General features: G+C 46.9%; 1 protein-coding gene and 4 non-coding genes across 6 annotated transcripts; 2 read left to right on the forward strand and 3 right to left on the reverse strand.

The window, feature by feature from the left end:
* Nucleotides 1-5,173: 5,173 nt before the first annotated feature.
* Nucleotides 5,174-5,245, reverse strand: trnaa-cgc. Its single transcript has one exon. It is a non-coding gene; the product is annotated as a tRNA-Ala (tRNA).
* Nucleotides 5,246-6,689: 1,444 nt separating this feature from the next.
* On the forward strand, nucleotides 6,690-6,761 carry trnaa-cgc. The gene has a single exon. It is a non-coding gene; the product is annotated as a tRNA-Ala (tRNA).
* A 1,740-nt stretch (nucleotides 6,762-8,501) lies between these two features.
* On the reverse strand, nucleotides 8,502-8,573 carry trnaa-cgc. Its single transcript has one exon. It is a non-coding gene; the product is annotated as a tRNA-Ala (tRNA).
* A 210-nt stretch (nucleotides 8,574-8,783) lies between these two features.
* Nucleotides 8,784-8,855, reverse strand: trnaa-cgc. The gene has a single exon. It is a non-coding gene; the product is annotated as a tRNA-Ala (tRNA).
* Nucleotides 8,856-17,125: 8,270 nt separating this feature from the next.
* nr4a1 (nuclear receptor subfamily 4, group A, member 1) lies at nucleotides 17,126-54,700 on the forward strand. 2 transcript variants are annotated; one of them, XM_039746618.1, is made up of 7 exons: nucleotides 17,126-17,420; nucleotides 48,266-49,104; nucleotides 51,921-52,050; nucleotides 52,586-52,749; nucleotides 52,881-53,083; nucleotides 53,406-53,584; nucleotides 53,702-54,700. In XM_039746618.1, exons 2-7 carry the CDS (start codon nucleotides 48,268-48,270, stop codon nucleotides 53,956-53,958), a joined length of 1,770 nt encoding a protein of 589 aa, XP_039602552.1. In that variant the 5' UTR covers nucleotides 17,126-17,420; nucleotides 48,266-48,267; the 3' UTR covers nucleotides 53,959-54,700. The 2 variants fall into 2 exon arrangements, with proteins under 2 accessions (XP_039602552.1, XP_039602550.1); XM_039746616.1 differs by lacking the exon at nucleotides 17,126-17,420 and adding an exon at nucleotides 45,582-45,734.
* Nucleotides 54,701-71,797: the final 17,097 nt, after the last annotated feature.

Below are 71,797 nucleotides of genomic sequence, written 5' to 3' on the forward strand. Positions count from 1 at the left end.
TGTATTGTTGTAAGTGCGTGTTCTCTTTTTGTAGAATTGAAAGACTGCCACATGAGGGTGATAGGACATCTATGTTCTCCCCACACCAAGAGACCCTAATTGTCGACATGGTCCGTGAGAACAACACCATGAAACTGCGTGAAATTCAGCTGAGGATCATTGAGGACCATGTGCATTTTGAGGGTATTGACAGTGCTGACCGTGTCCTCAAGCGCAACAGACTGCGCATGAAACATCTGTACAGAGTTGGATGGAGTCAAAGAGTCAAAGATTCCAGTATGTACAGGTTGGTAAATATCCAGACACATAAATGTTGGTTACTGTAAGTAGTGATTTACTGTAGTTGGCCTACATCACTTACAACAATATCTATCTATTCCTACAGAGAGTCTTTGAACTGGATGCAATGGAAAAACTCCATGAATACGTCTACATGGATGAAGCTGGGTTTAATCTCACTAAAAGGAGAAGGACAGGCCGTAGTGTGATTGGCCAACGGGCCATTGTTGGTGTCCCTGGGCAGCGTGGTGGCAATGTCACACTGTGTGCTGCCATCAGCAATCATGGTGCTGTCCACCATCAGGCCAACCCAGGGCCCTCCAACACTCACCAGCTCCTCATCTTCCTCAATCACATGCGAGATGCTCTGTTAGGGCAGCAGGATGAGCCGCCCATCTATGTCGTCGTTTGGGACAATGTGAGTTTCCACAGGTTAGAGAGTGGCTCAATATGAACCAAGGTTTTATCTTTGTCTTCCACCGTACTCCCCTTTCCTGAACCCCATTGAAGAATTCTTCTCCTCATGGCGGTGGAAGGTATATGAATGCCAACCTTATACCAGGGGAAATCTCCTGCAAGCCATGGAACTGGCCTGTGGTGACCTGGGTGTGGAGGGCATGTCAAGCCTGGATACGGCATGCCAGGGGTTTTTCCCCGCTGCCTGGCCAGAGAAAATGTGGCCTGTGATGGAGATGAAGTCCTGTGGCCTGACGCAGTATGGAGAAATGATGCTGTGGCTGCGGAGTGATGCACTTCTTCTCTTTGTACTTCATTTGTAGATTTGTGTGCTTTATTTTTACGTACAAGTGCTACATGGAAATGCACAGAATTTCTGTTTTTTTGCAAATTCTTTTTTCTATGTACAAGTGTTAAAAATGCCCAGGTATTTGGTTTTGCAACATGCATTTAGCCTAAAGAAACCTTTATTTCTAGCGCTTCATGTCCTGAGCATTGTGTTTTCCTCTTTTCTATGTCGTGTTTCGTGACTACTCAGTAGAGTATTTCATTTAGATTGACTTGAGGCCTGAGTTGACAGCATAGTTCAGTTTTGAGCACAGATTGAACTGTTTTGGGGTGAAAGTTTGGTTTTGCGAGAAGAGTCGGAGGTTTTGTGAATGTCGCTTGGAAATTGGGTTTTGTGTTCACAGTTTAGGGAAGAGGAGAGCAGCTTTCCAGGAATGTGTCGTCTTAGCAATCGAGAAAAACTGTAATATGCCGAAAGATATTGGGTACATTTCGGGTTCAGGGACGTCCTTATATATCGCAGCAGGACAACAGCAAACCACATTGCGCTCGCATTACAAGGGCCTGACCGGGTAAAGAGGGCAGCGCGGATATGAGATTGGCAGTGTAGACCTGTGTGGCACATTATGAAGCAGAAGGAAATTGCAGACCTCCATAGCAGATGAATTTGGGATTTGGGTTCTGCTTGCTGAGCCTAACCAACTTGTGCCTAAGTGCTCAATAATGTCATTAAAAGAAATGGTGATGCGACACAGCAGGACCTTTCTTGGAGTGCAATGTGGTGATCAGATTTGACGTGAGTGGACTCCATCAAAAAAAGAAAAAAAAAAAAAAAATCTCATGTGTTTTCAAATATCGCACAGGGGGAGCAGAATGAACAAATGCCCCCTTTTTATTGTCATGAGCATCTTCCGCATTGTCCCAACTGTTTTGGAACTGGCGCTTTAGTGACATCGGGACCTGCGCCAATCAATAACAAGAACAGCACGGGCCGCCACCTGTCGGCTACGGGAGTGGGCGGGGCACAGCGGAAACGAAGCGGGTTCGGGTCTGCCCAATCACCGCCTTCAGCAACTGCGCCAGCGCGCCACTGTCGGGATTCACGCAAGTCCTAAACGCACTATCGATAATGCCCACTAGAGGGGGGTAACACCTTGTAAAAATCCCCAGCTAGACTCCCAAAGAGCCGGGAAGAATTTTAAGAAAATAAAACAAAAAGTTTATTTTAACAAAATCATCTTCAAGACAACGAAGCAAAGGAATCGCCCTGAAACACAACGCACACAAAGTCCCAAAATAAGAGCGCATGGCAAAAGCAGAGCAAAGGTTCATAAAGGAAGGCACAAGGCACGGCAAAACCCCCAGACTCAGTGGGCATCCAGCAATGAAAAATCGCCAGGAACTGTGGGGCGCCCTTCAATCTAGAGGGTGATTGACAGGTGGCTCCGCCCAGAAAACACATGGAACAAAGTCAAGGCATTGAAACGTAAAGACAAAAGAGCCAAAGAAGCACCGGCATAGCGGAGGAGATGTTTGGTTTATGCCAAGGAGAGGAACAACTGATGCCATCTTTGCATTAAGATAAGCTGAGGGAGAAAAACAGAAAGGTCTGTACAGGGTGGTCATCAGCATGGAGAAGACTTTTGACGGAGGGTAACATCAAGAGGTCTGCTGATGCACGAGAAGGGAAAGGAGTGTGGGAGGATTGTCCGGGATGTGTATGAGCGAGTGAGGACTCGGGTTGGGCTAACAGACAAAACCCCAGTTCGAGGAGATCCGCTCCATTTTATTACTACAACTCACCCTTAGGACAAATTAAGTTCTATCTATTGTAAATACCATAGAGGAGGGACAAGCAGTCTGACCAGGATAAACGAAGGATTCATGCCTGGCCAGGAGGCCATAATGGAAGGAGCAGGTGAACAGGCTCAACAGGAGCAGTTCACTCCCTACATGACAGGTGGCCATGTCTATCTGACGTAAACCTGATCAGGGTGGCAAGGGAGTTGGAGTCCTGTTGGGGTCTTTGGGGACCACCAGAGGGAGCTGCTGGGGCAGAACAACCCTGGTTTCCATACAACCGGGAAATGCTCTGGACGACCACGACAGGAGACTGGAAGAAATTCCCAGCTCTGGTTTAAAAGGAAGCCAACTGCCCACTTAAACTGAGTGAGAAACAGGAAGCAGTGGGCAACACTCAGTGGGAGGAAGAAAGGAAGAAGAATAATTGAGGAATATCTTTGTATTGTGTGTCTGGCTGATTACTGGAGAATCGTGACGAGGTGCTTGGTGTGAATAAATACCTTTTATTTAATTCATATAATGTCAGGTGTTATACTGAGTCTTGGATTTGGGGCGCTCTGGAACCCCCTGGTGGCCACACTATCTGTCTATCAAATAGTGCCTTTCACATCTATCTATCTAATCCTGCCAACTACGCTACCTATATACAGTATCTATCTATCACTACACTATCTATCTAATCCTGCCAACTACGCTATCTATCTATCACATAGTGCCTTTCACACTATCCATCCATCCATCCATCCATTTTCTAACCCGCTGAATCCGAATACAGGGTCACGGGGGTCTGCTGGAGCCAATCCCAGCCAACACAGGGCACAAGGCAGGAACCAATCCTGGGCAGGGTGCCAACCCACCGCAGGACACACACAAACACCCACACACCAGGGCCAATTTAGAGTCACCAATCCACCTAACCTGCATGTCTTTGGATTGTGGGAGGAAACCCACGCAGACACGGGGAGAACATGCAAACTCCACACAGGGAGGACGGGAAGCGAACCCGGGTCCCCGAACTGCGAGGCAGCAGCGCTACTACTGCGCCACTGCACCGCCCACCTTTCACACTATCTATCTATCTATCTATCTATCTATCTATCTATCTATCTATCTATCATATAGTGCCTTTCCTATCTATCTATCTATCTATCTATCTATCATATAGTGCCTTTCACATCTATCTATCTATCTATCTATCTATCTATCTATCTATCTATCTATCTATCTATCTATCTGTTTGTGACACACCTTCAGTTGGAATGACAAGTGCACTGCATATGTTATATGCCATTTAGTATGTGATTCATAAAGCAGTGATAATGTAAATGATCTACCATCTCTTGGAATGAAAAGTGCAGTGTGTATATCCCTATTACATGCCTTTGGGTATAGGATTTGTAAAAAACACAGTCATAATGTTTGTGATGCACCACCTGTTGGAATGATAGAGACAAATTAACCAGGCAGACGCACAGACATGTATCCTTTTATGAAGGTGGATGATGAAGCCTTTGATAGACGCTGATCTCTTGTTTCAGGTCCAGTACCTTACAGTTGGGTCTTTTGTCTTCTGCTGTCCTGTTGATATTCTAACGGACGTGTCCAGGACCCCTTTTCCAGTGGCTGTGATCACCCCCACCCTGGACTCACACACACACACTTGCTCCTTATTTTTTTCATGCTGGTGTTTCTATTAAAGTGCTCATTCATTTCTTTGTCATCCCACGTTTACTCCTCGTTCTTCTTTTCCCGTGTGATGCGCTTCCTTATCGGTTCCCGTTCTGCCTCTCCATTTCTCTTGTATTTTTTTTTTTCACTTTTGAATTGACAAATTGACATTTCTTCAAGTCCTACTTGTACTTTTCTTACTTGTACTTCTATTTCCCTTTTGGAAAGTTTGTTCTTCATCATATTTCAATCTTTATTTTGAAATCTGGATACATGAGAGGATAAAAAGAGAGATAGGAAAGGCACTATATAGTAAAAAAAGAGAAAGATAGATAGATAGATAATATGAAAGGTGCTATATAATAGATAGATAGATAGATAGATAGATAGATAGATAGATAGATAGATAGATAGATAGATAGATAGATAGATATGTGAAAGGCACTATATAATAAATAGATAGATAGATAGATAGATAGATAGATAGATAGATAGATATGAAAGGCACTATATAATAGATGGATAGATAGATAGATAGATAGATAGATAGATAAATAGATAGATAGATAGATAGATAGATATGAAAGGCACTATATAATAAATAGATATGAAAGGCGCTATATAATAGATAGAAAGACGGATTTAATAGGCATGATATACCAGTTAAAGAGATCGCTCCTGGAGATGCCGGGGATTGAACCCGGGGCCTCACACATGCGAAGCGTGCGCTCTACCACTGAGCTACATCCCCTTACCTGTCACTCAGCGGCGGGGGCGCGCATTTAACTGTCGAAAGGGTGCGGAGCCGTCAGAAGTGCGCGTTTTGCTGGTTGATCACACGAGCGCCTGAAGCAATTGAGCGGCTTGTGGTCACTTCGAGCAGAAATCGGCCAAGTCAGTCAAACGGGCTGCTGCTCGAAGGGGTCACTGCTTGTACCCTTCTGAAAATTAAATAAACAAACAAACAAACAGGTAAATAAAAAGTCGTGCCTGTTAGTCGTCCATTGTGGGCGATGGCCGGTTGATTACAATTGTGCAGCATTATGGAGAAAAACTGGGAAAAACCAGAGAAGCAGCTATGATTAATCCGGAATTTGGAAAAGGCATTTCAGAAAGTAACTCGCACTTTCATGTTGGACATGGTAAGGATGACGGAATATTTCTACAACAGTCTGAAATAACGAGCAGCGGCTAATGAGATCGAGACATCATTAGGAATTACAGAGGAGCTCAACAGGAGCGCCCCCTGTCTGCATTGCTATACACAGCACACAGCGCCTTCGGAAAGTATGCCGACCCGTCACTTCGGTCACATTTTCTTTTGTTGCTGCCTTGTCCTAAAATCATTTCAACTCATTTTCTTCCCCATATCACGTAACACTCAGTACTCCAGAATGCAAAGCAAAAACAAGAGTTTAGGAGTTTTTACAAATGTGTTAAAAAAATAAATGTAAATGCGTCATATTGACTGAAATATCCAGAACCTTCGTGATTCCATCCTGCTGTCTCCTTCAAACTGATGGCACAAACTTGACACACCTGGCACTGGGGATTTTTTGCCCTTCTTCACTGCTGATCTTCTCAAGCTCTGGCAGGCTGGACGGCGACTTTTGAGGTCTCTGCCAGAAATGCTCGATTGGGTTCAAGTCGGGGCTCTGGCTGGGACATTAGGGGACGTTCCCCGAGCTGTCTGTAAAGGCGCTCCTGTCCTGTGTTGTTTTTGGTTTGTGACCCTTTGGCCCAGTCTGACGTCCAGAGCGCTCTCAGCAGGCTCCGTATCTCTGGACTTGGCTCCGTTCGGCTTTCCCTCAAACCTGACCAGTGATGAGCGGCGCTTAGTTTCCTCCAGACATGTTTAGAACTGAGGACAAACGGGTCCAACTTGGCTTTAGCGGCCTTTTTTTCCTAATGCACACTTATCATGGCTGCTACCCTTGTCTTTCCCAGTTTTCTTCCATAACGCTGCTCAAAGTCGTTCACCCGGCCATCGAACACAACGGACGACTTACTGGCACTTACTTTCATACTGGCTGATTTTCAGAAGGGTACAAGCAGCGACCCCCATGGAGTCACAGCAGAATCGGCCGCTCAATTGCCTCAGACGCTCGTTTGATCAAAAAGCAAAGCGCGGACCCCTGCCTGCTCCGCCCCTTCCGACAATGAAGTGCGCGCCCCCGGCACTGACTGACAGCTGAGGGGATGTAGCTCAGTGGTAGAGCGCACGCTTCGCATGTGTGAGGCCCCGGGTTCAATCCCCGGCATCTCCATGGACGCCATCTTTAAATTTGCTGTTTGATGGTCACAGCGGTCCAATTCGGTCATCTCAAGATGTGAACAGAATTTGTCTGTTATAAAAAAAAATGCTTCAGTAAGATAAAGATTTGACATTTTCAGAAGATAACTGCGTAGAGACTTACATGAAAAAGTGGCGTCTGTCTGAAAAGCGATGACATGAACAGCGATTGTTCCCTGCATACCAAGCAAAGCCAAGTGATGCATCTTCTACAAAGATCTAAAATGACCTGAACACGTTTGTGAAGACCCCTTGAGAAGTCCCTCAATAATTGGATTTGAGTCAAACTCGCCGTTTTCTTGAATTCGTGTCACACACGTGTCTCCAATTGTGCAATCAGTCACTCAGTTGATATAAATGGAGAAAAGTTGTCACTCTGCTGTTTGGTGTCATCATGTGTCCCCCACACTGAACTTGGACCAGAGAAAGCAAAGCACAGAGTTGTGTGAGGAGATCAGAAAGAAAAATGACAGTCCAGCATGTTAAGGGCCAAGACTGGAAGACCACCATCTCCAAGCAGCTTGATGTTCCTGTGACAACTGTGTCAAATATTATGAACAAGTTGAAGGTCCAAGGGACTGTCACCAACCAAGCTGGACGTGGCCACAAAAGGAAAATAGACCTCCAAATCAGCAAAAGGACAGACAAGAAGCCGAAGGGACACAAGCTGAACTCCAAGGTTGAGGTCCATCAGCGTCTGATCGCACCATCCAGTGGGCTCAATGGATGAAGACCACCCAGGAGGACTTCAGGTTTAAATTTGGAATTTGCTCAAATATCTATTGACGTGCCATGATGCTCCTGAGAGAAGGTCCTTTGGACAGACGAGACACGACTGGAGCGTTATGGCAGGTCACATCCACAGACGAACAAACAAAGCTTTCAAAGAAAAGACCACCACAGCTACTGTGAAACATGCAGGAGGCTCGCTGATGTTTGGGGGCTAATTTGCTGTGTCTGGCACACCCACAGGTCTGTGCAAGGTACAATGAAATCTCACGACCATCAAGAAGACATTCTGGAGTGAAACGTCCTGCCCAGTGTCACCAAGCTCTGTCACAGTCACAGCTCAAGGACCCTCCAACAGGATGAGGAGCCAAAACAAGAGAACAGCACGATGGACTCTTCTGAGGTGGGCGTCTATACGAGCCCTGATTTGAATTCTGTGGCGCCATCTATGGACGGAACTGGAAGATGCCGTCTGGTGAAGACCTCAGGGCGACCTCTGGTGGGCTGCAGGAATCGCTCGTGTGCAAGGATGGCAAACTCTAAAGGTGGTGCAACCAAACAGGAGGTGAAGGGCCCCGTCATTTTCATTTGCGTTTTGCCACCCCGTCTATTCAGTCCTGGGCAGCACTGGGCATAGGACGCAGGCCATCTTGTCCTGGAATATTAAATGACTTTGGATTGATCTGACTAATCATACAATTTCTGAAACGGAAAAAAAAAAACACCCCCAACCCCAACGGCAATACATAGATAGATATGAAAGGCGCTATATAATAGATAGATAGATAGATAGCTAGATAGATAGATGTGAAAGGCACTATATAATAAATAGATAAATATAAATTTTTGAATGGTGCGATAGATAGATAGATAGATATGTGAAAGGCACTATATGATAGATATATAGATATGAAAGGCGCTATATAATAGAAAGATGGATTTAATAGGTATGATACACCAGTTAAAGAGATACGACAGGCGTTCCTGGAAATGCCGGGGATTGAACCCGGGGCCTCACACATGCGAAGCGTGCGCTCTACCACTGAGCTACATCCCCTCACCTGTAACTCCGCGGCGGGGGCGCGCATTTAATTGTCGAATGGGTGAGGAGCCGTGTGAAAGGCACAATTTAATAGTCAGTTGGGATGGAAGACACCATTTATCATATAACGTATGATAGATAATTTAGAAAGAATACATACTACTAGTATGATGGGTATATTTTAAAGGCACTTTATAGGAGATAAAGAGATGTGACAGGTGTCAATGGAGATGCCGGGGATTGAACCCGGGGCCTCACACATGCGAAGCGTGCGCTCTACCACTGAGCTACATCCCCTCCCCTGCGGGCTCGCGGCAAACTCTAAAGGTGGTGCCCCCAAACAGGAGGTGAAGGGTCCCGTCATTTTCATTTGCGTTAGCTTCTGAAGTATTCCCTTCAATGAAAACTCTAAAGCAAAGTCTGATTCGTAATAAATACAAAATAAACAATGATGGAGGGGGCGATGACTTTGGTCAGTTTCTCAAGTGATTTCAGAGATAATTGCGGGGTCTTCTTTTTTTCATGGTGGGGGTACGCACAAATTTGCCCACGTGCCCATTCTTGAAATAAAAAAAAAAAAAAATCAGAAAGGCCGATTGAACAGGACAGTTCTGTCACTTTAAAATGGCAGGCAGCAGATAGCAGGTGACGTGATGCAGACCTGAAAGCCACCGACGATCAAAATGGACTTTAAGCAGCACGTCTGACGGCTTCATTTAATTTGCCACCCCGTCTATTCAGTCCTGGGCAGCACTGGGCATAGGACGCAGGCCATCTTGTCCTGGAATATTAAATGACTTTGGATTGATCTGACTAATCATGTAATTTCTCAAACGGAAAGAAAAAAACACCGCTCCCCCCATGCGGGCGGCGCTTTATTTCACCTAAAAATAAAGGTGACAATGTGGATAATTAGAGCAATGCATAGGTGGAACCAAACGGACCATCCACATGAGGGGTCCAGAAAGACCCCTTTCTTTATGTACAGATCTGTCCCAGGCTCCATACATAATCACAGATATGTAAAGTCCCAATGGGACGACCACGCAGGTTTCGGCTTCTCTTGTATCCTGTTAGGTCACCTGGAAGACATTCACAATTTCTATTTTGCCCCCGGAACCTTTTTGGAGCCCAAAGACCCAACTCATGGAGTGAAATGAGTATTTGGTCCAGCAAGGGTTCCACACAACCCAGTGAAATAAAAAAAAAGCCCCCAAGAGTGAATGCAGCAGCCTTCTTTCCACCTGCATTTACTCTGATCGACGTTTCTAGAATCGCAGCACCTGACCACCTCCCAAATCGAACTGCACTTTCACGTTTTCAGAACGTGCAGTATCTTCACGCTGGAGCCGCCGCGTCACTTCCTTGTGCCACCACTAGGTGGGGCGATTGAGCTGCTCTGTATGCGACTCGCAGGCCGTGTTTGAATGTCCGCCTTTCCTTCTCCTTTCTACTCTTTTAACATTTTAATCAGGCAAAGTTGGAACTGCAGATGTACTTAATATATCACCACTCATCGGAAACTGAATTCAAGATCAGTGCAAGTTTCCTGGTGCTCAAGCCAAGTGCTACCCATATAACCGCCACTGGGCACAAAGCTGCAAAATGTTAAAAAAAGTGAAGGGACCTGAATACTTTCTGAAAGCGCGATATATTTACAGTTTCTCAACCTGTTTCTCAAACAAGTTATTGAGAAAAGCTATGTTGGGCTTTAGTACACTCTTTACGATAAGGGTGACCAATCATAGGGTAACCCATACTTGTGAAGGGTCCACACAGAACCCGTTTTTATTACGATCCATTACAGACTCCATAAACACTAATGGGTTCGCTGCCTACGGTCACACAGGACGAGGGCCCACACAGGACATTCAAGAGTTCCCTTTTGTCCACAAGTACCCTTTTCCAAACTTACAAAAACCCAACTTCATATGCAAAGAGCCCCCACGGAATGAAATAGTTCTTTCTCAAGCTTGGGTTCTACAGGGAATCACACAACCCAGGCAAGTGCATTTACAGGACCCTTGTAATAAACCGAGTGAAGAAAAAAAAAATAGACTACCCAAAAAAGAGTGAATGGCGTTTATGCTGATCGACATTTCGGGGATTTTCGGGTGGTCCGGAGAACCTCAAGTCCAGACCACCGCACTGTACTTTCCGCTTGTACCGTAACGTCAAATGGACACGGCAGTACTCCGTTCCATCGCTAGGTGGTGCTGTTTAGCTGCGCTGTCTTCGGCTTGCGAGCTGCGCAAACGGCGGGCTTTCTTTCTCCTTTTGATATTTACAAAGCTCGGATCGAATTACATTCTCATTGATCAGAATTGAATTTCAAATATACCTTATACGCTTCCACTTATCACAAAACTGAATTCAAGATCGCTGGGATTTGTTGTTTGGACTCCTGAAATCTGAAGGACTTTTTTTTCCCCCGATGTCGTGTTTTGGACTCGTGTGGAAGTTTACTGTGATTGGTCAACAGAAGAATTACGCGAGTCGTAACTGTGTTTGAATTAACGGTATCTGAAAACGTAATTGTAATCAGTGCCGGTTACTTGGCGTCCTTGGCCAAGCTTATCAGTGCGCCAACGGCTAAGGTCCAACCATAAACACCGTAATTCGCCTTAATGGTGGCGCCGACCTTGATTGTAGTTACGCATTCAGTTTTAAACGTCGCCGTTATAACCGATTGGGATTTTTCCCTGCAGGTTGTGCGCTGCGGGATTTCACAACCGATTTTTTTTTTTAACACAGTATTCTCCCATTTATTATGACTTTATATTTTGCTATTAAACCGTTAGGAGTGACTTCGGCTCTGAGGCTAAATATTTAAAATCAGGGGTGGTCTCCCCGGGACTTTCTCGTATACGAAGTGTGGGGAAAGAATTGTAATCGTCCAAATATCCGGCTGCGGTTTACTCCTCAAATATCTATCCCCATATCTGAGTACACGAGAAAGGGATACTTAGTGTAGGACGTGCCCAGAAGACACGAGAGAGCCGTGAAACTGCTTAATGGTGCCAGTCTCGCCCTGGGCACTTGAAAGTGAGACAAGTGTGAATGGCGGCAGGCTTGGCACGCGCTGTGTTTTCTAAATGGCGGAATTCAAATATTTTCTGTGAAGTTCTAATTGAGATATCCCCTTTCTTATGATTTCAGCCCCGTTTGGTTTTGTTCCTTGATATTTCTACTGTCTTGTGAGGTCTTGGAGGCTTTGCGTGTCAAGAAATATTCATAAATGGGCTTTTTCTCTGAATAATTGAATTACGAATGACTTTAAGTGTGTGTCACGTCTCCATTTCAAACATTCAGCACTCTTTCGACTATGAGCGCCATTTGTCTTAGAGGCCCGGCTTAATGGCATTCAGTGTGGCGTCCGAGATTCGGGATCCACACAACAGTCAAACGACTTCTCTCATTTGAGGGTCTCATTTCTGCTTTGGTAACAGTTTCAATTCTTGCGTCACCTCACATGCCGGATTTGATGGTCGGCGTACCTTCCGGTTGCCGACTATTGCCAGTTCTCGCTTTGGCGTCATCCGCCGTTTCATCCTTCACTTCTGACGACAGCTCTTCAGGTTTACGGATTCAAACCTCAAAACAATTCCAGTCTTTGCGCCCTCGGTATTTGATGTTTTTTTGGGGTTCTCTCGACTTTGTTTTAGCATTTTAAGTGACAACGGCGTCTTCTGTTGAACAAGGTTTCGATGTCCCCCTTGGGGTTCTGGCTGTGGCTGTGTGTTGTGTAAAGTAGTCAGGGCCAAAACGACATGTAAGGTGTGAGGCTTCACTGGCCACCTTTACCTGCCCTTAGGCCTCACCCCGGCTGGCTTAATCCCAGCTGCACCGCACAGCCTCTCATCCCTAAAAAGGTGTTAGGTTTTGTAAGAGCCAAACCTGTAAAGTTAAAGTTAAGAGGAGTTTCACATGGCTACTTATTGTGGCCTGTAGGGGGCATTGCAGCACCCCAAACCCAAAAAGCGCAACTTCACCAGACAAGTCCCAGGTTCAAATCAATCATTTAATGCAAAGTGTTACTTTCACAATAGTATACGAGCACAAGGCGATTCTTTTCTTCTTTCTCCTTCTCTACACTTCCCAAGAAGTCTCGTCCACGTCCTCCAGACTACAACCCTGGGTGAAATGGAGCCGCTTCTTTTATACCAATGCTATCACATTGCACTCCTGAAGCCCTTCTACGTCGGGCAGTGCCTCCCTGAGAGAGGAGAGTCCGTCTCCGGTAGCTCCCCCTAGTGGCAGCCAAGGAGCCCATTCAGCCCTGCAGGTGTCCAAAGGGGACTCACACCGGAGGGAGGTCAGCACCCAGTGAACTAGGGAAGTGCATGGCCCTGGGAAGCAGCTGCCCGCCAGGAAAGGCACAACTAACCAGTCTGGATGGGATTTCTGTCCTCCTGCATCCTTCTATTAAAAGGGTCTCCTGGTCAGGTAAGGGACCATCCATCCTGGCCGGGATGCCAGCTAACCCATATTGCCCATCACAACTCTTTTACCCCCTATAAGGTAACATGAGAATGGAATACCCTTAATGTTCTACTCTAGTCCTCTACTCAGACAGCAGAATGAGCTCACATTGTAGACAGAAACACACACACACACACACCCCATTAGACAGAAAGGTATAAAGGCCAGATGTCAAAACATCTCGAAAGCTGAAGACGGGCAAACCAAGACACTTAAGCCGTATACCAAACATCACAGATGAGAAGTTTGTCTTTTTTGTGTGTATTATCAACTTTCTTCTTTGAATTTCACAAAAAATGTTTAAGGACACCTGGACTGTGGAATTCTTTGTACATGAGTCCTGCTAATTGCTCGCACTTTTCTAGGAGTTGCACTTTGAACCATTTGGGAATCCCTTAACAAATGCTGCTGTAATTTTAATTTTAATGTCCCAAAGCTCAAAGTGAAAAAGAAAACAACATAAATTTAAAACCATTGGCCTGTAGACACCAGTCCACCATATTCAACTTAATAAAAGGAAAAGTGTCTGCGTATCTGAGAGCCTGTCTAGTTGCTATGTCTCTGTTATATGCCAATTGGTATGGGATTCTTAAAGCAGTGTTAATGTTTGTGATGCTCCATCTGTAGGGATGAAAAACGCAGTGCATACTGTATGTCTCTGTTATATGCCAATTGATATAGGGTTTGTGAATGCAGTGTTAATGTTTGTGAAGCTCCATCTGTTGGAATGACAAATGCAGTGCATACTGTATGTCTCTTATATGCCAGTAGGTATAGGGTTTGTGAATGCAATGTTAATGTTTGTGATGCACCATCTGTTGGAATGACAAATGCTGTGCATACTGTATGTCTCTTATATGCCAGTTGGTATAGGATTTATGAAAGTGGTGTTAATGTTTGTGATGTGCCATCTGTTAGAATGACAACTGCATTGCATATGTCTGCCTCTATTATATGCCAATTGGTATGGTAATTCGTAAAAGAAGTGTTAATATTTGTGATGCACTATTTGTTGGAATGACACATTAAATGCATTTTATTACTATAAATGTTTAGATGTGCCATGTGTTGGAATGACAAATACAATGGACATGACCCTGCTATATGCCATTTGCTATAGGATTCATAACAAACAGTGCTAATGTTGGTGATGCACCACTTGCTGGAATGACAATTGCCATGAATTGTATTACTACTTGCATTACAAAACACATTCCAATAGATGGTGCACTGCAAAGTTTAACAATAAATACACAGATGTCCACATTGATTACAAAAATGTTTCAGATGGGTAGCACAGTTAGTTATGAACATAATCTAAGTCTGTGTGTCCATCCAGTTGCTATGCCTCTATCATTCCAACAGATGGAACATCATAAACATTAACACTGCTTTTACAAATCCCATAACAAATGACACATGACAGAGACATACACTATGTATTGCATTTTCATTCCAACAGATGGTGCATCAGAAACATTTGCAGTAATGCATTTTATTGTTACAGACATCTGTGACGTACCATCTATTGCAATACATTTTATCATTACAAATGTTTGTGATGCACCAACTGTTTTAAAGTTAAATGAAATGCACATGACTCGCTTATATGCCATTTCCTGTGACATTCATAAAAGCGGTGCTAAGTTTGCTGATGCACACCTGCGGTAATGAAAAACGCAATGACTTTTATAACTACTTGCATTACAAAATACACTCCAATAAATGGTGCACTGCAATCATTAATATTAAATACACTGAGGATTTCAACACATCTTAGATGGGTAGCACAGATATGAATATAATCCATCTTAATAAGAGGATAAGTGTCTGTACGTCTGTTTGTGTGTCCGCCCACCTGCTACGTTGTTATGTCTCTCTCATTCCAAGAAATGCTGCACCACAAACATTAACACCGCTTTTGTAAATCCCATATCAAATGGCATATAACAGAGATGTGGGCATTGTATTTTAATTCCAACAGGTGGTTCATCAATAACATTAACTCTGCTTTTATAATTCCCATACCAAATGGCATATGACAGAGACACATGCGTGGCATTTGCCATTCTGCCAGATGGTGCATCACAAACATCTGTAGTTGGGCATTTTATTTCTACAAATGTTTGTGATGCGTCATCTGTTGGACTGACAAATGCAATGCACTTTATTACTACATACGTTACCAAATGCATTCGAGCAGATGGTGCACTGTAGATGTTAACGCTGAGGCCTACATTGATTACTTAGATTTCAAACCAAAGGGTTGAGGAGCACAGCAAGTTAATAACAGAAAATGACAGAAAACATTTGAAAAACTAAACAAGACTATTTGATCTGCGGCTCAACTCCTGGTAGCACAAAGTTCTTGAAGTTACTCACATTAACTTTTGCCAGCTGGCAAATCATGGAAGGTCGGCTGGAAGTAGAAGGGCAGCTGGTCTCTGTTTGTGCCATGGTCTAGCTCGGGTACCCGTGTATAGAAGGTGCCACAATGCACACTGCATGGCGGGTTAAGAAGCAAGCCATGAGGTCCAAGGAACTCTCTACAGATCTGCACAATCAAACCAGGGTGATGCACAGATTACGGCAAAGGGAGAAAACTATTTGTAAAGCTTTGAGTGCACCGAGACTTCAAGAAGTGTGAAATGGAAGAGGTTTGGATGCACCAGTTTTGGCTCTTCCTTGAGTTGGCTCTCTGGCCAAACCGAGTAACTGGGTAGGAAGGGCCTTGGCTGACAAGGTGACCAAGAACCCAATGGTCACTCAAACAGAGCTGCAGAAATCCTCTGCTGAGATGGGAGAACCTGTTGGAAGGACGACCCTCTCAGCAGCACTCTCTCAAGCGGGCATTTCTTAGGCACTGCTCATCACCTGCCTAATGCCATCCCTGGTGGTGGCAGCATCAAGTGAGGAGAACAGGACGACGAGTCAGAATTGGAGGATGGATGGATGAATGCAGCCAGCTTCAGACTGCATGCCACCTCAGGCTGGGGTGACATGACAATGACCCATATCCCTGAATCATACAGCTAGGGTGGCTTTATGACAAGTCTTTGAACGCCCTTGGGTGGCCCAGCTTAATGTAAATCCCAGAGAACATGTGTGGAGAGACCTGAAGATGGCAGTTTACAGAAACTTTCCATTTAGTTGAAGGGAGCTGCCAAGCAGAATGGGATAAACTGCCCAAATCCAGGTGTGCAAAGCTTGTAGAGACTTACCCAAAAAAAAAAAACCTCAAAGCTGGAATCACTGGAGGAGCACAGGCCTCCTTAGATGGCTTCTCCTTCTCATTTTGAGCCCCGTACCTGCTCATTGCCTGTATGTGTTTCACATGTGTCCATTTGGGTGCCCCTGCAACGTCTCAAAGGACGTGCAGATTATGTTGTGTGGCCCAGCGATGGATGGGCATTCATTCCTGGACTGTTTAGTGCTCTGTGCTGCTGGCATTGGCTTCTGCCCACATACCCAGATGGAAGATGCTGTTACTAGTTATGTGCTTTCAAAAAGTGTTGTATTCGATTGAAATGGCACCTGCTCTTTTTTGTTTTCTTACTGTTTTCTGTACACGCAGTACAGGATTACTTTTACAGTGTACCCGCCAGTTCAAATGAACTGTATTGTCCCACTCTGAGGGGCACCACCCAGGGCTTGTGAAAACTTTGCACCTGGACGCACCCCGCCCTTGGTGGCAGTCACCTGCGGGCGACAGAGACGCTCGATCCTGCGCACATTTTCTCGCGGTCACCTGCGCCAATCTGCGGGGCCCCACGCAGGACCAGAAGAATGCCTGCGTGCCCCATTGTTTCGTTGTGAATAGCGGGCAGGCCTATCGCCCTCGATCTACTTTCCTTTTCCATTAAAAGCATGTGATCGAGCTATTCTTAACACTTCCCCTGTTGCGCTCGAGATCCACACAAAGGCGTGCTATTGTCGGCGCTATTTTTGGCAACTTTCACGTTCCTTTTGAGCAGCCGGTTCCCAGCCCACTGACGTCAGCCCTTGGGATTCCACCTACGTCAATGGAGCCCGGCATTGACGTCATCGGAGAGCGGTGCCTTGCCCCGAGTCGAGCGCGGCTGCCTTTCCTGGCCAGGAACTGCATTGCAGAGCGCGCGCGGGGCCGCTGGAAAAAAGAAGAGCGTCAGATTACAGGCGGAGTAGAAAGCCCTGCTATTGTCACCAGACTGGTTTTCCTTGATGCAAATCGCAATGGCTCGCGCTTTCAAAGGCCGGATTGAGAGACAGAGGCAGCATTGTGACCGAGCCGCTAAGCGGAGGAGCAGGGCGCAGCACGCGGGGCCCACGGAGGCTCGCCTTCCATCCGGCTCGACACGGCACGGCGGGGCCACACTGGGCGACTGGGGAGACGGCGGGCGCGTAAGTATACAGCTCGGGAAATCGTCCGCCTCGCGTTAGTCGGTCGCCGGTGATCGGCTGCGGCGTGAAATGCTGCAGAGGGGGAGGGACGATAAAAAAAAAAATAACACGTTAAAAAGATGAAACGAGACTTGAAAATGATTTGGCCGTTTTGATAAAACGGCGGCAGGCCAAGTGAAGGGAATCGGAAACGGAGCGATCGTCAAGGCTGAAACACAACGGAATGTCGGTTTAGTGTGTGTGTGTGTTTATATAGCGCCTTTACCAAGTGGACAGACTCGGAGAGATGAGCGGGCACGAAAGTACCAGGGAAACTCGGCCAGTCACGTAACACACCACACACATTTATGTATACACGTATAGAGGCTGGCACAGATGTGAACAATTGTACACCAACTGTATATACACACTCACAGCCCTAGACATATTCCGTGTGTTTGCTTATATTTCTGCAAATGTTAGAACTGTGTGTGTGTATATATATATATATATATATATATATATATAGAGAGAGAGAGAGAGAGAGAGAGAGAGAGAGAGAGAGAGAGAGATATGAAAGGCGCTGCATAATAGATAGATATGTTTGTCGGTCTGTCACCTCTCTGTCTCTATGTATATACTATATATATATATATATATATATTTATATATATATATATATATATATAAATATATATATATGTATGTGTGTGTGTGTGTACATATACTGTATAAATATAAACAGAGCTATTTATCCATCCCTCTCTTTATATATCTATAGCTCTATCTATAATTCTGTATCTACATATATCTGTCTAAATCTACATTTACTAGTATCTATCTATCTATCTATCTTATATAGCAACTTTAATAGCTACCTATATTATATAGTGCCTTTCATATCTATTTATCTATAATTTACATTTATACCCATATATATGTGTGTTTACATATATTTTTCTACAGTATATATATTCATGCACACAGATATACTGACTGCTACAGTAAGTATGTATGCATCCATACATGTGTGGTTTCATAAATGTATCTCTCTCTCTCTCTCTCTATATATATATATATATATATATATATATGTATATATATATATATATAGATAGATAGATAGATAGGCCTATGTGTGTGTGTATATATCTATATATATATCTATATCTACTGTACACTCACACACATATAGGCACACAGTTTCCATAAAAGGCTGTATAGAGTCGAGCTCATTTACATACGTACTGTATATTCGCACACACACACATACACAGAGGGCATAGATCTTTACAGACACACCCCCAGCCACGGACTCTAAATATTAAATACGCTGTATGCATTGGCTCATCTGGCGCCCTGCCCGGGGTTTGTTTCCTGCCTTGTGCCCTGTGTTGGCTGGGATTGGCTCCAGCAGACCCCCATGACCCTGCAGTTAGGATATAGCAGGCTGGATTATGGATGGCATTGGCTCGTGTATCTTCATGTATGTTGCACGTAGCCATGCCATCTAAATTGTATACCAGCACACATTCTAAAGCTCTTCAGTTCTCCAGATCTACAATGGTATGGTCTAATATTGCAGAAGTTTCCCGGCTTGTTTTTGCCATCCCTTGTGCTCTGCCATTTGTTTCTGTGGCCCCTTGGCTAACTAACTGGCTCTAAAATGGATGTCGGTGTTGAGACCCGTGTGAGTGACTGAGCGGTCACTTTGTGACCCTCCGCTCTTTTGCTGTCCTGTGTTTCCGGTGAGGTCTCCTGTGTACTTTACATTATCTATCAGGTGGCAGTGCACCATATATGTTTTGCACCCCCATTTGCCAGCAGGCCACAACCTTTTTGATGTGTTAAATGACAACTGGTCGATTCCTCACTGGATGGTCCTGGCTATGTACCAGGTAGGCGGTGGTCTCCTAGGATGGTCAGTAGCCAACGTGCTATTCTTTTACCCCCACCCCCACCCCCCTTTGTTGCTGGTGCCAGGCGTATCTTGGCATTAATATTTGTCTAGGGCTAACATCCAACTGGCATTTTTGATTTTCCCTTCTGTTAACTTCACGGATGAGATGCGCTTTAATTTCAGTTGGACTGACGTTCTGTTCCGGTTGATGTTTTGTTTGTGGTCCATGAAAAAGGGTGGGCATTTGTTATAGAGAAGTGGGGCCGGGGAGCAACAAAACAAACAGAAGGTAGCATGTGATCTGATTAGGCTGCCATCAGGGGGGCGGGGGGTCCATGCAGCAGGCGAAGGGTCTCCAAGAAGTCCAAAACTACAGCGGTGGCTTGAAGGTGAAAGCTGCCCTCTGGCACAGTGGCTAAGGCCTGACCAACCTGTAGGCCGTCTACAAGCACACCACTCTGGCACTGCCATGGCAGCCCAGTCCGACCTGTGCCCGGGGGCCAACCCATGCCCTCTTGTTATGTGTTGGGTTTGTTACAACCAGAAACTCAACCTTGACATGGGAGACGAACACAAACACAAACACAGACGGACAGACACAACACACACTCGGCTGTAAACATCCGCTAGGCACTGGACTGAATGTGTGTGTGTGTTAGAAAATCACGTGGAGACGTCAGCATGGATCCACAAAATAAGAGGCCTGGGGGAAATTTGGATGAACGAATAAAAGAATAAATAAACATTAAAGAAAAAGAGAAATGTGGCATAGCAGAGTAGCCATCACTGCTTATAGCGGGTGAGTCTATACAGTGCAACTGTACATAGAGTGGGTGTGGAGGGTCTGCTGGGTCCTTACTGACTCATGTGCAGAATCCAGTGAAATTCTCATTCACGTGTGCCAATCAACATGCCATACGTCAGCACTCTGCGGTGCCATGATGAGTAGGTAGAGCTGCCACACCTCAACACGTCTGTCTGTGTTACCTGAAAACTCTCCGAGCACAAAATGCCATCGGGCAGGAGACTTGGCGAGTCCGAGTGTGTTCAGCACCTGCCAGTGCCACCTGGGCTCTTCAAGAGGAGGGACAGACATGAAAGGCGCTATATGAGAGAGAGAGAGACAGAAAGAGATAAGGCACTAGATGACAGATATATGAATAGGTTTAACATGCACAATATAAGTGAGAGCTGGATATGAAAGGCGCTATACAACACATAGCTTAATAAAGAAGGCACTCTATGTTAGATGGAAACAAATGGGTTTAAAATGCACAACATCATATAGAGCTGGACATGAGAGGCAATCTATAACTGATGGATGTGAAAGGCGCTATACCAGGGGTGGGCATTGTCAGTCCACCCCTGGTATTGTGCCCACCTAGGTGTTGGCATCATAGGTCCACCCCTGGTATAGTGCCCACCCAGGAGTGGGCATCATCGTTCCACCCTGGTATATTGGTGGGTATTGCCAGTTCATCCCTGGTAAAGTGCCCAACCATTATATAGTGCCAAGGGTGGGCATCATCGTTCCTGGAGGGCTGTAGGTGTCTGTTCCGACCCAACTGCTTCGTTAGAACCCAATCCTTGACAATCTCAGACCTTATTTGATTTTATGGCCTCTTAGTCTGCAACGTTAGATCTTATATCATGGATTTTTTTTCGTTTTCCTTTCCAAGGATGTCATCCAAATATTTCGAAGCCTAAAACGGGTCATTATCTACCTGGCCCATTTTTCTCTTACGTGCATGCAGGATGAACCCACACAGGTGTTAAGTGGGGACCATTCCAACAGAGACCTGCTGGCTCTTATTGCTAATGAGGAGCCATTTAAAAATGAGTGAGTGCTGCTGTTTAAGACTGAAATAAGCAATGAAGGGTGGGGAACTTTAATAAGCGAGACCACCAAGATGAAGTGTCAAAATATTACTTGAGCACTTCAGCGCTTCATCGGCAGTCAGCATTGATCTCTCATTAAGAAAGAAAAACTGGCGGCCCTCCAGTACCAACGCTGCCCACCCCGGCACTATATGATACATTCAATGATATGAAAGGCACTATATATTGGACAGCGTGATATACTGTAAAAGCACTAGATAATACAATATAATAATGTAATATATAATGAGCAGATGAACAATGCTGAAATAGGATTACATGAGACTGAGACTGCCACTCTATGCCACATTTAGACCAGGGCATCTACATTGGCATTGATATGCCTGCAAGCCATCCATCCATCCATTCATTTTCTAGCCATCTCATTGTTTTGGGGAGGCATAGCCTTCCCTGACAGCCATGGCTACAAGGCAGGACCCGACCCCGGCTAGGAGGCCACTGTGCTGACATTTTGAGCAGACGATGAAAATCACATATAGTGCCTTGACCTTGCACACTCCCTGCACTTAGTCATTCATTCTGTGTGCCACTGAAGTCACATCCACATATAGTGGACAACATCATCATCAGGAAACAAGTTTTGATTGTTGAATCTAATTATGAAAAGGCAAATACATCGCACCCGCTGTTTGACTGGCAACCATCTCCCCGCCATTTTGGAATGCAGGGCAGGTGCTGCCATCTATCGGCAACAAAAATAGTTTTTTGTGAATTCTCTATGTAATAAACTTAGTAAGTTATAGCGTAATGAAAATTGCATAATTCGATCTGGACCACCCTATATATATATCGTAGCATCCCAATAATCTGTGCCAAAAGGGACCAAAGCCAATCCCCCGGCAGATCCTTTTGTCCCCTAATGCTGGTTGGTCCTCAGGCCTCATCCTCATCCTCATCTTCGTTTCTTGCCAGTTTGATGCCATTAAATCCAGTGGGCCAGCAGGTGGCGCCCTAGACCTTTCACCTTGCAGTAGTGGGTCTGGAGGTTTGCAGTTAGATGGCTCTTTGCCGTTCTTACCTAGCTTATCCTCTGTCTCCATTAAACCCAATGGGACAGCAGATGGCACCCTAGAGCCTTCACGGTGTAGTAAGAGGGCCTATGGAGTCAGATGTGTGGGGGTCTGGCTCGGTTAGGATAGGGGCAGCTGTTAGATGGACCATTTCACGTCTTAGCCAGTTTAATGCGGTGGGGGCTGGTGCCAGTCTGCTCGTCCACCACACTAACACAATGTGGCTGATCCCTGTGGGTGACAACTGGTGGCAGCTGTAGTACCCAGTTTATCTTTGTAATCCAAACACTGTCACTGGTGGTCAAAGACAAGGTGGCATTGAAGGACGGGTGGTTAAGCTGCTCTAAAAATCATTGGAGGGGAGTGGGTTGCTCAGGTTCCCCCCTTCCAGAAGGTTCCAGGACTTGCTAGGTTTCTGTCCATTTTCTGAAGCTGCTTATCCCAGTTCAGATTATAGGGGACTGGCACAGGCTTAGGTGGAACTTAGGAACCAACTCTGAACTGGGCACACTCTCACTGTCACAAACGTGCCTATGAGATTTGGGAGGCCACCAGGGAGGACATGCAAGCCACAGACGGCCAGTGAAGGTCACTGGAGTCACCCGGCGGCTCTTTGGCCACTGGGTAGTAAATTTCAAACGTCTATTACAGCCTGGCATCTCCTTTTGCTATGCGGAGAATGCTGCTTTGATTTATAGCGCCTTGACTGCACAATGTTTAACTCAGTGCCCCTCCACCCCAGCGACCATTCTGTCAACCCTGTCACTGGCCGCTCCAACTCTTGACCACCTGCCACCCTCGTGAGGAGACGCTGCGTGCGCGGGGGGCTGGCATTTCTCTGGAAGTGGCAACCCCCCCCCCTTCTCCTCTGGACACTTGTGGAATTCAGTCGGAAATTTATTTGTTCTTTGTGAAATGTAAAACGGGTGTGGTAATTAGAGCTCGGTGGAAGGCCAATGACCCAAACTGCTACCCCAGCCTCCATAAACAGATGAGGTGCAGGGATGACTTCGAAAGAGTCGGAAGTTATGTCCCACCAGTGCGGAATCCGGAGAGAGTAATGGGGTAGCAGCTGGTGGAGTCGGTCAGGGATACGAGGCTGTGTGGCTGGGACTAAAACAAGCCCAATAGATTCACCGTGAAAGGCGCTATATAAAATAACAGTACACTGCCGTGTTGGCTACCACTGTTTTGTAGTTTTTCACTCAGCCTCTAGGTGGCGCTCTCATGGTCCTCCTTTGAATCCCATGTACATTTCCATTGATTTATTCGGCTGCCACGTTTATCCAAGGCGACTTACGCCATTTGGCATACAGTACAATCGGTTCCATTTCTTTTGTTTTTCCAATAGGAATGCAGACAGCCGAAGTGACTTGCTCAAGGTCACACGGGTGTCAGTTGTAGGACTTAAACCCACAACCTCAAGGGTTCCAAGTCCAAAGCCTTAACAAACTGCACCAAACTGCCACTAGGGGGCACTTTCAAGGCCTCTGGGGAGGGCAACCTGGGATAGCCGCCTTTCATCTGCCAAGGGAGAGCTGGAGTCCTTCCAGAGTGAAAGTTCTGAGTCAGAGTGTTCTATCGGGGAAGAACAGAACAAGAAATGAAACAACAACCACCCACACGTGGCACCATCACAGAGCTAAAAATAGGCCAGCGATGTGAGGGGGACCACCTGAACAGGACAGGACAGGACAGGAGGACGTCAGGCTGCCTTTGCTTTCCCTGAATGGAAGTGTTTACTCAATGTAGGTGGGGCTAAGCCTCCCCGAGTGTTTTTATTGGGCAGTGTTGGGGTTGAGGCGGGGTCAGCCATGGCCCCATTTTTTTATGCAGTGGGGCCGGACTTTGTAGCATTCATATATTTTAGGCCAGCGGGTGGGGCATAGCTTCCTGGTGGGTGGGGTCAAAGCCATCTGAGATCTACATATCATACAGTGGGGTGGAGTCAGAGCCTCCCACTTCTACATGTCATCTGCTGTGAGGGCTTTATGTTTTAATTTTAGGCTTCCTAGGGTCTGCTTATGTTGCGCTTGAGGGTAGGAGGGGCACGTATTGTTTGGTGGGGTACTGGGACGGACCCTTTAAGGGACTGCTTTTACAGTCTCCTGGCTGCATTTATTGAATAGAAGCCTAGGGACAGAGCATCCTGGGGGCTGCTGTTGTATGCTGGGAGGGTCGGGGTCCACTTATTATACAGTGGTGTGAAAAACTATTTGCCCCCTTCCTGATTTCTTATTCTTTTGCATGTTTGTCACACAAAATGTTTCTGATCATCAAACACATTTAACCATTAGTCAAATACAACACAAGTAAACACAAAATGCAGTTTTTAAATGATGGTTTTATTATTTAGGGAGACAAAAATCCAAACCTACATGGCCCTGTGTGAAAAGTAATTGCCCCTGAACCTAATAACTGGTTGGGCCACCCTTAGCAGCAATAACTGCAATCAAGCGTTTGCGATAACTTGCAATGAGTCTTTTACAGCGCTCTGGAGGAATTTTGGCCCACTCATCTTTGCAGAATTGTTGTAATTCAGCTTTATTTGAGGGTTTTCTAGCATGAACCGCCTTTTTAAGGTCATGCCATAGCATCTCAATTGGATTCAGGTCAGGACTTTGACTAGGCCACTCCAAAGTCTTCATTTTGTTTTTCTTCAGCCATTCAGAGGTGGATTTGCTGGTGTGTTTTGGGTCATTGTCCTGTTGCAGCACCCAAGATCGCTTCAGCTTGAGTTGACGAACAGATGGCCGGACATTCTCCTTCAGGATTTTTTGGTAGACAGTAGAATTCATGGTTCCATCTATCACAGCAAGCCTTCCAGGTCCTGAAGCAGCAAAACAACCCCAGACCATCACACTACCACCACCATATTTTACTGTTGGTATGATGTTCTTTTCTGAAATGCTGTGTTCCTTTTACGCCAGATGTAACGGGACATTTGCCTTCCAAAAGTTCAACTTTTGTCTCATCAGTCCACAAGGTATTTTCCCAAAAGTCTTGGCAATCATTGAGATGTTTCTTAGCAAAATTGAGACGAGCCCTAATGTTCTTATTGCTTAACAGTGGTTTTGCGTCTTGGAAATCTGCCATGCAGGCCGTTTTTGCCCAGTCTCTTTCTTATGGTGGAGTCGTGAACACTGACCTTAATTGAGACAAGTGAGGTGAGGCCTGCAGTTCTTTAGACGTTGTCCTGGGGTCTTTTGTGACCTCTCGGATGAGTCGTCTCTGCGCTCTTGGGGTAATTTTGGTCGGCCGGCCACTCCTGGGAAGGTTCACCACTGTTCCATGTTTTGCCATTTGTGGATAATGGCTCTCACTGTGGTTTGCTGGAGTCCCAAAGCTTTAGAAATGGCTTTATAACCTTTACCAGACTGATAGATCTCAATGACTTCTGTTCTCATTTGTTCCTGAATTTCTTTGGATCTTGGCATGATGTCTAGCTTTTGAGGTGCGTTTGGTCTACTTCTCTGTGTCAGGCAGCTCCTATTGAAGTGATTTCTGGATTGAAACAGGTGTGGCAGTAATCAGGAAATTGAACTCAGGTGTGATACACCACAGTTAGGTGATTTTTGAACAAGGGGGCAATTACTTTTTCACACATGGCCATGTAGGTTTGGATTTTTTTTCTCCCTAAATAATAAAAACCATCATTTAAAAACTGCATTTTGTGTTTACTTGTGTTATATTTGACTAATGGTTAAATGTGTTTGATGACCAGAAACATTTTGTGTGACAAACATGCAAAAGAATAAGAAATCAGGAAGGGGGCAAATACTTTTTCACACCACTGTATGTTCAGAGTTAAAGCCTTCTGAGGCACACTTACCATTTTAGCACTTTCTAGCGGGCACACGGCTTGAACGCGACGACGGGGTTCAATTCACCTACCAAGGTGTCATACAAAAATAACTGTAAAAAAAAATGTCACTGCGGAAAGGTGCCGTAAGACAGCGTGAGGTGGCTGTGACCCTGAGGGAGTCGATACACTGACCTGAGCTCACGACGATGAAATCTGGAAATGACAGCAGTGCACCAGTTTAATCTACTACATAGAGTGTTAGGTGTAGAAAGGCGCTATATAACATAAAGTCTTGGGGTTTAATATTGGTGCAATGTGTTAACCACAGAAAGGCGCTATATAAAATAAAGCCGCGTCTTTAATATTTCTCCATAGTGTTAACTTTAGAAAGGTGCTATATACAATAAAGCCTGTCGTAAATGTCCTTGTAGTGTGTTAAAGGCGCTATATAAAATAAAGCTTTACACATAACATTTCTTGACATAGTGTTAACTGTTGAAAGGCACTATATAACATAAAGGGTTGAGTATTTTTGGCATAGTATTTGCACTATATATAGCACCATGAGGTGACACGAGTCCCTCTGTCACCCTGGGCGAGTCATAAAAATCAAACGTTGTCGACGTAAAGTGCTGATGGCCAGTGTTGACTCCAGAAAGGCGCTATAGAAAACCACAAAGGCCAGTTGTCACAGCTGCCTCCCATACGTGACCCCAGGTGAGATAAGTCACCTGTCAGTGCTGACAATAACAACTGGAAATGACTCCAGCGCACGGGTTTCATGTCTTTTTGGCATAGTAGTCACACCAGCAAGGCGCTATATAAAACACAGTCATGTGCAGGGATCTTGTAATCCTTTGTGAAGATGGTTGCTTTGATGGCTGGATGACTGTGGGTGACCTCCACACAAATGGCTCCAGTGCTGTGAGACTCTGGTGGTCCGCGCGTCCCACTCCCATATTGCGTTTTTAGCCGTCGGCTCCTGTGGTATATTTATGGCCGCTGTCTCAGTTTGTGGGGTATTTCTGCGTGTCTGGAATTGACTCCGTGGACCATAGGGACCACCGGGATGGGCACCTGATACCTCGGGCTGGAATGTCCCCGGACAGGTGGTGTGGGTGTAGAGAAAGGGCGTCGCATGTTGGCGGGTTCAAAGGAGGGTCACCCCGACGAGGCATGTCTGTGAGGTGGGGGGTCACAGGCATGTGAGGAGCTGCTTTGGAGTGGTGGTCTCTGGAAATGGCTCCTTATAAAGTGAGCGGGGGGGAGTCAGGTCATCCGCGGGCTTGAGGGACACTGAATGGACATCTCCTTGGGGTGGTTGTTTAGTTCAGTAAGTCCTTGTTAGCTCTGCCTTATATAGCGCCTTGCCCGGTGAAGCCCTTTTAAGTGTTGAATGGCTTTCTGGGGTTGGGGGTCGGTTGATTGGGTGGGCATTTCTGAAAGGAACACTTTGATCTCAGTTATCTAAGCATGTCCATCTTGTGGTGGACAGTGGCCCCCTGGCTGCGTCATTTATAGTGCCTTGCAAGGTGAAGCCCTTTCAAATGTGGCATATTCCTATGAAGTGGGGGGTTGTCACTTGTGGTGACTTCCTAGGGGGCTCACTCCAAGACATTTGCCACTACTTATTGTTTAAGCATGTCCACTTTGTGCCAGAGAGTGGCCCCCGCCTATGCCCATATATAGCGCCTTTCAAGTGTTACATATTTCTAAGAAGGGGGTGGTGGTGGAGGGGTTGTCACTCGTTGGTGACTTTTTTTTAACCCCTGAAAAGCTGCCACTGCCAATTACCTCGGCTTTATCCTGCCCCGGTCCTATATGGCACCTTATAAATGTCCTGAAGAATGGAGGGGTTGTCACTCGTGGTGACTGTGCAGGGTGACTGCCATTGGCTATAATCCGAACATGCCCACCTTGTGCTGGGTAGCGGCCTCCTGCCTCTGTTGTGTATAGCGCCTTATAGGGTGAAGCCCTTTTCTTAGTGGTGTGTGTTCCAGCTGAACAGGTGACTTTCTACGTGACAATCCTGAAACCCGTTGGTTTTTGTGGCTCTGTCATAAAGTGCCCGGCGGAGTAAAGCCATTTCACTTGAGCTGAACGTTGGCCTCATGCCTACATCTTGTGTCTTGCCAGGTGACGGCCTTTCCAAATGTTTGATGTCCTTAAAAAAAACCAAAGAAAAGCCACTTCTGGTGACATTCTAGGAGTTACTCTTGTCGGCTATCTACACCTCTTTTGGTGGCCAGCATGTTCCGGTTGTATATAGCGCCTTCTTTCAAGCCTTGTCTTCTTCCGTAGGCTTTGTCACTACAGGCATAGTGCCACCTAGTGGCCGGCCAGCACGTCAGGCTCTCCATCTTTCTCACACCTGCTTCTCTTTATCTTTCATCCGCTCCCTCGGCGTGCCATGCTGGTTTCCGCCGGCTGTTTTCGCGGCTTATGGAGGAGGAGGAATCCCTCCAACCCCTCCCGTTCGTCTTCCAGCGCTGACCTCATTTTCCAGGCTGTCGGAGGGTCTCGTGCGCACTTCTCTCTCTCTCTCCGCCCCCCCAAACAGTCTTTTCCAGCAGAGCTGCGGCGCCTGAGCTCCTTTATCAGAGATGTCTGCGCTTTCTCTCGCGTCGGCCTTCAGCTTCACATTTTGTTTTCAGGGCTGGATGAGGACGAGAACCGAGTCCGTCTTTAAATTCATATAGCGTCTTGTATCTTTTGGGCAGAAGACATTTGGTCAGTTTTCATCTGTTCGTCTTTCAATGGCAGGCGCTCATCACGTTAAATGGCCTTGCGCCTTTCCTTCTGAAGCGGTGACAAACCCCCGTGACGTCATGATGGTCCTGACCACCCCCGCGCACTTGTTCTGTTTTCAGTGTGTGTGTTGGGGGAGATTCTGTGGGTTTCCTCCAACTGCCCAAACACTCATATTAATCCAGGGGGTCTCAACCTCATTTTTTTTTTCTTTCTAATTCTAATAAGTGGGCTGCACAATAACAAGTCCCACATTTCCCTTGAACTCGACACTAAACGCGAAGTCTGGTAAATGTTTATTAATATTTCATCATCTTTAAAAAAGTTGATCCTTTGTGAGGATAAGGCACCACTGAACCGAGAGAAACGAGTAAGAACACAGCCAAGCCGTTCCCCCCACATTTGTTAAAGAAATAAAATTACACATAGAATTGGAGGAACTGGGGGGGCTCCTATGACCTAAACTAACGCGTATGGCAAAATCGAAGTGGCAGTGAAACTCACACCGCTGACCCATGGACTAAGGCGTTCAGTGTCCTCCCTCCCCCTGTAGAGGCGGAGCCACACGAGTAAGGTGGGTGGGGCCTGAGTGTCGCCAGGAGGAGGAGCTTCGTGTGTAGTTACTATCATTTCAGCCAAGGAGCCTCCTTTGGCTCAGGCTAAGTGAGAAACTGTGTCCGAATGCCGTCCTGATGTCGTCTTGCGGGGGGTTCCGCGGCTGCAAACTTTAGATGGCTTGTGGTGTATTGGGGTGTGTAAAGGTGGGAGTCTGTGACAAAACACCTTGCTGCGTGTTCATCTCACCTGCAAACTTGTGGAAATGCCGATGAGAGGACTACAATTCCCATCAGGCAGCAGTGCAGCGGGCCTGATGAAGGGGACACCTGATTATCAATGCACTGATCTGAGCATGGGCAAAAGCAGGACTGCATAAAAAGCGATGTCACATTACACGACTGCTTGTCGTTGGGAACGTCCTATTTGCCGACTCCGGACTGAAAATCGATGGGCAAACCAGGCGCCAACTTTTAAGCAGAGCTGTGCGCGGCTCTTTATCTGGCCGCCAACAGCATGCCACCTGACGGAGCAGGTGCTGGACGAAGGGTTAATATCCATGACACCTTTATTATGTCATTCATTTCTTTATTACATAAAACACGGCACTTCAGACAGACAAGCTTCTATTCTGTTTGTGAGGTCCGGAGCCCCCCCATCATGTTCCTTATTCCTTGTTGCTGCATTCTAGTGTATGCACTGTACATCTGGCTCTCACACACACACACAAACCAGACCTGTGGGAGTGAGTCACTGGTGATGTCACAATACAGGGATGGTGCTGCCGACTACGCTTAACGGGACCACCGGCTGCCGCTCTTCTTGCTAAGATAATGTAGGCAAAGACTACGAGTGCAAATCATTGGAAAAAGTCGGGTGATGCGCGGTGGCCGTAAATCGTGACACACCACCTCGCTGGATTACGGCTTTGCCCGTAGAGGGCACCCTTTTTGTGTCATCGTGGCGTTTCCCAAAGTCACCTCGCCACTGTTTGTTTTTTTTGAGGATTTTCCAGGTTCAGGTGGAGTTTGGCGGCAAGGGGTTTTGGATGTTAGACCCTCGAAGGGATACTGCACTCCAATTTATTTTTTTTTAAAGTTACCCAATATGGCAGAGAGAAACAAAATGAATCTTACGTTTTCATGGAGAATAGAGATAAAAATAAATAAATACGTTTACGATTGAATACGAGCCAAGGGTCAGGATTGGGTTTTGCCGTCGGCTCATTTGCATACTAACGCGGCCCCTCTTGTACTTTGAATTGGAGGCTTTGGAGGGCGAGGATTCCGTTCCCGACCTTATTTGCTTGAATTTCCTAAAGGCTCAGGTGTTGCTTTTCTTTTTTCTTTTTTTTTCTTTCTTTCTTTTGGACGCCATTTTAGTTCCTTACTCGCCGCACCTTTTGTGAGTTTTGTCTTCTGGGGTCTGTCAAGGGGGTGTCAGCTTAAAGTTAAGAGCATCTGGGGACGAGCTGGGACAGGGCGTCCTCTCTTAGTCCCCCAAAGTGAGACGATCTCCACTCCTCATTTACTTGATGCTTTCGAAAATGAATTTCTTCCAGCGAGTTTTCTTTGCAGCCTTTTGTCGATGTTCGTAAAGCGTTTGACTCAATTGCCCTGTGGGACATCCTGAGACTTGGCGGGACCCCCTTAAGGTTGCTGGAAGTCATGGCCGGCCTGTAAACTGGTACTGTGAGTGCTGTGCAGAGTGGAGGCAGACCCTCTCAATTGATTCTGGGGTCCGTCAGTGGTGTGTTCTGCTCCTACTCTCTTTCAATGGACTGGCTGTTGGGGGTCCAGCAACTGGGGGGGCATCTGTCGGTGAAGAGAGATTCACTGATCTTGACTTTGCTGACAATTCTGTGATCTTTGCGGAGTTAATGGAGGCTCTGATCGGGGGTCTTGAGAGGCTTAGTGAGGGGGTATGAGTGTCTGGGTTTGTGGGGGTCCTGATAAAAACCAAAGAGCCAGGCCTTTAATGACCTCTTGGGCACGGCCATCAGCAGTGTGTCTGTCTGCGGACCGAGTGTCAACCTTGTCATTGAGAGGTTTACTTACCTCGGCGGTGACATTCATGTGACTCTTCATATGAAGTCAGTAAATGGATTGGGGGGGTCATGAGGTCGCTGGAAAGGGGTGTGTGGCGCTCCCAATATCTCTGATAAAGGACGAAGATCTTTAGAGTCCTGGTGCTTCCTGTTTGAGAGACATGGATGCTATCCAGTGACCCGAGACGAAGACTGAACTCCTTCATGTGCGTCTCTCCGGAAAATTCTTGGGTACCGCTGGTCTGACTTTGTGTTGCTGACGGGGTCCCGAATCAGGCACATGACCTGCACTGTGAGGGGGCGTCAGTTACGGCACTACGGCCATGTGGCACCATTACCCGAGGGTGATCCAGCTCATTGTTGAGGACCAGGCCAAGAGGACACCCATGTAACGCCTGGCTGTGGCAGATAGATGGGTGGGACTGGACTGCATGTCTACATGGGGGTTTGCCAACTGGGACCCCGAGCCGTTTGGTCGTGTGGTGGGTGTGACAACTCGCTGTACCAGCGCCTGCTCCCTAACCTGACCTGTGTTTTGATGGGTGAACCATCAGCAGAGGGGATGCACACAGTCACAGCTTTGCACTTTTAAAGAGCCCACCAGACTCATTTCCTGTCACATGTTGGCACCTTGCCGAGTTGCCAAAGTGATCCCCACTTTGCCAAGTATGACGACAGTCTCTGTGATTGCTATCCTATTGATGCACCAGAAGCAGAAAAGAACCTTCAAAGCTCCATGCCGCTTGGATGGTGGGCACCCTCATGTGTTGAAACCAAGAAACAGGAAGTGGGTGGGGTGGTGGTCTCTGGATAATGGGCTTGTTGGCTTCCTGTGTAGTGACAGTTTCTGTGAAGGAAACCCAGTAATGGAGTATTTTCATGTGGCAAACATGCAGCATGCGACTTGTGCTGCCCCCTCCGTGGTGATGTGAACAAAGGGCTATCAATGGAACTGATCTGACGGGAGGCGACAGACCAGGATTGCAAATGTTACGTAGCTACAGAACAGGACACCGGTAAACACAAAAGTGTGAATGAGGCTTTAAGTGTTTAAATTCTCGATTAAAGTCCGTTTTGTTCAATTTGAATTCTTTCGTTTCTGTTTTTATTGGTTTTTTTTTTATGTAGTTTCTGTGAATCTTTGCTTCTCTAGTTATGTTCCTTGTGCTTTGTGGGTGGCTCCCCAAGAGGCGGGGCCTCCTGCCCATCACAGCCAGGGACTGCCCCCTCAGCTCAATAAAGGCGGCACTTACCCACAGTTCCCGGCGGCTCATCTGAATGTGCTTGTGATGTGGTGAGCTCTTGGACCTTGGGATTATTTTCTTGTGCGGCTTTTGTGAGTCTTTTTGTTTTTTTGGACGTGTGATCTGTGCCTTGACTTCACCTCGGATTTCATCCTGAAACTTTTTTTGGCCTCAGATTGCCTTTGACTTTTGAGGTGTTCCTCTTTTGGCACTCTATGGAGCTTCATGTTATTTCAGAGCATTTTGTGTTAAGAATAAATCTTTTATAACAAGCTGCGATACCTGTCTGAGACAGTTTGAAAACTAAATATTTAACGTTGACCTCGGCATTAACATTTGCACTGCACCGCTGTATGCCATTTGGTATGGCATTTGAAAAAAACAAAACAAAAACTGTTAAAGTTTGTGATGCACCATCTGTTGGAATGACAAATGCAATAAATACTGTATGTCTCTACTATATGCCATTTGGTATGGGATACGTAAAAGCAGTACAACGTTTGTGATGTGCCATCTGTTGGAATGACAGATGCAATACATACTGTATATCTCTATTATGTGCCATTTGGTATGGGATACATAAAAGCAATACAACGTTTGATGTGCCATCTGTTGGAATGACAGATACAATAAGTTTTAAGCCATTTGGTATGGAATTTTTATAAGCATTGTTATAGTTGTTGATGCGTCATCTGTTGGAATAAAAATGCAATACATACTGTATGTCTCCAATATATAGTATGCCATTTGGTATGGGATATGTAAAATCGGTGTTACAAGTTTGTGATGTGCCATCTGTTGGAATGACAGATACAATAAGTTTTAAGCCGTCTGGTATGTGATTTCTATAAGCAGTGTTATGGATTGTGATGCACCATCTGTTGGAATAACAAATGCAATAAATACTGTATGTCTCTATTATATGCCATTTGGTATGGGATACGTAAAAGCAGTATTAAAGTTTATGATGCGCCATCTGTTGGAATAACAAATGCAATAAATACTGTATGTCTCTACTATATGCCATTTGGTATGGGATACGCAAAAGCAGTACGTTTGTGATGCGCCATCTGTTGGAATGACAGATGCAATACAAATGTCTGTTTTAAGCCACCTGGTATGTGATTTGTATAAGCAGTGTTATGGATTGTAATGCACCATCTGTTGGAATGAAAGATGCAATACATACTGTATGTCTCTACTATGTGCCATTTGGTATGGGATACGTGAAAGCAGTACGTTTGTGATGTGCCATCTGTTGGAATGACAGATACAATAAGTTTTAAGCCATTTGGTATGGAATTTCTATAAGCATTGTTATAGTTGGTGAGGCGTCATCTGTTGGAATAAAAATGCAATACATACTGTATGTCTCCAGTATATAGTATGCCATTTGGTATGGGATATGTAAAATCGGTGTTACAAGTTTGTGATGTGCCATCTGTTGGAATGACAGATACAATAAGTTTTAAGCCGTCCGGTATGTGATTTGTATAAGCAGTGTTATGGATTGTGATGCGCCATCTGTTGGAATGACAGATGCAACACATACTGTATGTCTCTACTATATTCCATTTCGTGTGGGATACGTGAAAGCAGTGTTACAAGTTTGTGAAGCACCATCTGCTGGAATGACAGATGCAGTAAGTTTTAAGCCATTTGGTAAGAAATTTGTATAAGCATTGTTATAGTTTGTGATGTGCCATCTGTTGAAATAACAAATGCAATACATACTGTATGTCTCTACTATATGCCATTTGGTATGGGATACGTAAAAGCAGTGTTAAAGTTTCTGACTCGCCACCTGTTGGAATGAGAAATTTAATGCATATGTACCTGTTACATGCCATTTGGTATGGGATTTTTAAAAGCAGTGTTAAAAGTTTGTGATGTGCCATCTGTTGGAATGACAGAGACATATCAACCAGACAGACACACAGACAGACACTTATCCTTTTATTAAGGTTCTCTGTATTTTTTTTTTTTTTTGGACAGAACTTCTCCCACTAGTGGACAGTTTTGGAATTGTTTCCGACTTGCCTGCTAGTGATCTCTCAAACAGCATAACATTATGCAGGCAGTGTGGTGTAGCGGTCAATTCTTTGGCCTTCAAACCCTGAGGCTGTGGCTTCAAGTCCCGCTAGTGACCCCACTGTGTGACCCCGTGCAAGTCACTTGACCTGCCAGTGTTCCAATTGGGAAGCCAAAAGAAATGGAACCAGCTGCATCGTAAATGTTGTAAGTCGCCGTGCATAAAGACGTCAGCCGAAAAAGTCAATGTGAACATTAGGGAGGGAGGTTTCTTGTTTTCCACCCCGAAAAGCATTTTAGGGACTTTTGTGTTTGACAATTGCACAGTCGCCTGCAAAAGGAATTGCTGCGTCACTTTCACAAAACTGTATGCAGACTGGATTGTGGCGGTTTCCCTCATCAGAACAAGCGACCGTACAGGGCCGAAACGGGGCGGGCATCCCGGGTTCATTCCTCTTCCCGAGGCACGTATGCTCTCCTCTAACAAGGCCCCAGACTGGCTGACTGACGGTTGTGCTGGACCCCCCGGTGGTCTGCTAGCCATTAGTCCACTTCAGTGTTCCTCACTCCTTTATAAACCAGGCGACTTCTTTCTGCTCAGTTTTACGAACGCGACGTGTGCAAATGTAACTGAGCGTACCAAAGTGGGTTAAAGGTATGGATAAGCCCACCGCTTAAAATGAACAAGTGCATGACGGCAAGAGCTGAGAGCATTTAAGTCGTGATGATGATGCTTATAAAATGTAAAACTGAATGTCTTTGTTATGCCAGTGGTTCTCAAGCTCAGTCTTAAGCTGCGTCCATTTTGCTTTGCGCTAAAAAGCCCACCATAACTCGTCTATGGGGGAGGAGCAATAGCTTTAGATTCATAAAAGATTTTGATCTGCAGTTTTCAATGGATCTCGATGTTTTAGGGTCTCCCAGTACCAAAAACATCTCGATGATGGGTGTTTGTGTCACAGTTTCTTGAGGACGGTCGAGAGCTAAAAGGGCTGCATGGAAAAAACACCAAAGTCGATAATTCAGCCTGCTGTGAGATGACGATCTGCTGATTGGGTTGTGAGCCAAATCGTGCAGAAGAAGGAGGCGCTGTAGAGGAGCCCTCACATACCGTAATTCTGCAATGAATCCTCGTCTATTGCTATCGTAATGACCGAAATTATCGTTATGATCTGAAAGGTCGGCCTCGGAGTGGTAAACAGTTACTGAAGTGTCATCAAATAGTTTGGGTAACTTGATTTCGAGGACACAGAGCCTACCGCCGCTCACATCTAAATTTTTTTTTTTTTTGCCTCCCGTATAACGCTGTGCATAGAACTCGCACTAAAACATGGCGTATGGCCAAAAGTGGAAATGTGCGTACACACAAAGAGAAATTCAGATGCACAAAACCGTGTGTAAGCCAACTTCCACGCACTTCAGCTCCATAAACTCCACCTCGACTCCTCCCAGAATTTTGCATATTTTCATCTGTTGGAATAACAAATGCAATACATACTGAATGTCTCCAATATATAGTATGCCATTTGGTATGGGATATGTAAAATCAGTGTTACAAGTTTGTGATGCGCCATCTGGAATGACAGATGCAATAAGTTTTAAGCCGTCTGGTATGTGATTTGTATAAGCAGTGTTATGGATTGTGGTGCACCATCTGTTGGAATGAAAGATGCAATACATATGACTGTTTTAAGGGCGGCACGGTGGTGCAGTGGTAGCGCTGCTACCTCGTAGTTAGGAGACCTGGGTTCGCTTCCCGGGTCCTCCCTGTGTGGAGTTTGCATGTTCTCCCCGTGTCTGCGTGGGTTTCCTCCGGGCGCTCCAGTTTCCTCCCACAATCCAAAGACATGCAGGTTAGGTGGACTGGCAATTCTAAATTGGCCCTAGTGTGTGCTTGGTGTGTGGGTGTGTTTGTGTGTGTCTTGCGGTGGGTTGGCACCCTGCCCAGGATTGGTTCCTGCCTTGTGCCCTGTGTTGGCTGGGATTGGCTCCAGCAGACCCCCGTGACCCTGTATTCGGATTCAGCGGGTTAGAAAATGGATGGATGGATGGATGTTTTAAGCCATCTGGTATGTGATTTGTATAAGCAGTGTTATGGATTGTGATGCGCCATCTGTTGGAATGAAAGATGCAATAAGTTTTAAGCCATTTGGTAAGGAATTTGTATAAGCATTGTTATGGTTTGTGATGCGTAAATCCATAACCCCACCCCACCTCCTCCCAGAATTTTGCATATTTTAATATGCAAATCAATATAAATACCACTTTCCCTGTTGGTTAAAAGGTAATGGCAAAAGCACATGAAAAAGCAGCAGAGTTTCAGCGAATGTGAAGTGGAGGCAAGGAAAAACGTACCGTTTTGTTGGTTTAAGCAGTTGTATAAACAAGCAAAGGAAGTCGATCGAGTGGCGGAGTCGCTCGAAAATTCAGAAAGTCACAGAGTGCCCAAAATAAAATTAAAAAAAAAAAAAAGTGGTCGGATATCCCAGTCAACGTGAGAAGGCGAGAGTCGTAGCCCGCCGTCTGAGTGCCATTGGAATCGTATTAAGGGTACAGAGAAAAGAAAAATAAAAAATAGAGCCACTGCGGGAAAAAAAAGAGCTCGAAATTTTCACTTCAGTCTCGTAGTTTATTTTGTCATTAACGTAGAACATCGTAAACCTCATCCTAAAATCAATGTTTCATTTACTAGAGTTTCTCAGATCCCGTTAAATGCTTCATATTCTACGTGTTCTTCTATGTGCTCTGTGTGTGTGAATCACGACGTGCTTCTTAAACGGGCTTTCTCTTCCTCCGACCGGAACCAGAATGCATTACATTCATGATATTACAGCTCTCTGAATAATTTAGAATTCTAAGATGTACACTTGATATTATTTTCATGATCGAATGTATTAAACGTGGGGGCGACGAGCTGGCGCCCCATCCCGTGATTGTTCCTGCCAGCTGCAAGATGCCTGCTACGGCGTTCGCGACCCTCGATGGAATAAATTACCGCAGCAGTACCCTCTCTGTCAAACGTACCAGTGCCCCAATTCCTGTCCTTCCTTTTCTTTCTCCGCGTAACCGATCACCACACAATAAGCTCGGCAAGAAATGTCAAGCCATCTGTAAGCTTAGAACGCCGATTCTTCAAACACTTTTAAGTAAGGCTGAAATATCTTCGTAGCGCGTGTTTAATTATTCCATCCATCTATCTAGCCATCCAGTCCCAGCAAGAGGCAGGACCGATCCCAGAGCGGGGTGCCAGCTCGTCACTACTGATGCGCCAGCCAGCCCATACAATACAATACAGTTTATTTTTTGTGTAGCCCAAAATCACACAGGAAGTGCCGCAATGGGCTTTAACAGGCCCTGCCTCTTGACAGCCCCCCAGCCTTGACTCTCTAAGAAGACCAGGAAAAACTCCCCAAAAAAGAGGAAAAAAATGGACCTCAGGAAAGGCAGTTCAAAGGGAGACCCCTTTCCAGGTAGGCTGGGCGTGCAGTGGGTGTCAAAAAGAAGAGGGGTCAATACAACACAATACACAGAACAGAACAAATCCTCAATACGGCATAAAAATAAATATTTTAGAAGTACGGAGCAGAATTTAACAGTAGATGATACCACATAATAGGATTTGGATTTGTTTAGAGCCCTGAAGACCTCATCCATCAAGCTGCCTCCCCCATTTGGCCAGTGCTGGCCCAGCCAATCCGATGAAAGGACCCCTGTACCCCACGATTCCTGCGATCCTCCATCAGGGATGACTTCACCCTTAGGCAGGCAGAACAACTTGGCAGGTGGGCCGTGGCACCAAGTGCCACATTTGAGTACCGAGAAGAGAAACAGAACAGGTGAAGAGGGTTAGTAACAAATTCCAACTCTCGCGTTACTTCTGTTTCAGTGCTAATGACAGTCTGCACAGTTAATCAGCAGCTCTAGTCAGGGTGTGCTAAACTGAAGTGGGGAGATTTGAAAGTTGAGACCGAAGGGGGGATTTTGATCTCAGCTCTAAATTGAACTGGAAACCATTGTAACGAGTCAAGGACTGGAGTTATGTGTTCCTACTTTGTAGTTTTCGTAGTGACTCCTGCAGCAGCACTTTGCTTGTCCACAGAACGGCATCTGACTAACGCACTGCTGTTGTAAATTGTTCACCTTGGTAGGCATAAATATCTGCATGAGGACATTTCCCAGCATCCTCCATACCATCTTACATTTTCCAAAGATTTTCAGCTGCGGAAGTTACTTACAGTTTAGGCGGTGGTGGCCTCTCTCTTCTTCGTGAGTCTTTGTGCGTAGCCAGTGCGATTTCCGGTGGACAATCAATGTGAAGGGGGTCCATCCTAAAGAGAAGAAAAAGAAAAGGTGACAAACAAAATCAGCTCTGCGTGTTCTACAAGTGCAGGCACACTTTTGATACGGCCTAAGGAGTGACAGCATTCAGTCGTGTTCTACAGCAATACACACTGCGAGGGCCAGCGGTCCACCAAGTGTGTTCTGTTCAGACAAAGAAGAGGCCATGTGAGCCCTTCAACCCCCCGCCTTGTGCTACCCGACACAAACTGAGCAAACTGCTATGAGAACAGGAGACCCTTCAGTGCATTTGTCACTCACTTGTTTCTCAAGTGAGGCATTCACCGTTCAGTGGATCGACTTCATCCATGTCTTTCAGGATTCTGAAGACCTTTTCTAGTTCCTCAAGCGGCCTCCTCTGCTCATGAATACACTGTTTAAATTCTCTGAGTCTCTCTGCCCCCCTTCAGGTGCTGCTATGTCTTTCTTGTAATTCGGTGACCAGAACTGCACTCAGGACTCCAGAGGTGGTCTCTCTAGTGCATTTCATTGTCTGTTGAAGACTCAGCAGGTTTAATTCTCTGAGTTTGTCATAAGGCGGTCATGTCCTTCAGTCCCATGATGCACCTGGTTGTACTCCTCTGCCCCCCTTCAGGTGCTGCTATGTCTTTCTTATAGTGTGGTGACCAGAGCTGCACACAGGACTCCAGAGGTGGTCTCTCTAGTGCGTTTCATTGTCTGTTGAAGACTCAGCAGGTTTAATACTCTGTCTGTCACAGTAGTGAACATCCTTAACTCCCATGATGCACCAGGTTGTTCTCCTCTGCCCCCCTTCAGGTGCTGCTATGTCTTTCTTATAGTGTGGTGACCAGAGCTGCACACAGGACTCCAGAGGTGGTCTCTCTAGTGCGTTTCATTGTCTGTTGAAGACTCAGCAGGTTTAATACTCTGTCTGTCACAGTAGTGAACATCCTTAACTCCCATGATGCACCAGGTTGTTCTCCTCTGCCCCCCTTCAGGTGCTGCTATGTCTTTCTTATAGTGTGGTGACCAGAGCTGCACACAGGACTCCAGAGGTGGTCTCTCTAGTGCATTTCATTGTCTGTTGAAGACTCAGCAGGTTTAATTCTCTGAGTTTGTCATAAGGCGGTCATGTCCTTCAGTCCCATGATGCACCTGGTTGTACTCCTCTGCCCCTCTTCAGGTGCTGCTATATCTTTCTTGTAGTGTGGTGACCAGAACTGCACAAAGGACTCTAGAGGTGGCCTGATGAAGAATCAATATGTTAAATGCTCTGTCTGTCACAGTAGTGAACATCCTTAACTCCCATGATGCACTTTGTTGTTCTCCCCTGCCTCACTTCAAGTGCTGCTATGTCTTATAGTGTGGTGACCAGAACTGCACTCAGGACTCCAGACGCGGTCTCAGTAGTGCGTTATAAAGTCTGGTGATAACGTCCCTTGATTTATATTGAACGGTCTGTACGATGTAACCTGACGTGTGCCTTGAACTGCTTCACCGCGTTGCTTAGATGATGAAGACGTCGTGTCGGCACAAACCTCCAAATCTTATTGGTGAGGTTGCTTCCTGTAGCTCGGTATCTTGTATTCATAATTAATGTTCCCTTTTGCACACGTGTAGGACTTTTCTACATTAAACGGCATTTTCCCAAGTGTTTGCCCACTTGTTCGTGAAGCTTGTATTCCGTACAAATGAAAATATTAATATTGCATCATATAGCATACAGTCCACGGTCACCGACTCGCTGCTCGAACCAAACTGGCCAAAATGACAGCAGTCGCTCGGCAGCGGTGTGCTTGTATGGCGTCGCAAATCATCTCCCTTTCACTCATACTTTACACTTTATGTTAAAAATGCACTCTTTCATGGTGGAATCTAAAAGGTGTGAACATATTGACTTCGAACATTAGAACTGGCCATTCAGCCCAACAAAGCTCGCCAGTCCTGACCACTTGTTTCCTCCAAGAAAACATCAAATCGAGTTCTGAAAGTCCCTAACGTCTTTCTGTCCACCACACTACTTGGTCTCTTATTCCAAATGTCTATCGTTCATTGTGTAAAGAAAAACTTCCTAACGTCTGTGTGACATTCACCCTTCTCAAGTCTCCAGCTGTGTCCCTGTGTTCTTGATGAACTCATTTTAAAATACAGTCTCGATCCACTGTACTAATTCCCTTCCTAATTTTAAACACTTCAATCATGTCACCTCTTAATCTTCTTTTGTTTAAACTGTAAAGGCTCAGCTCTTTTAATCTTTCCTCATAACTCAACCCCTGTAGACCTGGAATCAGCCGAGTCGCTCTTCTCTGGACCTTCTCTAGTGCTGCTATGTCCTTTTTGTAGCCTGCACACAGGACTCCAGATGAGGCCTCACCACTGTATTATAAAGCCTGAGCAGAACCTCCTGTGACTTGTACTCCACACATCAAGGCGCTATATTAACTGACAGTCTGTTAGCCTTCTTCATGGCTTCTGAACACTGTTTGGAAGTTGATAGCTTGGAGTCCACTATGACTCCTAACTCCTTTTCATGAGGTGGACTTTTGATTTTCTGACCCCCATTGTGTATTCAAACCTAATATTTTTACTTCCTATGTGTAATACTTTACATTTACTGACATTAAATTTCATCTGCCACAAGTCTGTCTGCTGTCCAAGTCCTTCAGTGATGATATAACGGATTCCAAATTATCTGCTAATCCACCTATCTTGGTATCATCTCCCTACTTAACCAGCTTGTTCCTTATATTCCTATCTAAATCATTTATATATATTAAAAATAGCAGCAGCCCTAGCACTGCCCCCTGCTGGTCACCACTCTTAACATCGGCCAGTTCTGATGAGGTTCCTCACACCATCACCCTCTGCTTCCTGTGTCTGAGCCAATTCTGCACCCATCTAAAAACATCACCCTGAACTCCCACTTCTTTTAACTTGATGCCCAACCTCTCATGTGGCACCTTATCAAATGCTTTCTGAAAGTCCAGATAAATAATATCATAAGCTCCACTTTGATCGTATCCTTTTGTTGCCTCCTCATAGAATTCCAACATGTTAGTAAAACACGACCTCCCCTTCTGACCCATGCTGACTGTTCAGAATAACTCCTGTCCTTGTCATGTGTTGCTCAATCTTATCCTTAATAATTCCTTCCATTAATTTTCCTGTGATGTTTCATGTTAAGCTTACTGGCCTATAGTTGCTCTGATCTGCCCTGTCACCCTTTTTATGATGATATTTGTCATTTTCCATTCCTTCAGAATCTCTCCAGTGTGCAGTGACTTCCTAAAAATGTGTTAAGGGTTTATATCTGTACTCGCTAACCTCCTTAAGAACACAGGATAAATATGATCTGGGCCTGGTGATTTGTTTGATTTCAACTTATTTAATCTGAGCAGCTCTTCTCTCTCTGTAATTTCCAAATCCCTGAGTACCTCCTTAGTAGTCCCTGTTACTGCTCTGAGGTTATCCACTTGTTCACTTGTAAACACCTCAGAAATATGTAAGTTTAGATCATCTGCTATTTCATTGTCTGTATCTTTTAATTCCCCTTTACTATTCCTGATGAACTTGACCTCCTCCTTAACTGTTCTTTTACTACTAAAATACTGAAAGAATCTCTTGGGGTCTTCTTTCGCCTTATCTGCTATATTCCTCTCCAACTGTCTTTTAGCCTCTCTGATATCCTTCTTAATGGTTGCCCTCATGTTCTCATACGCGCTACGATTCACTTTGCAGTCATTATTTGTCAGTTTTTTCCTTTGCAATTTCTTTTTTAAATCTTTATTAATCCACCGTGGAGTTTTTTTTGTTTCCTATTAATTCCATATTTAGGTCTGTATCTGTCCTGCATTACATTTTTAAACCTGTCCCACTGCTCCTCGACTGTCTCCACATTTAAAAGCTTACCCCAGTCTTTGTCACATCTGCTCAAAATTAGCCTATCAAAGTTCAACTTCACAATTTTAGTCTTCGCATCTGTACTCTTACAAAATACTGAGAATTGTATTACATTCTGGTCACGTGACCCTAGTGGTCCAATCACCTCGAGACCCTCAATTCTATCCTGATTATTACAGAATACTAAATCCAGACAGGCGTCACCCCGTGTTGGCTCTTTAACATGCTGTGTTAAAAAACAGTCGCTGATTACTTCTAAAAACTCCTGCTCTTGTGCTCCTCCATCTGTAAGGTTATCCCAGTTAATATTTGGATAATTAAAGTCCCCCATGACTATAATATCCCCCTGTAAACTTGCCTTTTTGATATTACTATAAAGATGTGTGTTGAAATGACTGTCTGAATTGGGTGGTCTATAACACACTCCCAAAATAAGACCTCTTTCCCTAATATTTTCCAGGCGAATCCACATGTCCTGACCATTTTTTTTTGTTTGGCCCATACCTTTATCCAAGGCGACCTACACATTTTTTTTTTTTTTTTTTTTTACAATTGGGACACAGGCAGGTGAAGTGACTTGCTCAAGGACACACCACACCACATCACGAGTGGGATTTGAACCCACGACCTCAGGGTCTGACTCACCGGTACAAGAAAACCCTCACATATGATATATCGTTAGGCTCGGCTTGAAGTCTACTAGCTTTTTGGGATCCCCCCCTTATTTATCAAAAAAAAAAAATATATTATTTTTTAGGCCATTTTTGAACCATAATTTACACAGGAAATCACCCCCTTATATAAACGGTAGCCCCGGAGCTCGCTGGCAGGATTACATCTCCCAGAAGGCCTGGGGACACCTTGGGATCCCCACAGTATGAGTTAGAAGGTGGGGCTGGGGGTCCCACTGCTAAGATTGTTGCCCCCCGCGACCCAAATTTGGATATGCAGTGGAAAACGAATTTGAAGGGTAAACCAATTTGCGTCTTCAGGAACACATCAGCTTGCCTCCCTAGTGGGATACAAGGGGTCAAAGCGACCCTTTTCACAAAATCTTGAAAAAGTGGGCATTTGGAGTGTCGTTGTATGCGATTTCGAGGTTGCTGTCCTCCAATATGATCATTTCCTGACGGTGGTCCTAGTCTCTCCCTGAAGGTTAAAAATGACACGTTTCAAACATAAGCACGTGGGCTGTCGTTTCAGACGATTTCAAGGTCAGGGATTATGAATGCGAGGTTACTTTTGAGTTTCGATCCTTTACTGGCCCAATAAGGACCCCCATCAGAGAGCGAAAAATGACACATTTCTATTGCAATTGAGAATATTTGGACTTGACACATTCAATCCGAAGCCCACATTTTAATGTTTTTAATATCTGACACAATTATTCTAGTTTATTATGTACTTCCGCCTCATGAAGTAAATCATTACATTTTTTAGCAGCGTGCGCTCATTCCGACTTACTAATTCAGTTCTTTATATAACGTTCTTCACGGGAAGGCTCAGACTTTTGAAAAACACAAAGCAAGAGGCCAAATTCAATCACTTTTCCACATTTATTTTATTTTTTAATTATGACTGTAGTATATCAGTATGACAACAATCCAAACTGGTGCCCTACCATCTTCAACTTGTTATTACAACTGTACAGAAATTTCTCGAACGAATACTTTTTGTGGTTATTAGGAATACACTATGCACTTAAAAAAAAAAAAGTATGCCGAACACGTAGCTTTTAATTTAATTATTTTTCAATGCCTAGGGGTCACTTTAAAGGCCGCCAGCCTGACCCTCGATCACACGACTTGCCAAGGGCTCACGTTAAAAAGGTCGTATATACTGTGACGTCCCGTCGAATAAACACACTCAGGAGCCGCTTGTCCGGGGAAGTCTTCCAAATGCCGACCGGCTTTTTATTCAATATACCGCGATATAAACGGTGCCCTACAGCCGCCCGTTGTCTGGGTCACGGGGATACCTCCAAAATAATAAAGACTAATCACCTTCGTCCTATCTACCTCTCTTAAAAACATTTACTTCCCTTCTTTTGCTGTTCTCCTCACTTTCTCCAGGCCCTCCAACTCACACTTCCGACCACCACCTCCCCTTTTTATCACGCCCCGTTAATTAACCCGGATCCCTGTCACTTAGGGCCCCAAGACTCCACCCCAACACTGCTTCCCTTCCCTATATTGCCCATGCAATGGCAAGACACGTCACAATACGGAATTAACAATGGGCTCCATTGCGTTCAAAAAACAAAATAAATAAAATGCGGGTCGGCCAAGTGCTGGCCTCCCCGTACCCCCGCCAGTGAGTGCGTAACACGACGCACTCCTGACCGGGTTTCCATTACCTGAAGCCGCAGGATCGCGCACTTCGGGGGCGGCGGAGGGGGAAGCCCCTCTCGCACCTGTCAGGGTGTGCACCTCCTTGTGCCGTTTTCATCGCCGGTTCTATTTATGTCATCACCCGGTTATTTTTAGCCCCTCGTACGCCGTAATAGCTTTACGCGTGTGGCCTCGACGCCGCGGGCCTATTTTTAGATGAGACGATTCCGCCCGCCTGTGCGTCAATGGAACCCCGTGTGTGCGTCAGCTGAAAGCGTGTAAGGGAATCGGCGCTCCATTGGCCGGGCGCCGGAAATCTCCCCGCCCTCTTCTCCTTATATGGCACAGCGCGCGCCCACTCCCTCCTCCTCCCTCGGAGCCAGGCGCCCCGTGACGTCACAGGCAGTTAAAGACAAGTAAGTTGTCCGCGGGCTCCACTCAGCAGTAGAAAACTTGTGGCGCTACAGCTGAGGACGGAGCTTGCAGTGGGACTGTCGAGCGGCTCTGCGTTTGTTGCGAGCACCGGTTTGCAGCGGTAGAAGGACAGGCGAGCATACAAATAAGCAGGTGGGTGTGCGTCGGCGTTTCGCCTGGATGTTGGCTTACTGAAAATTAAATATAACTTTTTGGAATGCTTTTTGGTTGGGGGTGTCCAGATAGAGCGGGTTTCTTTTGGTGTGTGTTTTTTCGTTATAGTATTCGTTGTAATCGGTACTGACAGGTCAGTTGGTCCCCTAATTACAGACTGGTTCTCCTGCCGGGACTTAGTGCCCCCCCCCCCAAATATGGGTGAACTTGACGGGTTGAGGATTGTGTTGGCATCTTCGCCCGATACTCTAAAGACTGTCAGCGTGTTGCCCGGTGTTCAAGGATGAGCATCCGCAAAAAGCTCGCCGCGTTAACCTGTCGATCGCTCAATTTTCCATTCTCGGTTTTGGGCTTCATTCTACTCGTTCCACTACACAGAACTTGTTGGAAGGGGCAGCCACCGACCGAAAACTGTCGGATAAATTGGCACCCTCACGCTGTGGCGCATGCACGTTTTATTCAATTTCACGTTAAGTATTTGTAACTTTCAAAGCTTTGTAAATGTGTACATCCGAGACTCCTAAAAACTGGATGAAGTTAAGAAGGGGGCGGGCGGTCAGTCAGTCTGTCTGTCCATATGTTTATTAGGTTTAAAACGGGAAGAAACCCACCTCGGTATGATCAGGTACCACTCTCCTGCAATAACTGACCGTGCAAATAAGTGTCGATTAAAACGTGTTGTTAGCCCTTTGCGTTTATAAACTGCGTATTGGAAATCAGTCCTTTAAATCGGCGTGCACGGAGATTGCACCGTTTGTTTTATTCCGCAAGGGGGCGGTAGGGTATGTAACGGGAGGGGAAGGGGGGCGGGTATCGCTTTGCTTCTCTTATTGCACTTACAGTATCATATAAATCAAAAACGCAAGTCCAGACGTTCACGGAGTTCCTCCTTTTGATTTTAGTCAACAAGAAGGCTTCGTTTCTCCAAAGCCATGAATGAAGGTCTGCTTCTTCTTACCTCCCGATCCTCCTGTTGTTTTAAACTTTTCAGAGACTTCCAAAGCATGTTGGATCTTTGCAAGTCCGCTTGCTTGTCTGCTTATTCCTCTGTTTTAGATGTTTGTACTCTCTGCTATTTTCTCAAGAAGTGGCAGCGCAGCATCATCTCGACTGCTCGCAGTGTTTCAGATTGCACCTTGCTTTTCTTACAGTTGGTGCACTTGTCCAGGTGGGCATCGATCTGACAAAGTTGTGCTTTACGCTCCAGTGTAAGGAAGATGAACCAAGTGGTCATCTCATTCCTTAACGTTGGGACAAAAGGTTTTAAATCATGAATGGTAGGGGGATAGTGAAACTCCAGTAATTAAATATGTGGCACCGTCACCCACCGCTAACCAAAATGTTGTTGCCATAGCACGACACTGAAATCATTTTCCATGAAATTCCATTCTGGAAATCCTCTTGTTCTTCTCCCTCCATTTATTTATTTATTAATTCGTTTAGAAGTGCCACATAAGATGCCCCGAGGCAGTGGCCTATTAATGATGAGCGCTCTGTTATGCCACCTGTGCTTTTGGAGCTCTGCAACTTGAGAGCCGCTTGTTGGAATGCGACACAGCACGTGCTCGAGTGTTCAAATGTTGAAGGACAAGCGGGTCCAAATTTGCGAGCGTCTTGCCTCCGCCGTACTCGTGCTGGTCCCAGAGGAAGGACATTTTGGTGCTCGGCGTTGGTGTAAAACAACTCCTCCTGCTGTTAAGCCCTCTGTGTCCCTGTGGCGTTGTGTTTATACCGTGAAATTTTTCACTACATAAAGCCGTAACCCGAGCCCGATGGTTCCACAGGACTATCCTGGCAACCTCGGCGAGCTGCTAAAAGCTGTACCACTTCCAATGGGAATGGGGGATTGTGCGAGGACGGAAAGTGGATCCGACTGCGGTGCCAGCCGCATCTGTTCGGTGCGGCAGCAGAAATGGGCCCTGCCAGGCGGCCCTGCGCTATTATGGCCAGGCCTTCTGTTTTTTTGGGCGGCGCTTACATGCTTTCTCATTTTGGGAAATAAACAGGTCCCGGATTATTTTGGTCACAGGCAGGCCGCCACTTTCAAACGCTGCACCCCGGCCGCCTTCCCGCTGTACGTCCTGGAAACATTTACTGCGCCGTGCTGGAATGCGATGCCTGCTTTGTCTTGTTCCGCCTTTCCTTTTCTCGTGTGTGTGTGTGTGTGTGTTGCTCCCAGTGGAGGCTGCCGACTATGAACAACTGGCTGCTCTGTTCAGGAGTGTCCTGGGAGGGGCGGGGCCTGGAGAGCTCGGCTAATTTACATTTGAACCCGGGGTCAGGGCTGAGCTGAGCTGTGCTGTGTGGCCTGCTGTTCGCTTTGCCGCGTTCCCTTCTGGCTTCTAGAGCATCCATTAGAATTCTGTTTGCTCTGGTCAGTCTCGGTCATTTTCCCCCGTCCCCCCCTAAAGTGTGTGGTGCCCCCTCAGGTTTTGGGATGGCGCGTATCTCCTTCCCGTTGCTCTATGTCTTTTCTCACCCCCACTTTGTGGCTTCTGTCTCCTCTGCAGAGATGCCCTGTGTCCAAGCCCAGTATGGGACCTTGCCGCAAGCAGGAGGACTTTTTGAGTGCTTCACCTCTGACTTCTTGACTCCCGATTTCAGCAAGTTCACCATGGACCTCAACGGCACCCGGGATCAACTCTCCTCGGCAGCCTGCACCTCCCTGCCGGGCTTCAGCAGCTTTGTGGACAGCTACAATGGAGAATTTGACGCTTATCTGTGCCAGGTCAGCGCCACCAGTGAGGGCACCCCACAGAGCACATTCAAACTCGATGACTTTCAGGTGTACGGCTGCTACCCTGGCACCTTTAGCGCCGCCGCGGCCGCCTCTCCCCTGGAGGAGAACTTGTCGTCCTGCAGCTCGGATTACTACGGCAGCCCGGCGTCTGCTCCTTTCTCCACGCCGGGATACCAAGCTCAGCCTGCCCAGATGTGGGATGGCTCCTTCAGCCCGTATTCTTCCCCCACTTCATCCTATGAAAACTTAAACTCGTGGACCGTGGACCATCGCAAGAATCCCCTATCCCAGCCGTCCTTCTTCACGTTCAGCCCCGGCATGGAACCTGACGGCCGTCTCCAGTCCCCTCTGCACGGTATGGAGCAGCCTTTGGTGGAGCCCGAGGGTTTTGGCTTCTCTTCGCCGCAGCATTCGCCCATGGCCTTCTGCGCCCTTCCCATGGAGCACCACTCCTCTGCCCTGGGCAGTCCGGTCGCGGGTGACGGTTCGCTGTCTTCACCCAAAGGCCGAAGCCCAACGTCCGAGGGCCGCTGCGCGGTGTGTGGAGACAATGCCTCCTGCCAGCACTATGGGGTCCGTACCTGCGAAGGATGCAAAGGATTCTTCAAGGTGAGTGGTTGTCCTCGTCTAATGGGCCGAACCCGACTCGAACCTGGGCTCTTGCTTTGGATGGCCAGCAGTTACGGGTCGCTTGGGATTAACACAAATTAGGACATTCTAGGCTTCGAGTGACCCTTTGGGGGCTCACAATGACGGCCGCACTTGTTACAGATGGGACACTTCTGCGGTAGCTCGCCGTTCTGGTCGAGAAGTTTCCAGAGTTTCGTCACACTCGCACATTCCGGTAGGGTGGTGGTTGGGTGTCAAGGGAGCGTAGAAATTATTTTACTGTGCGGTCAGTGGAAACAAAAGAGGCTTCCGACGGTCGCAAAGGACGAGAAATTTCCACCGTTTTGATGGGTGGAAATCTCGATTACGCATACGTTGGAAAAAGAGAACCGTCTGTCCGTACCAATCCTTCCTTCTCCCTAGACTGGAAAAGCCTGTTTCCTGATGTGGTAGGAGTGACGCACTGGCCTTCTCGTTTGGCTTCGTGTCCCCGAAACACAAGAAAGTTGTTTGGGTTTCAACACCCAAGAAGGGCGTAGAGTTGAATGGGTTTGTCGTGGGGGGAAACACGGCGATCCTACGGTTCACAACCTTCTGGGGAGCTGAGGTGGAGCAGTTCAGGACGTGATGCAAGTGACTGTTTTCTGGGTGTTGCGTTCTTCTCTCAGGTTAGAGTTAGGGTTAGGTGGGGGAGCCTGCACTGGTATGGTGCGTTGTGACTGACGCACCACACAATGAGACACCTCGGGATCCCCCTAGCCAGGTGATACGTGGGCGTCCCCTTGGCCTGGTCCTCAACAATGAGCCGGATTACCCTCGGGTAATGGTGCCACTTGACTGTAACCGATGCCCCCTCACAATGCAGGTCATGTGCCTCATTCGGGACTCTGTGACCAGCGGTACCCAAGAATTCTCCGAAGAGACACCAAAGGAATCCAATCTTACTGGATGGCGATGTGTGTCTGCCATTTTGTGTTTTTCCGGGGTGGGGGGGTGCAGAGGTACAACGATCGATATCCTCGATGTGGTGAATAGTGCACAGAGCTGTTCTGCCATTGATGGTAGGACTATCCCTTTTCAGAAGGTGGCGATCTTCTACTCATTCAAATCTCGACTCCGGTATCTTGTAGAAGTGAGATGAATAGGACTGGCGATCTCGTTGAGCTCCTAATTCCTATGAGGGAGGCCACGCCGATCTCCACGAAAAGTGCACAGAGCTGTTCTGCCATAGATGGTAGGACTGTCCCATAAAGACGTGGTGGTACCTGTTGTGGGGTGCGCACTATACAGAAAGTAAGATGATTGTAACTGACGCCCCCTCAGAATGCAGGTCATGGGCCTCATTTGGGACCAGTGGTACCCAAGACTTCTGTGAAGAGAGACACCTGAAGGAGTCCAGTCTTCATCTCGGGTCACTAGATAGTGATGTGTCTCTCCCATCTTTTGGGGAGGGAACAGAGGTACAGCGATTGCCATACTTGATGAGATGGACGTGTAGCCCTTTTGAGAAGGTGGTGATCTTCTCCTCATTCAAATCTCAACTCCGGTATCTTGTAGAAGTGAGGTCATTAGGACTGGCGATCTTGTTGAGCTCCTAATTCCTATGAGGGAGCCCACGAAGATCCCCGTGAAAAATCCCCGGAGCTGTTCTGCCATTGACAGAAAAACTTATCTCATAAAGACATGGTGGTACCTGTTGTGGGGTGCACACTAAATAGGAAGTAAGATGACTGTAACTGATGCCCCCTCAGAATGCAGGTCATGTGCCTCATTTGGGACCAGTGGTACCCAAGGATTCTCCGAAGTGAGACACCTGAAGGCGTCCAGTCTTCATCTCGGGTCACCAGATAGAGATGTGTCTCTCCCATCTTTTGGGGAGGGGACAGAGGTACAGCGATCGCCATACTCGATGAGATGGACGTGTAGCCCTTTTTGAGAAGGTGGCGATCGTCTCCTCATTCAAATCTCGACGCCGGTATCCTGTAGAAGGATCGGCGATCTCGTGGTGGTACCTGTTGTGGGGTGCGCACTACACGGGAGGTAGGGTAACACGGGCATGAAGGAAACCCTGCTTGTCCTGCTGATCGCGAGCTTCTTTTATTTTCGGGGATCGCGACTTTAATGCAACGTCCGAGACTGCTGGGAGCGTGTGGGGTTCGAAAACGCCGGGTCCCTTCTGGGTGACATTTTTACGGGTTTATCGCTTCCTTCGGTTGAGTCGACGTGAGCCTGTTGATTTCTGCCGTCACGGGAGGCGTTTGATGTCCCCCGTCCAGTCCTCGACACCTCATTCCCAAGGTCGCTGAGGCTGCTGCTTTTACACCAACCCCTCACCCCCAGAGCAGGGGCCCGTTCGCACTCGCTCGAATTCCTTCGCTCTGCTGTGGTCTTCCTCCTCCTTCGTTTTTTTCTCTCTCTCTCTTTGCTCCCCACCTGTCTGTCGGGTGCTAATATTTCTCTGCTGCTGGGCAGCACAGCTGTGACCCCGTTCACCTCACTCAGCTGATCTCCTTCTGGAAAAATCGCACGGCTGCTCACATGCTGACCTTGGATGGCGTCTGTGCCCCTGCAGAATCCATTCTGTTGGCTGCTGCCCAGTGAGCTGTTTAGAATGTAAAAGCCCGTCACGTCTCTCGGCGTTAAATGATAAAAAGGACGCGAAGGTCTAGCGGGTGGAAATTGGGCGGTGTTAGTGGTGCCAAACCTGCGCCGTTTCCTTGGAGAGATGCAGGGGGAACACCGGCAGTTTTGAGACCAAATTGTCCGTCTTGGCACATTGGCTCTATCAACAAAGTCGCCTTTTATTCTCTCCGCAGCGCACAGTGCAGAAGAACGCCAAGTATGTGTGTCTCGCCAACAAAGACTGCCCTGTGGACAAGAGACGGAGGAATCGATGTCAGTTCTGCCGCTTCCAGAAGTGCCTCGCTGTGGGAATGGTTAAGGAAGGTGGGTACTGCGCTTCTAGCCTGGCATTATTTCACATGGCATTTATGGCACCTTTCCCTGTGGTGGGACAGGAGGGCAGGACTTTGCCACCTCCTGTCTCTTAAGCCATGTGGAGGCCCCAAAACCTCCCCACCCCCTGCACTTTAACACGTCCGAGGGTGACGAGGAGGGCAGCTCTGGAAAGCTGTAGTCTGAAATGGGATCTGAACTGGGAGTCTTCTGGGTTTTCAGACCCCTGACCTCTCGGGCCACTTATCCCCATCACACACTGATGAATACGGCAACTTGATCGCCTCCTGCTGGCATTCCTCCTAGAAATGTGCTCACCTAGCAGCTTGGGGAGTGTGGAAGAGCTGCGGGGATATTTCAGGGATGTGGTGATCCAGCGCCATCGGCGTGGCACCGCGGCCTGCCTTTGGCCAAGCAGTGGGCTTCTCGGTGGCTGCCAAATGCTTACTTCTGCTATCTTTATACCTCCCATCTCGATGTCCTTGTCACCACTTTAATTTATTCATTCATTTATTTTCTTATTCAGTGGTCCGGACGGATAGCTTGAAAGGTCGCCGGGGCCGCCTACCTTCTAAACCCAAGAACGCCCCCGACAGCTCTGCAGTCTCGGCCCCCATCAACATCATCTCGGCGCTCGTGAGGGCTCACGTGAACTCGGACCCGGATATCTCCAAGCTGGACTACTCCAAGGTAAGCTGCCTGATGGCCAAACTCCTGCAGGTCCGCTTAAAGAACCCCCGTCTAGGGTCCTCTCTCTCTCTGTCTCTGTCTGTGTCTCTGTGTGCCAGGCCTAACTTGTGTTTTATTGTGGCACTCTTCAGTACCAGGAGTCCGTGACCAGCTTGTCTGACAAAGAAGAGGCCAGTGATATCCAGCAGTTCTACGACCTGCTGACCGGCTCCATGGAGGTCATCCGCAGATGGGCACAGAACATCCCTGGCTTCACCAGTTTTACTCAGGAGGACCAGGAGCTTCTTCTGGAGTCTGCCTTTGTGGAACTCTTCATTTTGCGGCTCGCTTACCAGTAAGCACCATTTTGGGGGTCTACCATGAAGGATTTATTTTGGACAAGCTTGGTATAAAACTGCAGGAAGGAGGGTTCCATGCCAGCCAAGCTAGTGCCCGGGTTCTCCATCCAGTTCTTGCACTGACATCATTTAGGAAACTGGAATCGTGATTATGAGGGTTTTAGGACAAGCTTAGTGTAAAACTGCAGGATGGTGGGTTCCATGCCAGCCAAGCTGGTGCCCGGTTTCTCCTTCCAATTCTTACACTAACACCATTTAGGAAGTGGGGATCGTGAAGGCCTTTTTTTAGATCTTAACCCCTTCTTCTTGTTCCTGCAGGTCCAACCCCGAGAAGAACAAGCTGATCTTCTGTAACGGGATGGTGTTGCATCGAGTGCAGTGTGTTCGAGGCTTCGGGGAGTGGATCGACTCCATCATGGACTTCTCCCAGAGCCTTCACCGGATGAGCATTGACCTGTCAGCCTTCTCCTGCCTGGCGGCTCTTGTCCTCATCACTGGTGGGTGTCTCTTCTTTGGCTTTGGAGTCCTCTGCCCATCTCCTTCTTCCGGAAGGGCACTGCCCGGTATAGCGACTCGGTTTAAATTTTTGGGCATTTGTTTGTGTTTCCTTTTAGATCGACATGGTCTCAAGGAGCCCAAGAGGGTAGAGGAGTTCCAGAACCGCCTTGTCGCCTGCCTTAAAGAGTACGTGACGACGACCGTTTCGGAGGCCAGCCAGCCCAACTACCTTTCCAAGCTGCTGAGCAAACTGCCGGAGCTCCGGACGCTGTGCACGCAGGGCCTGCAGCGCATCTTCTACCTGAAACTGGAAAACCTGGTGCCGCCACCCCCCATCGTGGACAAAATCTTCATGGATGCCCTTCCATTCTGAAAGGAATCAGACTGACCTTTTTGAGCTTACAGAGGGGCAGGATTGTTGGGGCGGCAGTGGACGGAAAACGGTCGTCGTCGTCGTGATGCCCGTTCCTCGCCTACCGGTGGTGGCTTGTGTGCCCGTCTGTTTATCGAAAAAGCTGGTCCACTGGAGTTGGGGCTTTGGAGGAATAGCCTATAGGACAAGTGTATATGTGTGTACATGTAGGAATACCCACTAGCGCCACCCTCTGGACTGAACCGCTTGAACCAAGTGGCATACGGGCCTGCCTGCTGCGGAGTGAATAACCTGTGAACACAGACGCCCTGTGGATGGAGAACATGACTCTGCAGGCTGAAGTGCCCCCCCTTCACACATCTGTTGGGGGGGGGGGGTCCGATACTAAATCCCAGGGTCATGTGATCTGGTTTTTGGAATTGGTGGGGTGTCTAATGTTTGGAGTGGGCGCACCTGTGCTTAGGCACAAAGACTGAATGGCACGGCTGTGGCCCCCGAAGCTGGCACACATGCACTCCCGGTTTGTAGATATCAAGTGACACGGGTGCCAGACTGAATATAAAGTTGCCTTATGGGGGGTGGGGGGATTTGGGTTGGGGGGGGTTAGTTACGCCATTTCTACTTAACAGATGGGTGCCTCGTATGTAATATGACAAAACCCAAGAGCTGAGCAGCTAAGAGCTTGTACATTATTTAAACTCCAGTTTTGTATGTATATATTATATATATATATATCAAACGATTTATATTTGTGAATTTCTTTAGTTCAATGCTTTTTGAGTAATATATATATTTAATATTTCATTAAAAGGATTTCAGTTGATTTTCTTTTTCCGTGCTCCATCCCGTCCTGACCTTCACCCCGCTTCATGTCTTCATTTTAAAAGCTGCCCCTGTCTTTCTGAGGTCCACTGCAGTGCCCCCTCCCGGGATATTGGGGTGTTTTGTGAAGTTTATGTGCTCACAGCTTGGGGGACCCTCTCTAGGCCAGCTGTGTCTGCGTCTCCTAATCGAGCCAATCTCTGGAACTGAGCGCAGGTGACAATCTGCAGAAATGGGACACACCTGAGCCAACGCAGAGGCTCCCAGTGCTGGTGTCACAGTCGGTGGTCAGAAGGTCGGAGAATGAAATCAAGTGACAAGACACTGCAGGACCTCTCCACTTCAGGGTCTGCTTCTGGTAAAGCTGATCTCGCTCCGAAGCCCACCCGTCCATTGAACATTTGAAATGAGTCTGTTGTTGCTTCAGAGTACATTCGTGGCCAAAGGTTTGGAGAAGGACCCCAGTGTTGGTTTGCTGCTTCAGTGTCTTTAGAGCTTTGTGTCCGATGAGATACTGAAGTAGAATGACAAGCAGTTCGGAAGTTTCAAAGGCGTGACATGACGTTTAGGCACAGGGTGTCCATATCTGCAGTGTTGGCCCTTCTTTCTTTCTCGAGCTCTGCAATTCGCCCTGGCAGGCTGTCAATCAACGTCTGGGCCCAATCCTGACTGATGGCCGCCGCCCATTCTTGTATAATTAGAATCGGTGGGTTTTTCTTTGTCCAGCCGCCTTCTCAATGGTCACCTAGGGTTCAGACGAGGGGGTCGTGTTTTACTAACAGGCTGGAATTCTATGAAGAAGAAACAGAAAGATACGACCAGGGAGGAGCAGATGATGTTATTGATCTTAACTGTCAGAAAGCATTTGATGAGGTGCCACATGAGAGGGTGGGCATCAAACTAAAAGAAGAGGAGGGTGATGGTGTGAGGAACCTCATCAGAACTGCGTTTCATAATAAGAGTGGTGACCAGCAGGGGGCAGTGTTGGGGCTGCTGCTGTTTTAATAATTTATAAATGATTTGGATAGGAATATAAGTAGCAAGCTGGTGAAGTTGGCAGATGATACCAAGATAGGTGGATTAGGAGATAATTTGGAATCTGTTATATCATCGCAGAAGGACTTGGACAGCAGAGAGGCTTGGACAGATTAAATTTAATGTCAGTAAATGTAAAGAATTACACATAGGAAGTAAAAATGGGAGGACTCAATAGACAATTGGAGGTCTGAAAATCAAAAGACCACCTTCATGAGTAGGATTTAGGAGTCATTGTTGACTCGGCACCACCTACTTCCAGTGTTCAGAAGCCATGAAGAAGGCTAACAGACTGTCAGGTTATATAGTGCCTTGATGTGTGGAGTACAAGTCACAGGAGGCTCTGGTGAGGCCTCATCTGGAGTCCTGGGGTCAGTTTATGACTCCATAAAGACACAGCAGCACTGGAGAAGGTCCAGAGAAGAGCGACGAGGCTGATTGAGGGGCTACAGGGGGTGAGTTATGAAGATTAAAAGAGCTGAGCCTTCACAGTGAGGAAGAGGAGACCTGACTGAAGTGTTTAAAATGATGAAGGTGATCAGTGCAGTGGATCAGACGGGGACTTTAACATGAAGTCATCAAGAACACGAGGACACAGCTGGAAACTTATGAAGGGTGAATGTCACACAAACATCAGGAAGTTTTTCTTCACATCGAGAGCCACAGCCACGTTGGCTAAGTGACTAAGTAGTGTGGTGGACTTGAGGGTCTTTCAAAACTCGACTTGATGTTATTTTAGAGAAGTTAAGCGGAAAGGACTGGTAAGCTTTGGTGGGCTGAGTGGTCTGCTCTTGTCCAGATCGTTCCAATGTTCTTGTCCAGGCCTTCAAATGTTTCAAAGCATTGTGTCAGTAGATCTAGCAGAACTCTTTCAGCATAAGTATAACTCGGGTACCAGAGGTTCTCTGGGGAAATTAATGGAAAGATCATTTAGGACTGAAGCCAGGAAGCTCTTCTTTACACAAAGTGCTGTGGGGATCTCAAACTACCGAGCCATGGAGTTGAAGTAGAAACCAGGAGAACCTTTAAGAAGGATCTGAAGGAGATGCTGGCATTTAATTAAGGCTTTCAGATCACCAAAGACATACAGTATTTCACCAAAGTGAGTCCACCCCTCACACTTTTGTAAATATTTTATTCTATCTTTTCATGGGACAACACTGAAGATGTGACACTCACTCACTTTTGTTGCCAGCAGTTTAGACATTAATGGCTGTGTGGGGGACAGCAGATTTACACTGTTATCCAAGCTGCTCATGGACTACTTGACATTGGACCAAAGTGTCATATCTTCAGTGTTGTCTCATGAAAGATAAATATTTAAATAAAAATGTGAGGGGTGGACACACCTTTGTGAGATACTGTAGATAAAGCAGACCCAGCAGAACACTTTCAACTAAATGGTGATCCACATCCTCAGGGTGCAGTGGAAACTAACGGGACGATCACGTCGGACTGAAGACAGGAAGCACTTCTTTGTAATTCCCGCATGAGAAAATGCTTCCTGTCTTGAAATCCCATTAGTTTTCAGTGGTGTCCTCACGGAGAGTATACAGAGGAAGAGGATGGTGAAGAAGAAGAGGGACAGTCAGAGAGATGCAGAAAGTAGACAAGAGTACAAGGAGATAAGACACAAGGTGAAGAAAGAGGTGGTGAAGGCTAAAGAAACAGCGTATGATGAGTTGTGTGAGAGGTTGGACATTAAGGAGGGAGAAAAGGACCGGTGGGCTACAGAGAGGGGCCGAGCTGGGAAAGATGAGCAGCAGGTTAGGGTGATAAAGATGGAAACAAGCGAGGAGAGTGTGGAGCAGATGGAAAGAGGACTTTGAGAGGCTGATGAATGAAGAGAACGAGAGAGAGAAGAGGTTGGATGATGTGGAGAAAGTGAATCAGGAAGGGCAAAAGATTAACAAGGAGGAAGTAAGGACAGCGAGGAAGAGGATGAAGAATGGAAAGGCCATTGGTCCAGATGACCTACCTGTGGAAGCATGGAGGTGTCTAGGAGAGATGGCTGTGGAGTTTTTAACCTGATTGTTTAATGGAATCTTGGAAAGTGAGAGGATGATGAGGAGTGGAGAAGAAGTGTACTGGCGGCCCGATATTTAGGAATAAGGGGGATGTGCAGGACTGCAGTAACTACAGGGGGATAAAATTGATGAGCCACAGCATGAAGTTATGGGAAGGAGTAGTGGAAACTGACTGAGAGGAGCTGTGGTACTGAATGAGGAAGTCGAGAGTGGCAGAGAAGTACGTAAGAGTGGCACAGGATATGAACGAGGGACGTGTGACACTGGTGAGGTCTGCGGTAGGAGTGACGGAGGTGGGGTTACATCAGGGATCGGCTCTGAGTCCTTTCTTATTTGCAATGGTGACGGACAGGCTGACAGACGAGATTAGACAGGAGTCCCCGTGGACTGTGATGTCTGCTGATGACATTGTGATCTACAGGTTGAGGAGACCCTGGAGAGGTGGAGATATGAGAGGAGAGGAATGAAGGTCAGTAGGACCACAAAGACAGAATACATGTGTGAGAATGAGAGGGAGGTCAGTGGAATGGTGAGGATGAGGGTGAAGAGTTGGTGAAGGTGGAGGAGTTAAAATACTTGGGATCAACAGTACAGAGTAATGGGGAGTGTGAGAGAGAAATGAAGAAGAGAGTGCAGGCAGAGTGGAGAAGAGTGTCAGGAGTGATTGGTGACAGACAGGTATCAGCGAGAGTCAAAGGGAAGGTCTACAGGACGGTAGTGAGACCAGCTATGTTATTTGGGTTGGAGACGGTGGCACAGGAGACAGATGTGAAGGTGGCAGAGTTAAAGATGCTAAGATGTGCATTGGGTGTGACGAGGATGGACAGGATTAGCAATGAGGACATTAGAGGGTCAGCTCAGGTGGGAGACAAAGTCAGAGAGGTGAGATTGTGTTGGTTGGGACATGAAGAGGAGAGATGAGGGGTATACTGGGAGAAGGATACTAAGGATAGAGCTGCCAGGGAAGAGGAGAAGAGGAAGGCCTAAGAAGGTTTATGGACGTGCTGTGAGAGGACATGCAGGTGACGGGTGTGACAGAACAAGATGACGAGGACAGAAAGATATGGAAGAGGATGATCCGCTGTGGTGACCCCTAACAAGAGCAGCCGAAAGAAGAAGAAGAAGAAGAGGAGGAGGAGGAGGATAGCCCCTGCGTGAGCGCCTTGGCCGTTGGAAACCCGAGTCTTGTACGTAGCTGTGGGTCGGAAGGCAACCAGACGTGCAGAAGATCAGCTTCGCCGGCCGATAGGGGCGACTTCTCTGCTGCGACGCCCGTGAGGGATAAGCAGAGGAGCCGCCAGATAAGAGGAGAAGGCGCAGGGTTTATTTAAAAAAAAAATTACATTTAAAAATGATTTTAACCTCATTTTAAAGAAGATGTATTTATTGGGATTTTTAATGTCCACCGGAGGTTTATGGATTATTTATGTATTTATTAACTCCAGAGTATTGCACTTTGGGCACAGTTTTTGATTTGTTTTTATTAAACGCACTGTACACTTCTTGCACCTTCCCCGTGCTCATTTGTCCAGCTCGTCCCGGTCATGACGGTGTCGGGTTCAAGAGGCTCCCAGATCTGGAAGCAAAGCAGGACCCGCGGCGTCGCACCTGCTTAAAGGTTCTCAAGGTTTCTGCGTCTGCTCCGAGTCTCGACAGCGTGTTATAAATTCCCACAAGTCTTTGCGTACAGAACTCCTTCCTGTCTTCACAAGTAGACGCTCTCTCTCCCCCACAGACATGTATAGATAGACGCCGCGTTCACTGATACGTCAGCGCGTCCGCCATATTGCGAGTGGCAAAAGTGCCAGTTAAACTAACACAGGTAGACGTGGAAACCGGGTTATCTGATGAAAAAACAATAACGTTTAAAACAGTATCGTTTACATACAGCAGATTTTGGCGAATCATTTAAATGCAGTTATTTATAGGCATTTTTACACTAATAATGGCAAATATTGAGAGGAAAACTTGACCAATGTCTGAAAGTCAAAATAGTAAGACAGCAACTGGCAGTCTGGTCGTTCTTTATACAGTGAAATGATCCACTCAATGACAAGAATAAACTATTTTATTATATACAAATTGGCTTAATAATTTCTGAAAACATTTCACTCATTCCTTTCTCCCTCTCTCTCTCTCTCACACACTCACAATGTGGTTACTTAAATATACACAGGATACGATCTAAAGTCCTTGGAGCAGAACTGTCTTCCATAGCTGTGTCCGTGTGTTGCCGCTCTGTAATTTGAGAGTATTCAGTCTGGCAATACGGTGCAGCCTTAGTTTGTGGAAGACAGTGTGAAGGACAGCCGGGTCCCATGCCCGGCAGGGACGCCCCTGCTGCTTATGTTCTGGGGGAGCCGCCATGGGCAGTCCAATACCTCCCCTGGGACGCTTGGTGGCAGCCTCCCTGGCCGACGGTGATTCCCCAACCACCCGCAGGGCTTCATGGGAGATGGAGTCCTCCACAGCTTGGTTGGGTCCCGGGGTGGCCGCTAGGGGGGGGCTGTCTGCTTCCCACAGCCCGGCTGGACGAGTCTTCAGCCCCACCCGGAAGTGCCATTAGGACCAGGTGGTTAATCATCTGGAACGCTTCCGGGTGGGCTATAAAAGGGCCCAGCCACCACCACTCGTAGAGCCAGAGTTGGGAGGAAGGAGACGAAGCTTGAGGAGGAGTGGTGGGAGAGGAAGAGAAGTTCTGTGTATTTGTGCTTGTGATTTGGGACTGTGTGGCACGGGGAAGACGTGTCCCACCGCCGAAGAAAAATGAAGTCTGTGTTTTTTATACGTGCCTCCGTGTCCATCTGTGTCGGGTCAGGCGCCTACAGTGGGATGCAAAAGTTTGGGCAACCTTCTTAATAGTGTCACAGATGTACGGGGACACTGCCCGGCCGGGACGCCTGGACAGTCCCCAACGGGGACAATACTTCTCCTCGGCCACGAGAGGGCAGCCGCCCGGGTCTATTTGGGGCCACAGAGACGGAGCTGGGATGCCCGTGAGAGGACGTGGCCACCGCCAGGGGGCGCCCGGTCAGTTGGGGAGTCCTGGATGGCAGCATTTCCGCCACACCAGGAAGTGCTCTCGGAAACAGTTCCAAGAAGACCCGGAGTGCTTCCAGGGGCTTTCCTGACACTTCCGCCACACCAGGAAGTGACGTCAAGGGGAGCACCTGGGGCTCATCGGGGTCCTGATAAAAGGGGCCGCCTCCTTCCAGACAAGGAGCCAGAGTTGGGAGGAAGGAGACGAAGCTTGTGAGGAGGAGGAGGTCAAAGAGAAAGAGAGAGAAAGAAAGAGGGAAAGAAGAAGAGAAAGAAGAAGAAGAAAGGAAAGAGTTGGTGAGAGAAGGCATTGTGGTGCAGTAAAGAAAAATAAATAAAGGAGCGTGTTTTATACATCCTGGTGTCTGTCTGTCTGTGCTGGGGGTACGGTTTCCACAATAGTCATTATTCTCCTGTATAAATCGTTGGTTGTTACGATAATAAATGTCAGTTAAATCTATCATATAGGAGACACACACAGTGAGATTTGAGAAGTGAAATGAAGTTTATTGGATTTACAGAAAGTGTGCAATAATTGTTCAAACAAAATCAGACAGGTGCAGAAATTTGGGCACCACAAAAAAGAAATGAAATCAATATTTAGTAGATCCGCCTTTTGCAGAAATTCCAGCCTCTAAACGCTTCCTGTAGGTTCCAATGAGAGTCTGGATTGTGGTTGAAGGTATTTTGGACCATTCCTCTTTACAAAATATCTCCAGTTCATTCAGGTTTGATGGCTTCCGAGCATGGACAGCTCTCTTTAACTCACACCACAGATTTTCAATGATATTCAGGTCTGTGGACTGAGATGGCCATTCCAGAACGTTGTACTTGTTCCTCTGCATGAATGCCTTAGTGGATTTTGAGCAGTGTTTCGGGTCGTTGTCTTGTTGAAAGATCCAGCCCCGGCGCAGCTTCAGCTTTGTCACTGATTCCTGGACTTTGGTCTCCAGAATCTGCTGATACTGAGTGGAATCCATGCGTCCCTCAACTTTGACAAGATTCCCAGTCCCTGCACTGGCCACACAGCCCCACAGCATGATGGAACCACCACCATATTTTACTGGAGGTAGCAGGTGTTTTTATTGGAATGCTGTCTTCTTTGTCCTCCATGCAGAACGCCCCTTGTTATGCCCAAATAACTCCATTTTAGTTTCATCAGTCCACAGCACCTTATTCCAAAATGAAGCTGGCTTGTCCAAATGTGCTTGAGCAGACCTCACGCGGCTCTGTTTGTTCTTCCTCTTCATCACTCTCGCATACAGCATCTCCTTGTGTAAAGTGCGCCGAATGGTTGAGCGATGCACAGTGACTCCATCTGCTGCAAGATGATGTTGTAGGTCTTTGGTGCTGGTCTGTGGGTTGACTCTGACTGTTCTCACCATTCGTCGCTTCTGTCTATCCGAAATCTTTCTTGGTCTGCCACTTCGAGCCTTAACTTGAACTGAGCCTGTGGTCTTCCATTTCCTCAATATGTTCCTAACTGTGGAAACAGACAGCTTGAATCTCCGGGACAGCTTTCTGTATCCTTCCCCTAAACCATGATGGTGAACAATCTTTGTCTTCAGGTCATTTGAGAGTTGTTTTGTGACCCCCATGTTGCTACTCTTCAGAGAAACTTACAATGGACCCCCTTAAATACTCGGAGTCACCTGTGTATGTAGGTCAGGGGTCACTGAGCTTACCAATCCAATTGGAGTTCCAATAATTAGTTCAAAAAGTTTGGGAATCAATAAAATGACATCGGTGTCCAAATTTATGCACCTGCCTGATTTTGTTTGAACAATTACTGTACACTTTCTGTAAATCTAATAAACTTCATTTCACTTCTCAAATATCACTGTGTGTGTCTCCTATATGATATATTTAACTGACATTTTTTATCGTAACAACCAACGATTTATACAGGAAAATAATGACTATTAACAAGGTTGCCCAAACTTTTGCATCCCACTGTATATAGCGCCTTTGCTACAACAGACACAACTAAAGACATGAGCATGAAATGATGGCTGTCAGTTTCAAACTGGGTTTCCTCCATGTGCTCCTTCATCTGAACCAATCTCAGCCTGATCGATCAAAGACACGCTGACAGCTTGCCCTCACGTCGACTGTCGGATAACACGCTTTGACCACCTTGACTGGACCCTCAGAAGGAATCACCAAACCTCCTTTGTGTTTAAATGTGAGCGAGTGGTAGCTTTGACCATATGACGCCGGTACAGCATCTGTTACCAAACTAGCACGGCACACGTCACAGGAGAGCTTTCTCCAAATCTGTCAAACGACAAACCCTGGGATGTAAACAAGGGCATTTTCATTGAGCCCACCAGAGCGGGTTGCGGGATATTTGCCAAAGGGGATGGAAGGTGTTCTTCTGTTGCTGCTGGTGTAGAGGACATCTCAACAGCAGACAGGGAGACAGACAGTCTCATCCTGCACTGCCACATTTCCAGATGTGCTTGGAGAGGCACCACACCGAACCATGAGACGACGACGGAAAATGGCCTGGAACTGACCAGCTGAAGAGTTGATATCCCAGCCCTCTAAAACACACTTTTACTGATCTTTGCTCTTTTTCAGTTGAATTTCTTGAGAGAGGAAAAGAAAATAAACTGCACTGCTAGTAACAGTTTAAAATCATAAATTGTACAAAATGATGGATTTACATGCTTGTCTGTCTGTCCCCACAAAATCGATCAATCCCAGCTGTCAGTCTGAGGATCTTATAAACACAATGCGGTTACCGTGGTAACACAGCACTCCAGTTCATAGCTTTGCTAGCTTAGCCTAAAGTTACGATTATAAAACGGGATTTTCTAATGGCCAAGTATAACCAGCACACTTGTTCAGCCTTACCTATGAAATGTAATCCCTTGTGATCGGTTTGTAACCCCAAGCAGCACATTATTCATTACTTCACTCCGCAGCAGTGCCACTCGCAATATGGCGGCGACGTTAACATACGATGCTGCTGGCCATGCGGTGTCTCGTAGTTCTATGTCTATGGTCTGCTGTACACTACATGTGCGACCTATGGGTGTTTCATTAATTAAGGCCCCCACCCGCTACAACAGGCAAATAGGAACTATTATACAAAAGATACATTGATTGGATTCACATTAAACACAATTCACAAAATATAAAACAGTTTTGAGAATGTTCACGAAAATAAAACATAAACTGACTCAGCCACACACGGACTGGCATTCCACCTGGGGGTGAGAAGAACTCCCTACCCGGCTGGGAGGCCAAAATGGAAGGAGTGCAAGAATTAATGGAGGCCCAACCCAGCCAGGAAGATCTAACATTTTATCCCGTTCAGACGGAACAATTAATGAATGGGCAATTCACCCCCCAGAACGAAAGGTGGCAGTGCCCTGCTGACTAGGGCAGCGGTTTGGGCACCCCACAGGGTTGCCTGGGATTTGTAGTAATGCGGAAAGGCCACCCTGTCGGGGTCCTTGGGTGCCACCAGGGGGGGGGCGCTATTGGCAGAGGAGCTGCCTGTTATGGGCAACATCCTGGAAGTGCGTCCATCATGCCATGCAATGCTGTGGCACTAGGAGTATGAGATAAAAGAAGGCATCTCTCCTAACTTGCCTGGAGGAGAGGGGTGGGGTGGTGCCTGTGATTCTGTGCTGAAAAAAGAACCAGTGGAAGGTCAGCCATTTTCTAACCCCCTCAGTGAACGCTGGTTGGTATTGGGGGTCTGCTGAAGCCTATCTCAGCTAGCATCGGGCACAAGGAGTAAAAGTAAATGCACTGTCATTGTACCCTTGACTGTGTTTGTGCACTTGTGTTAGGAGTCGAGGGCTCTAGGGTGCCCACCTTTGGTCACATGTGGCACTTGTCACTTTCCGGCTACCCTAAATTCAATAATTGGCATAGGAAAAGGATGGATTGACTGTCTGGTATTCAATTATTCACATTGCAAAGGGATGATGTTTATGATTGTGTTTATTATTCAAGAAGTTATATTAAAAATACCCACTTATGAAGAAAGGAAGTAAAGAATGTGCTACCTAAAGAAGTGGGCATCATGGCTGGGCACACCAGGTCGGGGTTACTGGACTTACCTCCACAAAATGAGTCATGCTGTCTCTTGCCATATTGGCCTACAATGCTTTGTGTCAGTCAAGCACAAGGGAGGGTGGCACCCGGGGGGGGGCAACAAAGGTTGTCATCCTGGGGGTGGGCATTTGGAAATCTAGAGAGGGCAACTAAATGTGAAAATGTTGCAGATTTGTTTTTTTTTTTTATTGTGTGGGTAGATGACCATATTGGGTGGGCACCACCCCACCCATTGTCACAACCTCTGGTTTACAATGAATCCCTGACTGCTCTGGGATTTTCACACCTAAAAGCCCCCCTAGTGCCCTCCACTGTGCCGTTCTGCCCTCCTTCAGTCTTGACCATTTTAACTTCATTTTTTGGCACAGCACTCACTGGGCTCACCTCTTGCCCTGTGGCGTCACCCCTGAATTTGATGAACTGAGCGCCCCCTAGTGGTGTGCATTTTCCCAACACCGGCCTCAGGGTGGGATCTTCATTCTCCATTGTCGGTTCTTTTGCACACACACAAATACTCAGGAGCATATTTTTCTGTTTTAATGCCCAATTAATACCAAGTTGCCTTTGGTCTTGGAATCTCTTGACAAGTTGGCAACCCATCTCTATGTGTTTGTATAAAGAGCGCCTTTAAAGAGAACGCAAGAGAAAATGTCGGAGTCCAAAGCCAGCCGTCTGCAGTCTGCCCAGATGCCAGCATATGAGACGGGCTCACAGATGACTCCAGGGGTCGATTGGGACATTGTGACAGGGCAGGGTCACCTGATCGTATGAATCTTTCAAAGTGACAGGGCCATAAAGACTTGGGGACTTAACAGAGGCCTTCTGACCAGGCAGGTCATTGTTCAGATGTCGCTGAGCAATGCCAAGGTTGTGCCCAGTATGCCGACAGAGCAACTGGTGGTTCGGAGCTCTTCTGCTCTCCCCGGACGTACCACCAGTGACACAGCCTGATGTGACATGCTAGTAATCTGCTACTCCAGGTGTACGCAGCATGAGCTGATGGGGATGGCCTGCTCGCTCCTGCTGACCCTCTGCCAACATCTAATCCATAGCCTGCGAGGGGTCCTGCTGGCACTCAGCAGCCTTCATTAACTTGTCTTTCTCTGACAAACAGGCGGTTACTTTTAATCTCCCATGAGGAAGGGGTGGGGGTTGGAGTGTGTGCCACAAGGCCACATTGCTCTCCAAGTCCTCTAATAGAAGGCTGCCAGCCTGTGACACGTGTGCCATGCCTGCACACTTCATGAGGGAGTGCAAGCTGGGCATCTGAGTGGGCAGGATGCGTGGAGGCTGCAGGATTCACTCAGCAAACTGAGCCAGGGCTGTTGGGGTTCAGCCCTCAGGGTAAAAATGCAGGCCACCAAAGTCCAACGGAGTCGAGTGACCAAAAAACCAGGCGGCACGATAACGAAGTCCAGCATTGGACATCATGGAGAGTCAAAGCTGAAAGAGACACGAGTGACCCAAAGGAGGTCTGATATCAGGGTCTTAGCCCCCACCGCATACTCTCTTACTCAGGTATAAAATCAAAGAGCGGGGGAGAGGAGACCCCCTTAGGGTTTCATGGGTGTCAGAGTGGATGGGGCCGCCAAAAGACGATCAGGTGTTTAAAAAGAATCCAATGACTCTGAAAAGTGAAGTGTAAGGCTGTGGGGGTCTCACAAGGTTAGCCCCTGACAGTAAGACACTAAAGTCTGCCGTGACCAACTTCCACAAGGAGTTAAAGCATCAAAGCAACAAAAGGCATCCAAATGCACCACAACAAGATCTGATGGGACTCATTGCCGGGCCCGGAAATCTGCAGGCTGCGGCAGCCTAACAGGCTCAGGCCCAGAAAGGGCGATCAGTGTGATCCTGAAATCCGGTAGGACACACCTGCATCGGGGAGATGAAATAACAGAAGGTCAGACCCCAAAGAGACGTGAGGAAACCATAACTACGTCCGACGGGATTCTATTCCAATATGTAAAAGCACAAACCGCCGAGGTCTCACGAGGTTAGGCTCCAAAATGGCCGACAGGAAGTCTGCCTGATATGACCAGCTACCCCAAGGAGTTAATGAGGTGCGCATTCAGACTACAAACTGACCAAAATGAGTCATCCTGAGCTCAGTTGGGGTTTCACTCCAAGAGGAGAAACTGCAGGCCAGTGAAGTCCAACGGGCTCATTCGCACAGGAAGATTACAAGTGGACTGAAGAACACATCTGATGGGATTCAGTCCCATGATGAAGAGCTACAGGCTGCTGTAAGCTAACTCTCTCAGACTTAAATATGCCCATTCAGTGTGACACGTGGGTCCTATGAGCCATCTACATCGAGGTGGGGGGTGACATAATAGAGAGTTGGATCTCAGAGGGACGAATAAACCATAATCAAGTTTAATGAAAAGTAAAGTTGGGCACTTCTGGGGGTCTCACAGGGTTAGCCTCCATAAGGGACAGGCAGCATTAGAGTGTAGTCGGTGTGATATCATCAGGAGGCAACAAGTCCAAGCAGTGTGATTGTGGAGTCCCATCTATGACCCATCTACAATGATAAGGTGACATCATGGAGGGTCAGACCCCAAAGAGATGTGAGGAAACCATAACTACGTCCGACGGGATTCTATTCCAATATGTAAAAGCACAAACCGTGGAGGTCTCACGAGGTTAGGCTCCAAAATGGCCGACAGGAAGTCTGCCTGATATGACCAGCTACCCCAAGGAGTTAATGAGGTGCGCATTCAGACTACAAACTGACCAAAATGAGTCATCCTGAGTTCAGTTGGGGTTTCACTCCAAGAGGAGAAACTGCAGGCCAGTGAAGTCCAACAGCGTCAGGCGCAAGTTCAGATACAACACTGAAGCCTGATATGGCGTCTGGGCAGGGCACTAAAATGACATCTAAGAGAATGCAGTGCCATGATGAAGAGCTACAGGCTGAGATCTTTCTGGGGATTCAATCACAAGGGTCATCTCTGCAGGCCTCTGAAGATTAGCAGGTTCAGACCCCAAGAAAGGATAAGCGGTATAACGCTAACGTCTGTTCTGAGTTGACTTCTCCAAAGTGGCGACACGATGCACAGGAAGATTACAAGTGGACTGAAGAACACATCTGATGGGATTCAGTCCCATGATGAAGAGCTACAGGCTGCTGTAAGCTAACTCTCTCAGACTCAAATACGCCCATTCAGTGTGGCACGTGGGTCCTATGAGCCATCTACATCGAGGTGGAGGGGTGACATAATAGAGAGTTGGATCTCAGAGGGGTGAATAAACCATAATCAAGTTTAATGAAAAGTAAAGTTGGGCACTTCTGGGGGTCTCACAGGGTTAGCCTCCATAAGGGACAGGCAGCATTAGAGTGTAGTCGGTGTGATATCATCAGGAGGCAACAAGTCCAAGCAGTGTGATTGTGGAGTCCCATCTATGACCCATCTACAATGATAAGGTGACATCATGGAGGGTCAGACCCCCAAGAGACGTGAGGAAACCATAATTATGTCTGATGGGATTCTATTCCAATATGTAAAGGTGCAAAACGCAGAAGTCTCACGAGGTTAGGCTCCATGATGGCCTGACAGGAAGTCTGCCTAATGTGACCAACTACCACAAGGAGTTAACGTGGTGCGCATTCAGACTACAAACTGACCAAAATGAGTCATCCTGAGTTCAGTTGGGGTTTCACTCCAAGAGGAGAAACTGCAGGCCACTGAAGACCAACAGGCTCAGGCGCAAGTTCAGATACAACACTGAAGCCTGATATGGCATCTGGGCAGAGCACTAAAATGACATCTAAGAGAATGCAGTGCCATGATGAAGAGCTACAGGCTGAGATCTTTCTGGGGTTTCTGTCACAAGGGTCATCTCTGCAGCCCTCTGAAGTTTAACAGGTTCAGTCCCCAAGAAACGATAATCGGTATAACACTGACGTCTAGCACAGACAAATAAGAAAGGAGATTGAAGAACACCAAAATGACATCCAGTCCCATGATGAAGAGCTACAGACTGCTGTAATCTAACAGTGTCAGACTCAAATGAGCCCGTTCAGTGTGACACGGAGGTCGTATTACCCATCTACATCGAGGTGGGTGGGTGACATAATAGAGAGAGCTGGACCTCAGAGGGGCGAGTAAACCATAATCAAGTTTAATGAAAAGTAAAGTTGGGCACTGCTGGGGGTCTCACAGGGTTAGCCTCCATAAGGGACAGGCAGCATTATAGTGTAGTCGGTGTGATATCATTAGGAGGCAACAAGTCCAAGCAGTGTGATTGTGGAGTCCCATCTATGACCCATGATGGAGACCTCAAAGAGACAGGAGGAAACCCTAATGAGATTATAGGTGGGACTCAACTAACAAAATGAAAGCTGTTCACCACTCACAGCAAGATCTGGGAGGGACGGAGTCCCCTTTGGGCTTTCACCAGAGTCGTACTTGCCAGTCAAAGTGTGTGTGTGTGTGGGGGGGGGTCACGAAAAATGATCAGGGGCTGCAAAAGTCCTGGTTTTCGCTTTATCATTTTGGGGTATCGAACGTTGCTTGATGAGGTTTCTGGTGGAGAAGACAGGCATCAGGGTGGGCATGAGAACGAGCAGACATGGTGGCAGACCCCTCAGGACCGAGACCTACCGGGCAGGGTGCTTGGTGGACGCTGATGGTGTCAATCGGACTGAAGTCGCTTTGCTTAGCTGCGTGTTTAAACTAATCTGCACCTTTACGTGGGTGCATTTCATAGTTTGTGAAGTCAATCTGTGAACTTGTCGCGGCACTCTGAGATGGCACTTAGTGAAAGGCGCTATATAATTATAAACTGAATTGCATTGTAATGAGATGAAGGAGGAGCAGCCTGACATTATCAGGCCTGAGGGGTCAGGACATTGAGATCTGCCAGGGGCAGGCTACAGCAGGGTGGGGGGGTTTCAGGGGTCTGCAGAGATGCAGGTGACAAGCAGCACAAAAGGAGGACCTGACAGCAGCAGACCATAAGAGGTGAGGACGAGTTGTAAAGGCAAACAAGCAAATGTTATTGTTTATAGCGCCTTGCAAAGAGCTCATGGTCCCGAAGCACCTTACAAGGTCTAAAGTTTAGCAAACGTAATTCTGACTTGGTGGTAATAAAGCTGATGGCTATCTGGTCACAGAGTGACACAAGGTACAGACAGCTGGTACTACACAGGTTGGGTGACCTTTAAGCCCCATCATTAAACTGGGCAGTTTGTGTGGGACCAGCGCACACACAGCCAATACCACAGAGGGCACTGCAGGGCCAACTAGTCATCCCCTCAACTGGAAAGACAACAAGAAAAGAAAAGGACTGGCAGAGAGAGACAGCCAATCCTGGAGAAGCCGATGTCCTTGAAGTCCCATCGTGGTGAGACCATGGTGTTCAGAGTCAGAGCAGTCTAGGGGGTCTGCACATGAGAGTGATGACGGCCAGGGACCCTCATGTATCGAATCACAACCTGAGATGAGCAGAAGTTGGTGCCTTGAGGCAAATCAACAGAAACGGGAGCAGCACCCACAGGGGTGGCATTCCTAGTCAGGGTGACATCATGTTGCCATAGTGACTTAGTCAGACTTCTTGCAAGGAGGGCGGCTTTCAAGAAGCCCAGTGCTGACACTAATTACAAGCGAGGGGGCTGCTTGGCACAGCTGGCACAGTGACGTCCACGGGGCCTGGAGGAATGCAGGTTAGCATTGGCAGCATTAGGGTGGCAAACTATGGGTAGAGCCCATCAGCACCTCATGGGAAGCGTGTGTTTGTGTCATGTAATGGAGGGCCTCTTAATTTGAGCCTACTGCCAATAGGTGGCAGTGTGACTTATGGCTACCTGGACTAGCAGATCTCAAGAAGCTGACTGCTGGACAGGATGAATCCGCTGCCATCTTTCTGTTAGGATGCCAGGATCATGAGGGGCATTAGTGTCTGAGGCTGCATAGCTAAAGGGGATTGCCATTATAAAGGGTCTAGCACTGCTTTGGCATGACTGGCAGTGCCCACCAGTGGGTTTCTCATTTCTGTAGTGATGGTAGAGTTGGAATCTCTTTAAAGCCTTTTCTATTCTTGTTCATGTTAGGTTTGTTTCCAAAGTCAGTACAAGACCCTTGGGGGCACCAACTGGGCACAGTGAATAAGATGGGTCGTTGACGAAAATGTCATTTTAAACTGCACTAACTTCAGTAGGCTTTCTGGGTCATGAAATGAAAATGTCCGAGATACTGCTTCATCTAGAGAAAAGGCTTAGGGATGAGACTGCCATTGAGAAGGAGCAGGTTGGTTTCATGCCAGCGAGAGGAACAACTGATGCCATCTTTGAATTCAAACAACTGACAAAGAATCGTCAAGAAAAGCAGAAGGGTGGCCATTGACTTGGAGACGGTCCCAAGAGGAGCAGACAAGTGTGTGAATATTGGATGTGTATGAGGGAGTGAGGAGTCGGTTTAAAAGCAGTGTTTGGGGGAACAGACAAGATCCCAGTTAGAGGAGGTGCGCACCAGGGGTCTTCTTGAAGTCCTTACCCCTTTGAAATGGTTATGGAGGTGTTGACTCGCTGGAGGAAAGACCAATCCCCCCACCCTAAAAGTGCAGAGGGGAGCTGTGGAAGAAAGGAGAAAGGCTTTGAAAGACAGAGAACTGGAGACACAGTGCTGTGAAAAAGTATTTGCCCCCCTCCCTAATCTCCTCTATTTTTTACTTCTCCATAACAGTTCAGTTTAATACAATAGACAACCTGAGCACACACAACACACAGATGTTATTTGATCTTTTGATTTATTGAAGGAGAAAAAGGTTCATTAACACCTGTATCACCATGTGCAAAAGTAATTGCCCCCCTAATTTAATATTGGGTTATGCCACCT

This window comes from Polypterus senegalus, chromosome 3 (assembly GCF_016835505.1).
Source record: "Polypterus senegalus isolate Bchr_013 chromosome 3, ASM1683550v1, whole genome shotgun sequence".
In the NCBI taxonomy this organism is placed as follows: Eukaryota; Metazoa; Chordata; class Cladistia; order Polypteriformes; family Polypteridae; genus Polypterus; species Polypterus senegalus.

Excerpts from the sequence above, each read along its gene's own strand:
- nr4a1 (XM_039746618.1), top strand. The coding sequence starts at position 48,268 with ATGCCCTGTGTCCAAGCCCAGTATGGGACCTTGCCGCAAGCAGGAGGA. Across the intron at positions 49,105-51,920 it reads GATGCAAAGGATTCTTCAAG|CGCACAGTGCAGAAGAACGC; the intron begins GTGAGTGGTTGT and ends TTCTCTCCGCAG. Across the intron at positions 52,051-52,585 it reads TGTGGGAATGGTTAAGGAAG|TGGTCCGGACGGATAGCTTG; the intron begins GTGGGTACTGCG and ends TTTCTTATTCAG.